At 37.0% G+C, this 60567-nt stretch overlaps 1 long non-coding RNA gene and 2 pseudogenes across 2 annotated transcripts; 2 read left to right on the top strand and 1 right to left on the bottom strand.

Moving 5' to 3' along the window:
* Positions 1–16481: 16481 nt before the first annotated feature.
* Positions 16482–22647, bottom strand: LOC149221114 (leucine-rich repeat receptor-like serine/threonine-protein kinase BAM1 pseudogene; annotated as a pseudogene).
* A 1123-nt stretch (positions 22648–23770) lies between these two features.
* Positions 23771–24483, top strand: LOC149221113 (uncharacterized). Its single transcript, XR_016248804.1, has 2 exons — positions 23771–24094; positions 24211–24483. It is a non-coding gene; the product is annotated as an uncharacterized LOC149221113 (long non-coding RNA).
* Positions 24484–34030: 9547 nt separating this feature from the next.
* On the top strand, positions 34031–45646 carry LOC149221112 (CO(2)-response secreted protease-like; annotated as a pseudogene). Its single transcript, XR_016249350.1, has 11 exons — positions 34031–34177; positions 34268–34359; positions 34453–34550; positions 34624–34782; positions 36143–36254; positions 36338–36896; positions 43772–43887; positions 43969–44214; positions 44322–44436; positions 44516–44725; positions 44971–45646. The product of XR_016249350.1 is annotated as a CO(2)-response secreted protease-like (transcript).
* Positions 45647–60567: the final 14921 nt, after the last annotated feature.

Genomic DNA, 60567 nt, shown 5'->3' with positions numbered 1-60567 from the left:
CTAAGATATGAAGTTGAGAATAATGAAGAGAAAGTTTACAGGTTGAAGAAAGCGTTCTATGGACTGAAGCAAGCACCTAGAGCTTGGTATAGCTAAATCGATAGCTACATGATTAATAATGGATTTTGCAGAAGCAACATTGAGCCTACCTTGTACAGAAAGGTAAATGAGCATGGACAGATTTTGATTGTTTTCTTATATGTTGATGACATGATTTTTACAGGTGATTTTGAGATAGATGAATTTAAAGAAGCCATGATGAAAGAATTTGAGATGACAGATCTTCGTCTCATGAAATATTTTCTTTGCATGGAAGTTGAGAAAACTGAAAAGAAGATTTTTATTTGTTAAAATAAATATGCCAAAGATTTGTTGAAAAGATTCAGGATGGAAAATTGCAAACCTGTCCCTACACTAGTTGCAACAGGTACAAAGTTAAGTAAGGATGATGTAGGATCATATGTCAATCCAACTCTATTCAAAAGATTGGTTGGCAACCTCATGTATCTCACAGCGATAGGATCGAATATCATGCAAGGAGTGAGTTTGATTTCTAGATTTATGGAGACTCCAAAAGGCACACATTGGAGTGCAGGATAAAGAATTCCGAGATACATAGCAGGAACTAGAGATTGTGTCATAATGTATGCAAGCACAAAAAAGAAAGATTTAATTGGATACACAGATAGTGATTTTGCAGGTAGTTTGGATGATAGGAAGAGCACTTATGGTTATGTGTTCCCCCTTGGTTCAGGTGCGATTTCATGGGCATCTAAGAAGCAGCCCATTGTGACACTTTCGTCAGTAGAAGCAAAATATGTAGCAGCAACATCAACAACATGTTAAGAAGTGTGGTTAAGAAGAGTATTTGATGAACTAACGAAGAAACAAGGATCAACAACAATTTACTGTGACAACACCTCAGCAATTGCACTATCCAAGAATAGTGTGTTTCATCAAAAGAGAGAACATATTGATATAGATATCACTTTATTAGAGAACTTGTGAGCAATGGAGAAGTTCACTTGAAGCCTTGTAAATCTAGTGATCATTTGGCTGATATATTTACTAAGTCATTAACACAAGATGTGTTTGAGTTTCATAGAGGAAACTTGGGTGTTGTAAGCCTAGCTGAGACATAGGCCAACAAACATGCTTGAGTTGTTATGAGTCATGTTTTAGTTTAGTAGTCATAATTAAGGGGGGAGTGTTAAAATAAGATAATTACTCCTGCATGAGGAGTTGGATAAACATAGAGAGTCAGTTAACTGAGTGATTGAGTGATTCAGTATTTGAGTGTTGATTCAAGTTGAGTTAAATGATAGACGACTTTGAGTGTGTGGTTGCATGTCAAGGCGAGTAGCTAGTTGGAAAAGGATAAATACCCTTCACCGGGTTCATTGTAAGTATCATGTTTTGTGTGATCAATAGAAGAGCAACAACTCGTGTTTTATGTGTGCATTCATGCTTTGTCTCCTCCGCCTTTCCAATAGTAGATACGGGCAAACCAGTTGAAATACAAGTTGCATATAATGCCACCTTAAACTATTGGACAAATTTCGGTTTTTATTGTGTGCTTGTAAATACTTTGCAAAAGAAGTTGAAAGATGCGTGTATATAACATCATCTTTTGCAAAAAAAATATTTTCTAAAATTGTGCTCATTCCTTTACCATTGAGTGAGGAATGCAAGAATGGATCCCTTTATTGTCTTTGGCCAGAATCAGTTTACAAATTAGTTATCTATCTATCAATCAAGTTTTGTGGTCAATTATGCTTTACAAACATTCAAACTCTGAACCACAGTTGCTAAGTTTGAGTTTTAAATAACCATAATTGCCAAATTTGAAATATAATTTGCATTTAATTATGAAGGAAAAGAAGAAAAAATAAATAAAAATTTAATTATAAAATATACATTTTATCGAAATTAACAAAATTGATTCAAAAGCTCACTGACCCCGAAAAACAAAAAATTGAATACCATTCATTGTGCTCATTTCTTATCTTAAGAGTGATGTCTGAGAAAGGGGTCCTGGCAAGAATCCTTTAAAAAGTGTACCCTAACTCATAAAAGAATGCGCACAAAATCCTCTCTTTTGAAGGACTACTTTCTAAATTATTAAATAGCCAAAATATTTAGCTTATAAATTATCATATACCATAATATCCCATATTTTATATTTCATTCCTTTTACAAACTTTTTTAGTAAAATATTTTCACGTTAGTAATATAAAAAGTAAAAGCATCACACATAAATTTGTCCCTAATTGAAAACACACCTGGAGAACTTTCTTAACACTAAAGCGTTTAAGTAAATATTAAACAAGTTGTAATAAGTCAACAATTAGTTTAGTAAATATTAAACAAGTTGCAATAAGTCGTTTATTATTTTTATTTGGATAAAAATAAAGTAATATCTAATAAACAAAATGTAAAATCAATGAGCTAATTATTGAATTACTATCTAGTACTTAGTTTACTGTTTTTATTTGGATAAAAATAAATAATATTTAATAAACAAAATGTAAAATCAATGAGCTAATCATTGACTTACTACATAGTGCTTGATATTATCAATTAATCTTCATTTAACTTTTATACAAATTTTATAATAAAACTCCAAAATTGAGCCTTAGTTCACTTTTGATATAGAGTGCAAGCTTTTGTCACTGAAAGTTAGGTATGCATTGTAGCTATCACAAGTGGTATTCAATAATATGATAAATCACCTTGCCAATGGCTGAAAAAACAAAGGATGTTCCACACCAAGGCTTTCTAACATGACATTTTGATGGTATGTTTGCAAGCCCATGTTCGGTCATAAAGTGAATGGATCCATACAAAATGGTTTTTCCATCTGACATGGGGATACCAGATGGACGCATTTTATCACCGTAAGCAGCGTAAATATCCCATGGATACAAATGAATGAATCATTAAATCAAGATAATGGTGTACGGTGTACCCACAAACCAAAACAAAGTACTACTGGTGGTCATGGTCAATATGGCCATTGGGCATTTCTTGGCACAACCAACAACGATTAGATACAATAGGGTATTTTATAAACATCAATTTCTTACTCCAATTTGCCTTCCATTTATATATTTGTCATTGTAAGTATGTTGTGGAAACACCAGTTGTGATGGAAGCAGTTATATACCTCATGATAGTGGGTCATCGCCAAAGCTAGGGCATTTTTTCTCAACACAAAGAGGGAGGGCATACTTCTACAGATCTCCTGGAAGGGAGCATTATTCTGCATTTTCGAAAACATTGGGAATATCATATTTATTGGGAGGATATCTAATTCCATGTTTTTTGATAACCAAACAATACATCCATTATGAAGGTGGGGACTTTATCCACTGGGTTCATTGTCTCTGGTCAATTCTGCCATTAAAATGTACTCAATTATAATTTTGGCAAGAATATGGATGGGCATATTATCATAAATAATAACTTGACAGGATGGTGAAAGCGATATCAGGGTTTGGTTTGTTTATGCAGCAGTGGTAATCCCATTAGCATGGTCGGCCATTGTTAGAGTGGCGAGGCCTGTTGATTACTCCATTGACGAAGTAATCTAGGGACCACTATTGGATCAACTCATAAAAGTATATGTTGACGGAGAATACGAGGACCATTATTGGATGAACTCATAAAAGCGCGTTGAGGCCTGTTGATTACTCCATTGACGGAGTAATCCAGGGACCACTATTGGATCAACTCATAAAAGTATATGTTGATGGAGAATACGAGGACCATTATTGGATCAACTCATAAAAGCGTGTTGATAAAGTTAGTTTCATACTTCAACAACATATTTTCAGTTTTTATGGATTTCATTTTATGTTTAGCAAAGGTGGTTGATATAGGTTGATTAAGGTCATTTTCATAAAAGTGGAAAATGCAGCAAATTGGCCTATGTCAACTATATTTACTAATGTGTTTGTGTTAGTTTGGGGACATGCATGTGGCGTCAATTCATTGACCATGGTTGAAAAGGGTTGATGAGTTTGATTATCGTTGACTAAGGATTGACCATAGTGAAACATTAATGTAACAATGTATTATTGTTACATTGATTTAACACTGTTACATTAATGTTACATTGATATTGACCATATTTTACCATTATCAACAATGGTTGATGTTACATTAATGTTAATGTTACATTGGTTGATAAGGTTTTACCATTTTTTACCATTTTTACATGGTTACAATGGTGTTACATTAATATTCATTATGGTTGATATTACATTAACCTTAATGTTAATGATGCTATTACATTAATGGTTGAAATAGGTTGATGGGGTTGATCATGGTTGACCTCAGTTGACCATGATTACCAATAATTACCATGGTTGACCTTAGTTGAGCATGATTAACTATCATTGCCATGGTTGATATTAGTTGAGCATGATTAACCATCATTACCATGGTTAACCAAGGATTAAGGGGAAGATTATGTTTGACCTTGGTTTACCATGGTTGATCGAGGCTAGAAAGTTTTGACAACTAATGTGTGTGGGGTGGATTCATTGAACATCATTGAAGAGGGCTGATGAGTTAACCATGGCTAAAGATACTTGGCAAGATTGACCAATGTTAAAGAGGGTTGACTAAGGTTGACTAAATTTGACCATGGTCAATCATTGATGTAACACTGTATTATTGCTACATCAATATAACAATGTTATATTAATGCTGACCATTGTTACATTAATGTTACATTGATATTGACCATGGTTGACCATTGTTAACCATGGATGAGAATGGTTGATGTTACATTAATGTTAATGTTAATGTTACATTAATGATAAGGGTTGAGCATTGTTAGTCAAGGTAGAACATGGTTTAGCTAATTGAACATGATTGACAATAACTATCATGGTTGACCAAGTTTGACTATTGTCACATTGTTACACTAATACTACATTAATGTTGACTATTGTTGACCATGGTCAACATGTGTTGACAATAATTGATCTTACATCAATGTTAATCGTAATGTTACATTTATGTTACAAAAATGGTTATATTAATGGTTGAAGTGGGTTGACCATGGTTGACAAGGTTACCATTGTTGGTCAAGTAGACCATGATTGTCCTCAATTGAACATGATCGACAATGATTACCATGTTTTACCTTAGTTGAACATGGTTGAAAATGATTACTATGGTTGACCTCAGTTGACCCTGATTGACAATGATTACCATGGTTAAGCTCAATTGGACATGATTGACAATGATTACCATGGCTAAGCTCAGTGACCATGATTACCATGATTAACTTCATGGTAATCATGATTACCATGGTTAACCTTTGTTGACTTCACTTGAAAATGATTACCACTTAACTTTAGTAGGTAGAGCATGGGTTGTTATAGGTTGACTATGGTTGACCAGAGATGACCATGGTTAACCATGGTTGACAAAGGTTTACCATGGTTGAATAAGGTTGACCATGGTGGTATATGGCTAACTAACATTGTGTGTGGTTGAACATGCACAATAATGAGTGACAATGTTTGACCATGGTTGAGTTTGTTTAACCATGTTTGGCCATAATTGAGCTCATCAAACATGGTTAAATATGGTCAACATATGGTTGATCATGGGTGTACATGGTTGATCAAGGTTGTTAGTGTTTGTTATAAATGATTATGGTTAGGGTTGACTATGATACGCATGTTGAATATGGTTTAAGAGAGTCAACTATAAATCTTATTTATATATTACTACATTCATCCATGGCTAACTCTAATAGTAACATTTATTGGAATAAGTTAATTATTCTTGTTTTTTTGCATAGCTTTAATAATTTAATGTATAATATAAATTAGAAACAATTATTCATGCTAATTTAAAATTAGTATATTCATTATGTGCTAAGTTATGTGCATGGGGGTTCTAACACATGGAGGGGAAAAGGAAGTGTGTCCCTTAGAAGCCTGTAATAGTACGCAACCTGAAAGGAATACACAAGCTTAATGACATCACAAGATGGAAAGAAGAATAGTTGACAATCCAAATTGACCGGTTAAACCAACAACACAACTATAAAAGGATTCATATAATCGTATACAAAAAATGCCATAGACAAGAGTGTAAGTTAAAAAACATACATTTCTAAAGTAACTAGAATAGTCGAATTACAATAAAAACATATACATGAAGACATGTTGGCTCTGTTATGTTATATAAAGTGAAAGTTCCATCCATACATACACCACTGATAGTCACTAACCCCAATAGTGGAACATTGCAGTCAACATCACCTACTCCTCCAAATATTTGTACTCGCTCTACACTGTGGAGAAGCCAAAGCTCATCACAATACTCTCCAAGCCTTCTCTAAGTAATGCCTAGCTAAAATCTTGGCTCCCAAAACCCTGTTCTATGAGTTATGAGGTTCTATATATATAAAAGGGTGGGGTGACCCTTGCCATTCCCCTTTGACTATCCTCATTACATATGACTGTTTTCATTCCACTAATGACAATTGAAATTTCACCTTACATTAAATTTCGTTGCAATAGATACGACTTATAGTAGGGAGGTGGCCGAGACAACTCATAACACAACTCGACATGAAACTATTGAAATGTATTGTCTAACTGTGGTGTCCATGTCAAGTTGTTGTGTTGTTAAGTGGTGGATGTCTCTTTGGATGTGCTTCATCTTCACTTCCACATAGCTTGATGTTGCAGGGTCTTCAATGGTCTTGGTCTTTTCAAGATGGTTCCATGCATGTACTCCTTTCGCTTACTACTCGATGTGCTTTGTACTTTCATCCAGCTGTAAGCAAGTCTTCTAGCATGTGCTCCTTCTTCATCCCGCTCTTCATCTCACCATGTTCCATCAATGTACCTATTCCTACAATTCACTCATGATGGGATAAATTTGAAAATATCCTAGTCTAGCATGATGCATTTTTTTCCATGTTCGAGTCCAGGTGATCGGGAGGGAGCACGAGACACTGGAAATGTGTAGAGCACATCTCAGGCCATGATGAGGAATTTTGGAGCTCAGTTTACACTATCGGGAAAAATTGTGTAGTGACCACTAGGAAGAAAAATTGTGTAGTGACAGCCACCAGTGTCATCTCCAAGATGGGACCTTGAGGGGGACAGTTTCTGGCCAGTTTCTCGAGGGATGACAAAGCGGGGATGCAGAGGGACTACTGGGTAGCTCTATGCAGTTTGCAGAGGAAGGAAAAAGCAGGGTTGCATGAGGACTTCTGGTTAGTTCTACATAGTTTCTAGAGGAAGGATAAAGCAGGGCTGCAAAGGGAGCTGTTGCGCTGTTTTCAAGGGGAAGACTAGACAAGCCGCTCAAGGGAACATCTGGGAATTCTATGCAGTTTCCTAGAGTAGTGCAGAGCAAGCCAGTAGAGGACCTACTAGACATGACTGGGTAGTTTCTGGAGACAGTGCAGAGCAAGGCAACAGAGGTCTTGTTGATCATGACTATGCAGTTTCTAAAGGTAGTGCGGGGCAGGTAGCAGGGAAATTAGTTGGGCATATCTGCACAATTTTGGAGAGTAGTGAAGCCCCGAGTCCGAGTGCAGTGTAGGTTTCTGGCAAACCAGAGGGAGGCTGAATAATTGTGCTTGAGAAATGTGTAGCTTAGTTTGGCCATGAGGCAATTTTTGTGTAATTCTGAGAGGTAGACAGGCCTGCTCATTTTCAGGATTGTGCAGTGTAGCTGACCTAGAGGACAACCTCAAGCACTGCGTGGTTATGGGTAGCAGAGCAGGGTCAATGAGGGTTGAGACTACGCAATGCAACTCAGTCAGGGTCCAGTTGAAGGAGGTTGTCCAATCGGAGATATTTTCAGGAAAATGACTAAGTGTGGGAGGTAAGTGAACCAGTGCAAACTTGACATTGTGATCATAGACTTAGGATACCTTGAAAACAAGACAACACAAACCAACAAGACAAAACATGTGCTCAGTGAGATTGTCTTAAATCTAAGAGCAAGAAGTGCGACACTTGAGGTAGACCGTCGGATGACTGTGAGGACACTTGCATGATCGTGCTTAAAACTTTATGTGTGAGTGGGACCGATGTTCACAGAGTGAAGAAAACTCATGCACACAAAGGCAAACCTTCAAAATCATCAGAACAATATTGCAAGCATGACAAAGCAATCCATATGCCAAAAGGATGACCGCTGGTCCAACAAGCGATAGGGAGAAAGACGCATAGAGGAAACACATGGAATGACTTTTGGTGCTTGCAACCATGCATGTCATTGAAGACAGAATGATATGATGTTTATCAATAGTACTTCAAGCTACACTAAGAGATGTATTTAAAAAGGATGAGCTTTTCTTACCATACTAACCCTCCAAATTGTTATGCATTAGATAGAGTTTTCATGCGGTCCCGATCATTTATCATAACTCGGTTCCTTGGTCTTTCTCCTCAACTCCTTGAGAGTCATCTAGCATGTCATCTTTCCTTGTGGGCACTATGTAGAAAATCCTGTAGATTCACAAGCTCATGCAATGTACTAAACAAGAATATACTTCTACTTTCAACCAACATAATCCAATAGATCGATGAAAACAATATGAACAAGAAGAAGATAAATTAGTGGAACATAATACAAGAAGTATCTGGGGAAAGCCACTGCTAAAAACCCCACTATCTGTATTGCATATATTACAAATATGAGTGAATATACAAAGCCTGTTATCATTAGAACAATTCCGCACAAGTATACTCAACTCTCTCAACTCACAAGCTAGCTCAAGCTAAATCCTTAGCCTATTCAGCATCTCTCCAAGCCCCTAATCTCTTGAGTAATTCCTAGGATGAATAACTCGTATTTAAAGGGAATTCATGCTTCCAAAACTGCTCAATCCAAACATAGTATCAATCTCTGATGCATGTATGATATTTACACTCCAGTAACTAATACCACTGATAGTACATTGTCCCTACACTCTAGTCTCAACTGGGTCTTTCTCTGAACTGACATGCATGAGTTTCTCATGAGGGAATCTTCAGTTAACTCTAGTAGAACTAGTGGATGCATTAGTGCACCGACTGTTAGTCCTCTATTAGTTCCAAAAACAATTTAGAACTAATTTAACTAAACTTAACTCGGTAAACTGAGTGATTTAATTTCCAACTCAATTTAAACTCATACTGGACCCCTAGAACTTAGGGAGAACATACTCATGACTATAGAAAGACTTCCAACTGAAATTCCTAAGCTAATTAAGTTAATTAAACTTAATTAACTATTTACAAGTTGCTATGAGAATAGAATTCGATTTTAATTCTCAGTTTAATTCAAGGGAAAATTAAACTGGAATTTCTTGTTGCCATTTCTCAACACACTAAGAGATACATCTGCGCAACTTCAACGAGCAGTGACTACTGTTGGGATGATGTCTTGGGAGGACATCTACGCACTTAAAGTGGGCAGTGACTGTTGCCGGGATGATGTCGTGGGAGAACATTTGCGTAGTTTCTGAATGCAAGGAAGACTAGACAGTTGGGACAACACTGCGCAGTTTTGGGATGTAAGACACTACTACGAGATGGGGCCTTGGAAGGACACCCTTGCGTAGTTTTTATATGCAAGGAAAACTAGGCAGCTAAGGGACAATACTGCACAATTTCTGGAGACAAGTGGGTTCTGGTTGAGGGAAGGACACTGGAGGAAATCACTGTGCAGTTTTTGATGCTAAGCGAGGTTGGGGTCTTTATGCATTGTGCAGTTCCAGCAGGCAAGGGAAAAAGATTGAGGGTTACAGAAGCGAAGTGTGCAGTTCCTGAAAGCTGCATGAGGCTAACTTTTTATGGAACTCCATAATTTGGCTAAGTGTGGGATCAGTGGAACTGATGTGAACAGTGACAGAACTTTACTATGATCACACACTTGAAAACTTAGTGATACAACATAGACCATCTAGAACATATAAAACATACACTGCTTGATGCAACAACCTTAGTGACAAGAGTGCATGAAGTGAGTGTGAAACATGTCTATGTAATTAGAACAACTCATACGCACAAAGATTCCCCCTTGAAGCAGAGAAAACTTCCCTTTGCATGAAAAATGATAATCCCCATGCCCAAAGATGACACATGTTGCATAAATATGAACAACTATTAATATCAAGGAGGGGGGCTTGAGATCATCAACTTACCAATAAGTGACCAAGGAACGATCGATCACAGGATCCATGGTAGGCTTCGAAATCTGCATGCGAGCCACAATTTTGGAGGGTGGTTGTAGCTGCTACAACAACATCATACTTTTCATCGCTAAGACTTTATGATTTTGCATTGGAAAATGGTATTACATTGGAACATTCAGCTAATTATTATCTGTAGGGGAATAGTCTTGTTGAATCCACAAATAAGAACCTAATCCACATAATAAAAAAGACCATATTCTCTTAGAAGCAAAACTGAAACTCAGCTTTGGTAAATGGTTTATGGGCTGACTGAGTCATGCCAAAGCCCTTTCTGAACACCTCCCCTTACTTACTAGTATATGGAAAAGAAGTCATCCTCTCACCCAACATCTACTTGCATGTGATCCAACTTTCGTAACAATCCCAAGGCAATCCATGTTTATTAGTGCAGTGTATGATGGAAACTCTTCACAAATTACAAGAAGAAAGGTTGAAAGAAAAAGAAAAAAATTCACTTCATCAGAATTGTATCAAGAGGTGGTTCGACAAGATGTTTGTAGGGAATAATAACTTCACTATGGGTGACTTAGTCTTGAAGTGGGAAAAATCCCACGAGGACAAAGGAAACAACATTAAGTTTCAGTCCCAATGCATTGGGCCATTCACTATCCACAAAAATCTTGGCCAGCACACTTATCGTCTTCAATCACTTTACGGGAAGATCGACTCTCTCCCAGTCAATGGCCAAGACTTACAACACTACTTACAGCATTTGGCTAACCTTCTATCCATATTCCTTATGTTGGTTATATCTTTTGGTCGATGAAGTTCCAAGGGAAAATACGATCTATCCTAAGGAGAGTTTTGGTCCAATTGTGAACCTGTGTCTACTCAAGAAACCTTATGCCCATAATTGGTTTTGTGTTTTGGTGTTTTCATGCTTATCCAATCAGTAGAAGAGGAGAAGGGGAAAAATCAGAATGAGAAAACCTAAATCAGAGGTCTCTATATGCTTCTCTGTAGGAACAAACTCTCCTGCTCTTAATAAGTCGAGATCCCTCTTCTGCAACAAAATAAATGTGTCGATGCACAATCCTCTTTCAAATAAATAAATAAAGGAGAAAGGAAGAGAAAGGCTCCCTGCGCAGAGAGGTGAAGAAAGCAACTATGTCAGGGTACTGTCTATGCTCGCTGGAAGCGGAGCAATGTTTGTGTTCCTGTGTGACTCCAATGGGGTATTGTCCAAGCCTGCAAGCAACGGAGCAACACCAGAGATGAAAAATTATACTCTAGAAATCTCAAGCTCGCGAGCTACACTACCCTTCACAACTCGAAACATTGTGATATCGATGAATCTTATGTTGTGTTCAATCGAGAAGGCATAAATGGGACCATGTGTATTCATGGGGTAAGTGGCAAGACCAAAGTAATATGCATGATAAACCAATACTACCTGAAGAACCAATGCCCTACACAGAAGAAGTTAACCAAGATAGAGAACCTAGAATTCTACAAGTGTGTCGCCAAGTGTTGCAATTGCTACAACGCCCTCCAAAATTTTGGCTTACACTCAATTTCGAAGCCTTCCTTGGTCTTTCATACTGTCATCACAAACACCGAAAATCATTTCATGAGATTTCTTAAATTAGTTTGTTGCCTTTTGCAATTTGGGTTAAACGTCGACTTTCGGCATGATTGGCGGTCACACAATGTGTAGAAGCCTATTATGATGGTTTTAAGGGCATATTTGTGTGTATATGAGTTGTTCTAACTATGTAAACATCTATTACACTCATTCACAAAGTTTTGAGCACTGTTGCACAAGTGTCGTTGCGCTCATCCCAAAGTCTGTTTTAAGTGTCGCATATGTCATAAATGGTCATAAAGTGGTCACACAGAGGGAAATACATTTTTCTTGTGTCTTGGGTGATCTATGTTGTTCTTTCGTCAAGTATTCTAAGTGTGAGATCACATTCGAAGTCTTATCACCGTTCAGATTAGTCTAATTGGTCTTACACTTAGCCATTTTTAAGAAGGATTCTCGACTAAGAAACTTGGCATCATCCGGCCTCCCTGAACTGCGCACTACATAGTTCCAAACCTCTAGCTAATACCTTTCCCCTCGATACTGCGAAAAACATAGTTCTTGTCTCTGAGGACTTCTGCACTGCACATTTCCTATGCTCAGTCTCTGGCCTTGGCCTCTAGAATTGTGCAATCATTACTCCCAGCCCGACTTTCATTGCACATTATGCAATCACAAGAGTCAAGCTCATCCATTGAGCCTTTGAACTGAGCAATTGCACAGTATCCATGCCTCTTATGCCTTCGAGAACTGTGCAATGTGTCCTCTCAAGCTCATCCCCTCATCTTGTCCCACTGGCTCTCAAAACTAGGCATGTCTTGTCCTTTAGTCTTTCCTAAACTATGCACTGTGTAATCTCAGAGCTTATGCCTAACCCCTGTCTGTTGGAACTATTCACTGCGTAGTCATTGATCCCTCTCTCCTAACCTATCACCTGGTTTTGAGTCAGTTAATGGATCAAAATACATTATCTTAGACAAGGGGGCTTTCAAACTGATGTTGTCTCATCATGAGTGAATTGCAGATACGGTTACTCTACGACACCATGGAAAGATGATGAAGAAGGATGAAGGAGGGAAGCTTGCTGAAAGACACAATTATAGCTGAACATACAAGTTAATCAATTAAGAAAAGAAAAAGGGACATCATTTTTTGATCGCAACTCAAGACTTAAGATCATTGAAGATTCCTTGTCACCAAGTCATACAGAGGTGAAAAGAAGAAGCAAACACTCAACACTCAGCAACAGCAGTAGCTTGACATTGCCACATCATCATGTAGTCCATGTTAGTAGTGTCATTTCATGTCATGTCATTAGTAGTCACATGTCACATCTTGTGGCTAATAATGTAACATATGTTTCATAAATGTATTGTAAATTGAAAGTCCAAAGGACATGTGTGGAATACGAAGATTCACGTAAAGTTGAATAGTCATCGAAATTCAAACAATCACGAGGGTAGTCAAAGAGTCACAACGAAGGGGAAGTATCACCCCTTGTTTATATATACTCCATCATTCTATGAGCAAAGGAATTTTCACCTTGGCTCCTCCCGCAAAGCATTAGAGAGATAAGCTAGTTCTTTAGGGAGTAAGGAGCGGCTCCAATGCTCCACTACTAGAGCTAGTGATGTACATTGTAAACATGTGTCTTGGAAATTTTACTTAATAACATAAGCCTTCAAGGCCATCTTCATGCATGGATTATGAATGTTTGTAATACTGTTCTGTGGATGTTTGTACTTCATGTTTTCTTTCACATGTGCTAAGATAGTTGAACTATTTCAGTTGTTTTAGTACTTATCTTATTGAGAATATGTTGTAATGGTTGTTATTGTTGTCCCAAATTTATGGACTACTTGATAGGATATTAGACAAACATTTCTTCATTTGTTTCTTGTAACCACTGTCACATCCTCTGTGGACTATTTCGTTGGATGTTAGATGAATTCTTTTGGTTCATGTGTGTCTCTTCTTGGGTGGTAATACTACCTCTCCCTTAGAGTCTCACTTTTCTCCCCTCTCCACAGTAGAAGAACTTTGACACATTTACAAATGAACACTCACCAAGCACACCTTCTTGCTTTTTGAAGGCACCATTGCATCCTTCTCTCTTACTAACAATTAGAGCCAAGGGAAATATTTAACGATTCAAAAACCGAGCCTTTATATCAAATGAGACACCTAAGCCAACCAGTGTGAGGTCTAATTGGGACTTCATATCAGGGAGATCCCTTAAACGTTGGTGGTTCAACACCATCAACAGGTGGACAATTGATGGTTGAATAGTGGATGGTGTTGAATGATGTGAAGGGGTAAGAGCAGATAATTGAGAAAATGGAGGAAATTTCATAGACATTTATAATATTTCAAATAGAAGACCAAAACAAGATAATGAAATAAACATTTAAAGAAAATATAATTTTACACATGATGCCTGGGAGGGGGAACCTATGTTCACCCTAGGTGGGTCTGGATCCTCCCCTAGTGTCACCGTAATTTATAAAAACATTAAATGAACACTAAAATTATACTTAAACTAAAAGAATCTATATTATAGACTAAAAATATATGATTTTTTTTGTATTGAGGGATAGTTTTAATTCACCATACCTAACTATGTAGTACATTATTGTAGCAGCTACAACCACCCTCCAAAATTATGGCTTGCATGCAAATTTCAGAGCCTACCTTGGATCATATGATCGACCATCCTTGGTAACTTATTTGTAAGCTGATGATTTCAAGCTCCCCTCCTTGATCCTAAGAGTCTTCTGTGTTCTCATCTTCATGTAGCATTTGTCATATTTGGGCATAGGTGTTGTTGTTTGTCATGTAAAGGGAATGTTGTCTTGCTTCAAGGGAATTGTGTGTATGAGTGGTTGTCTTCACATAAACATGTTTCACACTCACCTCACACACTCATGTCACGAAGGTTGTTACATCAAGTAAAGTATCTCTTATGTATTCTGGATGGTCTACGTTGTGTCACTAAGTGTTTGTGTGTGATAACAATAGAGTCCTATCAATGTTTACATATGTTTCATTGATCTCACACTTAGCCATTTTCCCAAGAAACCTAGCCTCATTCAACTTCCCGGAACTGTCCACTTTTCTTCTACAACCATCAAGATTCCTCCCTTGTTTGTTGAAACCCCGTAATGTGTAGAGACACCAACCTCCCTTGTTTGTTGAAACCCTGCAGCCCACAGAGACCCCAGCTAGCACTACTCTCCAGAAATGCGTAGAGCAGTCCTGCTGCACTGCATTCAGAAATTGTACAGAGGTTTCCTCCCAAGACCCTTATCCCGCAGTAGTGCCCTAAGCCTCAAAACCGTGTAGTGTTTCCGAAGTTTTCTTGTTTGTCTTGCATGCAGAAATTGTGCAGACGGGCCTCCTAGGGCCTCATTCTGACAACAATCATTGTCTGCTAAAATTGTGCTGATCTACCTCTCAGTGACTACGGGAAAAGGTGACATGCTAAAAGCGCTTCCAAGGAGTTGAGGAGAAGGACCAAGGAACCAAGTAATGGAAAATATTAGGACCACATGCAAACTCCGTCAGATGCATGATCATCTTGAGGGTAAGCATGGTAAGTAAAGAACACCTTTCGAAGTACACCTCTTAGTTGAGTTTGCAAGACTGCGTGTCATTGTCTTATCATCCTGTCCTCAGTAACATGCATGCGTGCAAACAAGAAAATTCATCTCATCTGTATATTCTACACGTCTTGCTTCATTTTCACTTGTTTGAATAATTGTCGTCTTTGGCATGTTGATTGATATGTCATGCTTGCGACCTCATTCTCGTGATGATGAAGGTTGTATTTGAGTTGTGTTCGCTATGTACAAATCTATCGCACTCACACACGATGTTGTATGCACTGTCATGCAAGCGTCTTCATGGTCATTCAACGATCTATCACAAGTTTCGCACTTGTCGCTCGCATCGTGAGTCAGTCACACTGACTATATGTTGTCTTGATTGTTTGAGGTGTCTTGCCATCGAGTCATGTTGAGTGTGTGTTTGCAAGGTCATGTATGCACAATTTCAGTCACTCACACACTTAGTAATTTTGCTGAAATGATGACGACCGGATCACCCTCCAATAGTCAGACCTTCGCTAAGTTGAATTGCACAGTTTCAACCCTCAATGATCATGTACTGTTGCCTAGAATTGCGCAGAGCTTAAGGCTGTCTCCTAGGCAACCTGCATTGCACAATTCTGGAATTGATTGGGCCGACTGTCACCTAGAACAACGCAAAAGTTACTTCACAAGCCAAATCAATCTACGCTGCCCACAAGCACATCAACCAAGCCTCTAGCTAGTCAACTAGAGATTTTGATTGGCTAGTGACCCCGGGAGTCACTCCCCCAGAAAATTGCACAAAAGCTGCAAAGCATACCCATTCCGCTGACTAAAGAAACTACGCAGACATGCCAGATATACACCCTGTTTCTGTCACTCTCTCCTTCAAAAAATTGCGCAGTTTTTCCATCCAGTCACCCAATCAGCCGGCCTGCTACTAACCTGGAAAACTCCGCAGTTTTCATGAGAAGTCTCCTAGCTGTTTAGCGTCCCACTCAGCTCAAAAACTACGAGGGGATGTTCACCATGCCAACCTCCCAGCAATTGTGCAGTTTGTTTCCAGCAGACTCTCGCAGCCTGCTACGAGCTCCCTAAAAAAATTGCGCATTTTTCCCAGCAAGCCTCTCGCAGTCTGCTCCTACATCCTCGGAGGAATTCCGTAATTTTTGCTACCAACCCCCTCTACTGCTTGTAGTTCTTCCCTAAAAAATTGCACAGATATTCCCTCCACTCGAGCCAGATCTCGCAGACAGTCACTGTTGATCCGGATTGTCCATCTCAGTCTCCTAGTGACTTCTGTGAAATTTTCACCAGTAGTGCCCAGATCTCGCATCCCGGCTTGAAATATGCCTTGCGTAGTTTCAAGAGCCTTGTCCTCTCTCCCGGTCACCTACATCCGGAGGCGAAAGATAATTCATCATGGTAGACTAGGAGGTTTATGGATTTTATGTCGTCTCGTCATGAGTGATTGTAGATACAGGTACATGGATAAGAAATGACGCGATGACGAACAGGATGAACATGGAGAGCACATGCAAGGAGATTTGTCTGTGAACGAAAAAATGAAGAATGCACGCGAGGATATTTTTTTGCCAATGGACAAACACGTGAAGCATGCCAAACTACAAGCGAAGGAACAACATGCACATGCAACATTAAGCGAACACCAAGACCATCGAAGACTTCGCACTCCTTGCCATGCAGAGGTGAAGCTATGATACACCAAGTGCCCATCCATCACTCAACAACACTATAGTTCGACATGAACACCACTAGTAGCATGAACATACCAACACTGTCATGTCGAGTCGTGTCATGATTTATGCTGGCCACATCACTACTGTGGGTCATACTGTTGTAAATCAATGAAATTTAATGTGGAAGTCCAAGAGATCCACATGTAATCCAAAGAGTCATGTAAAGTTGAAAAGTCATGAAAGTTAAACAGTCATGAGGGAAGTTGAATAGTCACAAGGGCCAATTTCACCCTTGGCTATAAATACCCCTCATTTGTACATGCAAATGACTTTTCACCTTGGCTCCTGCCGCATAGCCTTGAGAGTTTGTAATATTTTCTTTGAGAAGCGAGAAGGGGCTCCAACACCTTGACTACAGGGTTAGTGATTTATGGTGTACCGATGTGTCTTGGAACTTTCGCTTAATTCAGAAGCATATTAACAGGCCAGCACGTTTTCGTACATGCATTGTAATTGTCCGTAAGACTATTCTTTGGACACTTGTAATGCATGTTTCTTTACCTTGTGTTAAGAAAATTGAACTATTTCGGTAGTTCTAATACATATGTTTATGAAAATGTGTTGTATAAGTTGTTAACGTTGTCTTTCTCATGTGCACTTCCTCGCCGGACACTAGACATAACCATTCCCATAAACTTGGTATAACGACCATCGCACTCGTGCGGACTACTCCGTTGAGTGTTGCATGTGTTATTCATTCTTGTGTGTGTGATTGCCGCATCCTTGTGGACTGCTCCGCCGAAAGCTGCACATGTCTTGTTGTGTTGTGTGTCTCTGACAGATCTGGGACTCTTCCCTTTCGACTGGAGACTCACTTCCACCCTCTCCCTTTGCGATGAAAGAACCTTGACACAAGTAACACTAGAACTCACCACAAACAAGAAAGTCGTTATTTGAAGACAAAGCAGACCACTCTCACGTGCTTTCAAGGAAGAGCTAAGGCATATCTTTAAGATAATGGAAATCGGGCCATCATACCGGATGCGACTCCTACACCAAACGGTGTGAGGTCTAGTCGAGACTTGATACCAGGGAGATCCCGTGAATGTTGGTGGGTCCAACACCGTCAACATACACTAAATGAGCAGGTGGCATCGATTACAACATTGGTGGCTGAAACTGGCATCAATACATTAGCAGGGATGGGTGGAGTCCTATGAGGGTGTAGCAATTACAAGATATATATATATATATATATATATATATATATATATATATATATATATATATATATATATATATATATATATATATATATATATATATATATATATATATATCTATATATATATATATATATATATATATATATATATGTATATATATATGGTCAAAATAATAAACTCCTCCACAAAGTTATGTTTCCTATTGCCCTCCATCTAACCATAACAATTCTACCCCACAAGTAGTGCATCTTTGAGGCTCAAGTGAGCTTCCATGTGGCATTTGTTGGTCAAGCTTTTCTACAGATTCTGATGGTCCAACCCCACTCGCAACATTAGTTGTTGGTGGCTCCTCACGTGACGATGCACCAAGCTACCATGTTGCACTGGCATGCAAGTCAATGTGGATCTTATCCAATAGGTGCCAACAATGCTATCCATACCTGGAAGATGTCGGGAAGTAGGTTAAGCCTTCATCTAGGTGGACGAGGACCTAGCGTTGGGTTGCATCTAACATTTTTTCTCTTTTGTGCAGACCCATGAACAACTCCCTGGAATCACCCCATGTCAAATTAGTTGACATGGAGTCCTAGTTGAAACTCCACCAATAACTTCCTTAAGAGATATAGAGGTACCTCCTTATTATTATAGGAAGGTTTGTCAAATACCATAAACCACTTATCCATCTAATAACCTAGAAATGCTTGGTAGGTGCACCAATCCATACAAATGCATTTTTTGTTGACTGGTAAAGGTCAGTTGTCTCTTGGATCAATAAACAAAGACAACAAATCTTGTTTAGTAATGTCGAGGTCTCTGATTTGGTATTTATTTAGAGAGTTTCTATAATGTTCATTCATTTTGGCCCTGTAATTAAAAGCAATGGTTAATTGGATTTGGGCATTGGAGATGGATAATACAATTAAGATTGATAACCTTGGAAGAGATAATCATGAGGGCTCTCTTGTGTTTTCGAGATCTTGAATCAGTGACTTCAATGTAGCCAAGGATGCATCAATTTCATCATTTGGATTTCTTAGTCCTTTTGGGTTTGGATGTTCTAAATTTTAGTTTGGTGATGGCGGGTTTGGGTTCTAAGCATAGTTTTTAAAACCGGAACCGAAGACCGGACTGGACCCCGGTCCACCTAATGAACTGGTTTACCGACTGGAACCGGTCTAACCAGGACTGGTTTGGTCTAAACGAACCGGTTTTAGAAAAATACGTTAAATAATTAATTTTTAATGAAACAAAACTATTTTTAAGATTTAGAACCATGATTCCAAGCCAATAGAGACAAAATATGCAAAGTTTTCTCATTTATATACCATGTAAAGGTGAATATATCAAAATTGCACCGAGTGCAATACATATCATCAACAAAATAGAAAAATACATAAGCAACGAGGCTCTAAATGGCCTATAAAGTCCAAAAACAATGTTGCAAGCTATGAGGCCATTGGCATACTATAAGTCTACAGTGTACACATGATCAATCACCAAGTTCATCACCACTACTAGCCATAAGATCATCATCAGGAGCTACATAGACATCATCTGGTTCAGAGTCTGAGGATGCCTCAGCCTGATCTGCAACCTCAGTATCAATGCCACCAATAACAATAGAAGTGGACCTAATGGAAGCACGAGTTTGTCAACCTACATGACTAGTGCCTTCCATTGGTTCTTTGCCTTTCCTTGATGCCGCTACAGATCCTGGTTATGATGCCGCCTCATAATCTTCTTCATCACCCACTAAAGCCATTTTGATATCAAAATCAACCTCAAACATAGGTTCTTCAATCTCCTCCACCCATTTTGATGTTGGATCAATATCGTCCAACACAATGGGATCTAGATCAGGAGTTTTGCTCATCATTTGGAGCTCTGATTGCATTTATTGTTTACCCCCAAACCATGAAATCCTGAAAACCATTAAGTCTGCTCAATTTTGAGTGAAATCTAAAATTCTAGTTTCTCCATATGAAATCCAATGAGGCCAAAACCACTCTCAAACTTCCTGAGTCATTTCATGGTAATGTTAAAAATTTAAGTAAAAGGATGAAAATGAAAATTAAAGGAAATGTCACTTTTACTTTAAGAATTTAACATTACCATTAATTGCCAACATTGTTAGGGTTGAAATGTATCAGGAAAATGAGAGGGTAGGCATGTTTTTCTTGGAGGGACTAGTTTTGGAGGAAAACAACCCCAAATTTCCCTCAAAACAGCTTCAAAACTCACAAAAATGAATTTTCTGGGGGTTATACTTGCCTTGGCAATAAACCGGTCGGTTTAGGACAAAACCGCCCGGTTTGACCACAAACCGGCCAGTTCCGTCCTAAACCAGTCGGTTAGGACCGGTTAGCTCCAATTTTTGGCCAAACAGGGTGTCTGACCGGGTTTTTTGACCGGTTCCAACTGGTGGGCCTGCTAACCAGCCGGTTAGACCAGTAACCGGTTAGCTGGGCTGGTTTTGAATACTATGGTTCTAAGTACGTTCAATATTAACCAATTTCCGTACAATTCAATATAATGATTGTGTTTAGGGTATTAATTTGGGTGTGCTTTTCCAGTTTTAAACTAAAAAATAAAACTATTAGAATGAGTAGGTGGACTCCAAATACTAGATATGATATTAATTTGGTCCTCAAAGTTGTTCCGTAATCAACAAATTTTCTCAATATCTCCCAAGAACATGTCATGAGGGCCCCATATGGTAAAAAATGGGGCTATTGGTACATAAATAAAAAAATCTGACAAGGAAATGTGCATATTTTTAAAAACATGTGCATGTTCCTATAATACATGTGCATTCTTATTAGTCCCTGCCTCCGGCATAGCAGGGACTATAGCGTTCGATCTAGCATTGACCCGGTATTACTTTTTCGGTTGACCGTAAATTTCGGGTCTTTAAACAATTTTAAGCAAAGTTTATTGCTGGCGATTTCTCTCCAAAAAATTTTAACCAACGTTTCGATTTCACCCTCTTATTGCAAGCGTCTCTTGCCCCGATGTGATTTTAGCGACGGCAAGTTATTTTATCCTAAGTTTTTTCTTGCCCGTGCTTAGACTCTTAAGATGGATGTTCTAGTTTATGCGTAGGTTGAATGTTCTGGTTTATGCGTAAGTTTATATGTATGCTTACGCATGTTATCCATCTGTCACTATGCAGCCTCGATGCATCAACACTGCATCAACACTTGGATTTCTCATTGGATGAAACCTACCCGGGATCCTTTGTTTTGTGTGAAAACCCAGAAGCGGGGTTGTCTGTCTGTCGTTCTTTCTCAAGTGCATTTCTTTCATTTTCTAGCTAGTTAGATCTGTAAGCGGTAGTTCGGGCCACAAGAGTGTACTAGTTGATTTCTGTGAGACAAAAGCAGGTACATGGGAGACAGGAGGGAAGAATGAAGCTCACAAAAAATCAGGTACATTTCAGAAAAAAAACCTAATTACTTACATGGCCCAGTATGGACTTTAGTTAAAAACTTTTTTTTGTTACAATCTTACTTCTGGTAATATGTGATCTTCAGATCTATAATCTCGATAACTCTTCCTCTCTCTAACTTCATCATCTTCTTCACCCAACAGGCGAGGTTCATGCCCTGTTCAAATTTGCACTCTCCCACTGGTCATTTGCCTGTAAAGAGCCCAACCAGAACCACTCCAAAGCTATATATGTCGCTCTTCTCCTCCACTTTCAGAGTGTACACATACTCTATCAATTCAATAATTATCACAAAGATGATTATCACATAAAATAGTAAAGTCATCACTTTATTTTCCATTTATTTTTAATTCGGGGGGAATCTCAAAAAACAACGATATAATGTGTAGCTTAAAACTCTCAGGTAACCCAAACACAAATACTTGAGCACAAACAGTAAAAAAATGATAAAGAATGAAACGACAATTTACCTGGAGCTATGTAACCAAAAGAGCTTGCTATTGAAGACATGCACTCACAGGTACCTGAATGATGCAGTAACTTAGCCAGGCCAAAATCAACGATATGTGCTTCAAAATTGGAATCCAAAAGTATATTGTTGGACTTCACATCACGATGAAGTATAAGTGGCGAACAATCATGGTGAATATAGCGCAACCCCTTGGGAGCCTCCACTGCAATTTTGTATCTACTATCCCAATTCAGATGCCCTCCATTGTTTCCATGGAGCAGCTCCCCCAGGCTTCCGTTAGGCATGTATTCATACACCAGAAGATTAGTGTCATGATTGGAGCAAAAGGCCAGCAATGTTACTATATGTCTATGCTGGATTTTGCCGAGAGTATTGACCTCTGCAGAGAATCCATGATCGTTTAAAGAACCGATGCGAATACCTGTAAGTTTCTTCACTGCAATTTGTTGGCCATTGGGCATGATGCCTCGATACACCACTCCCGCTCCTCCTTCGCCGATGATGTTTTATTCTTTTAGGCATTGTACAATGTCATCACACCCAAAGTCGAGCTTTTGGAAGGTCGTCATTTCCCACAAACCGCTGTCGATTATTTTCTTGACGGCCCTAGCTCTACCTTTATATATGGCTGCCCCAACTACCAAAAGCAGCAAAAGCAGCAAACAGAAGAGCAGAGGTGCTAGGCCATGCTTACGGTGGGCTTGACCTCGCGAAGTGAAATTGCCCAAGTGTGGTCTGCACAAGTTGGGATTTCCTGCAAAATATGTTGGATCTAAATAGAAAAACCAACTACCCTCTTGAATAATGCCTGAAAAGTTATTGTAAGAGAAATCAGGTTTGGTCAAGTTCTGCATGTTCTGTAATTCAACGGGAATACTCTCATTCAATTGATTTCTAGATACATTCAGATACTTGAGAACTGAATTAAATAAACACTTTCATTTTCATGTTTTTTGAACTAACTTTGCGAACTAAATTAAATAAACACTTTCATTTTTTTAGTGGTGACAACTCGACATGAATCTTACCATGTGGGCCCCCTCTTGCATGTAAAACATGTGTTCTCCACTACCTGGATACCCTTCCTGTTCATGGTCATCGCAGTTATACCAACAGTTGGCTGTTGTGCACGACTGAAAGCTGCCACCTGCCCTAAGTTGGAGGACTACAAAGAAAGTGCGAATAATCTTTCTTGTATCATAGTATTGAGAGCCAGTTCCAAACGAAAAGTGCCACAATCTGAGGAATTTTCATCCAAATGGTACAAATTCTGCACCATTATATTGTCATTTCAATTCCTATAACTTTATATGAAATTTATGGCTCGGGGATCTATTTGGGTCATATATGTCTCTGTTCAGGGAGACCAGGCCTCCATTATTGGAGGTGCAATTGAATTTGTGAAAGAACTGGAACAACTCTTGCAGTCTCTTCAAGCTCAAGCTCAAAAGCGTAGAAAACAATGTGAACTGGAATGTGAGCTCAAAATGATTTGCAAGGTTGAACTGATACGTGTGTTTTTGTATTTAGAGAAGCATTATGATAAGTGTTTTGTTTTTTGTGTGTGGTTCCGTAGGAAACATGGTCTCAAGCTTCCCATTTAGACGAGGCTTTGCAAACTGAAGGTAGGAGGTAGACACGTTGGACATTCAAACGAGACAGAGGTAAAGTTGTGGGCCCCACGGTATTTTACGTGTTTGAAATATGTTTTTGTATTATACATTTCTTTTTGCATGTGTGACAAGTGTCTATTTAAAAGCTTTGTCTTTACCTTGTTACGATAGAGTTTGTCTTTGGTTTTATACATTACGGTTTCAGACCAGTGAATTGGTATAGCGTTTGAGGTCCAGTGCAATTTGACAACCTTTCCACTTCAATTGGCGATCTGTTGCAAACCGCGGTGTTCTGGTATGCGTTATTCTTTCACAATATTCACGTATAAAGAAAATGCTTGAATCAATTTGATGGACAGAACTGATATCCTTTCTTTACATATGCAACATATTGTTCTTAATGCCTTCCAGTTGATTGCATGGTTTCAAAGTAAAACACTGCGCTTTCAACAATGAAAGTAGAATATCAGCTCTAGCAATCAGCATCAAAGTTATTAGGGTGGTGTCATCCGCCTCTGTTCCTAGTGCCCTAGCTCCCTTTGTATCTGCCTATTATCACGCTGAGGGTGGGTTTGGATCTCCTTGCATGCCAACCTGCAGTTTGTGTTGAAAAATAATTATATCGTCTTCCATTTCACTTCATAGACGACTCAGATATTATATAATGTTATCACAAGTTATGTAGCTTTGTAGTTATTATATATACATACCCCATAGCGAGTAGTGTGAAAGCCCAAGCGGTCATGGCAGATGCAGCACTAGGAGCCAAACTGTGGGCAGTCCAAACCCGGAGGTGATGGAGCCCCGAAAGGCGACAATCAATCAGCAAAACTCTCAACAGCACAAAAATAAATTATGCCTAGAACAATAATATGTATTTTGGGGTTAGACATTAATAGCTACTAGTAGAATAAGTGTGGTCGAGGGCTTTGTTGAGAGCCCATCCTGCAATAACACCTACACCCACATACATGCAGAAGTTCCACAGCAAGAGAAAACCCACCAGAGATTTCACTAGTCCACATGCCATTATAATAATACTAGCCCTGCTCTGCAAATTATTAGTACTGACCAAACCGACCTAGATTTAGAAATGCAAAAGTACCACTTATTAATGTATACTCCACACCAAGGCTTAATCTGTTGAGGGCTAGACAAGCTGAGAATAGTTCTCTAGATATCTCCCAAGGGAAGAGATGATGTATTTATGAATGGATGGAAAGTAAACAAGCGACCCTCAAAGGAAAGTGCCAAGGGGGATAGAGACAGAGTACCCCACAAATGGGAAATAGTAGGAGTGGTAGTTCAATCAAATAGGTCTATTTATCCAACTCTCAATTCCTTGCCTTACAAGGCAAGGTGATATCACCTTGAAAGCTTTTGCATCCTCATCTTGTCCATGAATCCAGGTTGGAACATAGTTAGTTAGATATTGTTAGAGCAACTCTCCAACTTTATCAATATATTATGGCATTTTGCAGGGGTCACGCGCTGGATTTGAATATTTTTATTGTATTGGTTGTATTTCTTTCCCCAAGCATTTCAGTGCCATTTGTATCATCTGATACGAACAACTTTATTTAATTATTCTTTCTGCAACAACTTTCGTTAATTATACCCAACATAAGGTAATGACTTGTTTGTGGGGTTGTGCACATGTATATATAAGAATTTATTTTCTCGATAGAGTGTTAGGGGTAATAATTTAAAGAATGCACATAAAATAGAAGTGAATTTCACAGTCACAACATGGAATTTTCGCAGTGTTGAATTTAATGGCAATTGTGAGTTCCGAGGCTCTTGTATCCAATCATATGAGATCCAACCTCACACATATTTATATTGAGAATTAGACACCATCACATTCTTTGTTTAAGAAGAAATGATTAGTGAATTGTTTTCAATCTCCAAAGGTTCATGCTATTAGTTTTAATATGCGAATAGGTATGTGTTTAAGTCTGGTTGGAGACACCCCCGCCTCTGTTCCTAGTGCCCTAGCTCCCTTTGTATCTGCCTATTACCACGCTGAGGGTGGGTATTGATCCCGAAGTGGCTCTGCTCCTAATAAAGCTGTAAATGAAATTTGAGAAAATAACTTATTACTTTATTGGTTCTGATTGTGCCCAAATGAAGACAGGTGCAAGTCACAATAACTGTTCATTTTACAAAATTTCTTAATGACCAATCTTTTCCATGTACTACAAAACCACTGTTTATAGTTCTTACCATAGTCAAACAAGATATAACAGAATAGTGTTAAGACTTGAGGACTTACTTTATCTTTGTACTGCTAAATACAACAATAATCAGAGAATATACATGTTTAATATTGTTTCATATCGACATCATTTTATGTTATGTGGCTACTTTCTGCTCTTTCAATAAACAACATCTATAACAGAACAGAGCTTGCCTGGTACCTCTAGGTGAAACCATACTTCGAGGTCTCCAGTTGCAACACTAAACAGCAGTAGAAGTTGAGGGCTGCTCGAAAGATCAGAGCACACCTGTCATGGAAACATCCAAGAAAATAATGTGAGTAATGTTATGTCTACTTTATAACATAAACAAAGGCTTTGTAAGAAGGCCATATTAATCTTGTGACCGTTAGGATACAAGGTACGATTGTGCACAAAGTTGATATAGGTGTACCCCCACTAAACAAACAGTGGTTACAGGGGGCTGGAGAGCATTAGGAAATACGTGATGGAGAGATGTATATGAGAAAGAAAATCGGTCTTCACCTAGAAGATCCCTCTTCAACCTGGACGAAGATAAGACTGATAGATTTTGAATTCAAGAGTTTCATATACCAAATTGTTTGTATATATACTATTTCTTGAAATTGCTGTGAGCTGACTGTTAAATGGCAGGCCTAATAGGAATGCTTGGGGTGGGGGTTTCGGCCTGAAACAAGGTCAGATTGTTCTCATCTCCTGGTGCTACAAATTTGACCCCTGCCTCATGTGCCCCTGTGGCTACCTTAAGTTCCAAGAAATGTCCATGGGAATGCGGCCTTGGTCAACAGTGTGGAACTCTGCACTCCACATCATTAGTCCCGAGCAAGTTAGCAATAAAACGTTTCTACATCAAAGGAACTCAATTCTGCCAAGGATTGTTTTCTGTCCTCAGCTTCAGTTCAGAAAATGTTCGTCACATACTGGTTTGAGATCACATTTACAGTGTTCTTAACATTGTAGGTCTATAATGTAAGATATATGATATGGGACCTTCTAAAGCACTAGCATTCTCTGTTTCAACTAATTATTGCAGTTGTATGGTTGCCTGAATTCTCTGTAAATAGTTGTAGTCAGCCAATATACATGAAACATGTTAATAGTTCAATATACTTACGAGTGCAAGCTCAGGATCCCTGATTGGATGGTGCTCCCCATGTCTTGCTGATATATCTGAACCCCAGATACGTCTACCCAAAAACTTAGAAGGCACAAATTTTATATTTTCTCCGAAATAATCAGGGTTTTCTCGAATATTAAGCTGTAGATTTTTTGTAGGAAGGCTAATGCCAGTATAACCAGGAGGAGCAAAATCAGGAGTTCTAAGAAACATCATTATAGTCTCTTGCATAAATGCCTCGAACAAAAAACAAGGAATGGCAAAACATACAAGTATGCTATATATCCATGTCCCTCTGCTCTTTCTGCCAGACCCATCAGTCTTCTCACCTCTTCTTGCTTTGTTTCTACGGTATGCAGTTAAATTTTAATGTAACCATTTTTGTCTCATTGCAGATTGTATTTCTGTTAGTTATGTACAGCTCATCTTTGCAATCTGTTTTATTATTATATAGTTCCATAACCGGATATCTAAGTGATAGTACATGAACACAGGTATGAGGAAGGTGAATTTTATAAATCTCATCATGATTATTTCTCGGATAAGGTATGACCTTATGAGTTAGCCAATGTCCCGGTAACCTTTGTTTTGAAGTTTTGGATTACTTATAGATGTTCAAACTAATATATCTTTCCAACTGTACTCTAGAAATTTATTTTATTGAGGCAGTTTCTCGGGCTTGTGATATAGCTTGATTCCTGTTTTTGTTTTTCCAAATTGGGCCATTTTCAAAGATTAAGGCAGTTTCTTGTGCTTTTGCTGTAGCATGGTCTGTGCTTGTGTTTTTTCCAGTTGGGTTGTGCATTATTGTAATTTATTATATGCTTCCCCCAATTATTCCTATGTTCTATCTAGATCAATATTGACAGGAATGAAATGAACAAAGGCTATAAATTGCCCCATAAGGCATGATAACCTGTTGTCTAATCTTTGCTATTATTGATTTGAACCTTACAAATGTCATCTTTTCTTGCACTTAGAACTGGGCTACAATATTTTTTCTAGAATCTAAACATGTCTTTCATAGACTGATTACTTGTCCTGTCTAAGCAATTGTTTGTGGTTGATAACTACTAAAATTCAGATAGTGCCCAACCAAGTTTTCCCTTTAAACTTTAATTTCCTATTAGTTACTGCCATACTTATTAGAATGGCTTGGACCCGCCAGAAAGTGAGTGTAATATAATCTATTGCCCACAGTCCTTTTGTAGCGCAAGCGGTCAACCATAAATGTCACATATGCGACAAGATCAAGCTAATCCTATGAACTAGATATTTTTAAAGTAAGAGATTAAATTGACCGATAAAAGGTTTTACTAATGTACAAAGTGCTCCACGAATATTAACAAAAATTATCTAGTGTAATTTTATTGTTGTGAAAAGAGTATGAATGATATTTATTTTTATTTGCTTAAGAATACATTTTTTCCAAAGATTGAGGCAGTTTCTTGTGTCATTAACCAAATTGGGTCATTTTCAAAGACTGAGGCAGTTTCTTATGCTTTTGCTGTAGCATGGTCTATGCTTGTGTTTTTTCCAGTTGGGCTGTGCATTATTGTAATTTATTATATGCTTCCCCCAATTATTCCTATGTTCTATCTAGATCAATATTGAGAGGAATGAAATGAACAAAGGTTGTAAATTGCCCCATAAGGCATGATAACCTGTTGTTTGATCTTTGCTGTTATTGATTTGAACCTTACAAATGTCATCTTTTCTTGCACTTAGAACTGGGCTACCATATTTTTTCTAGAATCTAAACATGTCTTTCATAGACTGGTTACTTGTCCTGTCTGGCCAATTGTTTGTGGTTGATAACTACTAAAATTCAGATAGTGCCCAACCAAGTTTGCCCTTTAAACTTTAATTTCCTATTAGTTACTGCCATACTTATTAGAATGGCTTGGACCCGCCAGAAAGTGAGTGTAATATAATCTATTGCCCACAGTACTTTTGTAAAATGCGACATCATTTTGATTAGGTTCATGCTCCCAATCTGCAGAATTTCCAAACACAGGATCTATACCATACTTGGTTATCTAGTATATGTTTAGGTAAGCTTGGGCATTGCCCAGAGAGTTCACAAAGATTTGTGGAAACACTATAAAATAAATCAAAGGATATGGAGTAATCCTTGTAGTATATTAAACACATATAACCACAGCTTAGCCATTTTATGTAAATTCTGCTTTCCATCTATAGAACCCTAACCTGTTGTCTGATCTTTGCTGTTATTGATTTGAACCTTATAAATGTCATCTTTTCTTGCACTTAGAACTGGGCTACCATATTTTTTCTAGAATCTAAACATGTCTTTCATAGACTGATTACTTGTCCTGTCTAGCCAATTGTTTGTGGTTGATAACTACTAAAATTCAGATAGTGCCCAACCAAGTTTTCCCTTTAAACTTTAATTTCCTATTAGTTACAGCCATACTTACCAGAATGGCTTGGACCTGCCAGAAAGTGAGTGTAATATAATCTATTGCCCATAGTCCTTTTGTAAAATGCGACATCATTTTGATTAGGTTCATGCTCCCAGGTCTGCAGAATTTCCAAACACAGGATCTATACCATACTTGGTTATCTAGTATATGTTTAGGTAAGCTTGGGCATTGCCCAAAGAGTTCACAAAGATTTGTGGAAACACTATAAAATAAATCAAAGGATATGGAGTAATCCTTGTAGTATATTAAACACATATAACCATAGCTTAGCCATTTTATGTAAATTCTGCTTTCCATCTATAGAACCCTATGCTTATGCACAGTGGAGTTATGGGTATGTATCTTCCCCTCATTACTTCCACTCTTTCCCTTTATAGATTGCCATATCGCTGACTGTCATATCCTTTCTTCTGTGCAACGAGAAGTTCGAGCCTGTCACACTCAACTGCCAAAACCTCACTTGCAATCTAACACCAAGATTTTATTTGAGATTTGCCTCTGATGTCAGATACATCACTTAATTTCCGATTTACTTTTGCCGTCACATACATCATTTCATATGCCATCTGCCTCCGATGTCAGATAGATCACTTAATTGCACCGATTGCTCACTTAACTGCACCGATTGCATATCAAATTCCGCACCTTCCATCTTGCAACATTGAAATGGTAAGTTTTTTGTTTTATGGCGATCATTAAACACCGGTTTGCTCCAATAAATGCTCTTCATATTGGATTATATCCTCTCCAATCTGATCTTGAAGTATTTCAACTCCATTTCAAATCAGTCCGTATATGTATTTATTTCTGCACCTGTCAGAAATTTATCCCGCATTGAAGTGTTGCGATCTTGCACGGGTTTCCCTATTTGGTTGTACAACACTTTTCGGTTGCATCTCTTTTAGCACATAGGTTCCAAAAACACTCGTTCCACGAGGTTGAACAAGCCTATACAAACATCCATTACCCACTGTCTTTCAATCTTTTCAAATGATTACCTCTTGCTTCCAGTAAAATATTCTCAAAAACTCAGTTCCATTCACACTTAAAACCAGCTTGCAAACACGTTGAACTCTTTTATAAATTGGCAAAAGCAATGCCTAATTTCTCGCCTACAAAACAAAACTACCTTCTGCACCTACATATTGACATACATCTCTCTGCTTCACATAACATGGAATCCATTAGCATAAGCCAACTTACTCAACTGGCAGCATTGTTTCTCTTAGCACTTGTTCTCATGACTCTTCTGATTATGGACATCGTAAAAGTAGAAGCACAAAGAAAAAAGAAACCAAGAAACAACCACTAACAATAACATCTCGAACAAGGAGCATAGGAATCTATGGCAAGTACTCGGCTATTAGACTATCCAGAGGAGCATACGAATCTACAACAAGTACTTGGCTATTAGACTATCCATCTACTGCTTCTGCCTCTACAACATCCTTGCCAGGGAATAGAAATAAGTGGCTTTTGGGTTCAATTCTTTTCCTTCTTCTGGGTATGGTTTTGCACAATGATTATGGAGTATATTTGAGTTACAACTCACATTTTTGAGGAGAGATTGTCATCATCTGAAAGGGCTGAATTCGATCACTTTGTATCTCCAAACCCTGTTCCTAAATGATTTTGTGCATTTCTGTTTAGCATCTTCATTCAAATAAAGCTTCTTTAAGTTCATAATGGTTCTTGTCATACCTGGAATAGGTGGATGAAAAGCTTTCCTATCTCGAGAAACAAGAGAAGAGACTGAGTATCAAACTTGGGTCAATGTCCTTTGAACACTTCATTACCTACCACTAGTCCACTGTCCAGCTGACAATTTTTTTCCCGGTAATTACTGATCACATATCTGTTTTTTTCTCTGTTTAGTATTTTCTGAAATTTTTTTGGTGGTTTATGAATCTTAATTTTTTCTTTTTTTTCGAAAACATGATCTTTAGGTAATTGCAGGATAGAACTCTACAACTTAGCATATGATTTGTCAGATCTCAACATAGGTGGAATCAGAATCCGACCTGACCGTGCTCTTCACTTCAGCATTATATGAAGAAACTTTATTCTGCAATTGAAAATCATCATATGAGGGTCTTATCTTTGGAGCGTTGGACGAGCGTATTTTATCCTTGGCAGACTGTGCAAAGCCATCTGATGTCTGCATAATATTTCCAGATGCTCTCCATGCAATAGAACCAGCAGAAGGCCTACAACCATTGGCCATAGAAGTCTTTTCTTGAATGCTCGGACTTCAAATAAGAAATATTACCTCGCCTTTGGCTGTGTGTGTAAAGGAGTGTTTCACGATGGCTATCAAGTAGCTTGACCAAGAAAGAAAACATGATTTTACATGTACCACTTTTTGTCATGTCCTTCCAAATCTGAGAACTCTTCCCAGTTTCCTGTTATAAATTTATTTGCTCTTCCTTCTCACTTATGGTTTGAAGACGCCTAATAAAAGGTCCATTTGGTTTTATTTTTTAATCTCACATTGTTCAATAGCTCTTGTCGGTTGATGAAATCGATAGCACCTACAAGTATGCTAATAATTGTTGATGATTGTTATTTAGGAACTGGTTACCTGCTTATCGTATTTGCATTTCGCCATCGATTTCTTGACCTTTGACATATTACTTCCAACTATGCAATCACTGGAAATGAGTGGGAAATATTTATGAAATTTCCCCCGTAAAGGTGAAGACTATGTTCAATATGCACTACTATACTGGACATTTAAGAACTTTAATGAATAATGTGTTTTTAGGCACATATTATGTTGACCAGGAAAACATGTGTTTGATATTGGTAACCAAAGGCACCTAACAGTGCAAGTGAAAAGTCTTAGCCTTCTTATATGTTACATGCGTTGCATCTAGATGACCCGCCTAAGCAGGAGTGGAGGCAAAGTAGCTTCCCTGCCCTCACTCTCTAGAATTATTGCCAAGCAGCTATTAGGGTATAGGTGTATCTTAAACACACAAGGTTGTCATTTTTTTTAGTTTTGTCAAGGATATATTGCCCAAAAAAGCCTATAACAATCATTCAGAGGGTATTATTTTATCTTCCATTGCATAGTTCAACTGGAAGTACAGGTAGGGAATGACAGACATCTATAGTCTGAATTTTGTTCATTGATGTTCCTCAGAACTTGTAATCTCTATGTGGTTATTACACCAAATTTCCACAAATGTTTAGTACATACAGCTTTACAGCAACAACCACGCTCTTATGCCCTTTCTACGGCCATCTAAGATGGTTGAGCTTGTACAGCAAAAAAAACAAAAGCTCCAAATGCTGAATGACAAATGATTGATCTATTCTGCAGAAGACTAACAACAGCAACTTTTCCAAGTTCTGCAATTCAGTCCAGCTCCTGCTTGATGCAATCCATTTGCTGTTAGCTAACTTGCAATTTCTACTCATAATTGTATTGTGTTGTCCCTGCAGACCTCGGCAGGGACTACCACCACGGGAGTGACTCCTTGTTAAGAAATACCTATCACTATGTAATTTTATTTAATTTTCAATACCTATCACTAAAATGTAATTTTAATAAATAAGAAATACATATATACCTAAATTTCATAGAAATAAGGTTTTATTATATAAAAATGGTATCAATGGCGGGAAGAGAGAATTTGTCCCATCGGGAGAGCTGGACTCCACTGTGAAAAACGCCTTCCCGAGTATGAACGTGCAATTTTTGTGTATAATTTATTCTCATCATCATTTCTCATTTCGTGCATTCCCAAATTTATGATGCAATTGCGACTTTTTTTTTAAGCACGTTCAACATTCGCGCTGCAAGGATTTCCACGAATCTAAATCAGATCCACTACAGACAGCACTCACTCTGCTCGATCTCATTCTCCCTCCCTTAAATAAAATGATAACATTTCTTTAATTTTTTAAAAATAATTTTGATGTAGGAAAAGTTGTAAGTGATATTATGATGATAGCAAAAATGGGCACAGCGCACAGCGATGAAACTTTAGAAAAAAAGGGTAGGGTACGGAAATTGTCACATCGAAAAAGAGGCACAGCACACAGTAAAAAGGGTAAGCGCGTTAAAATAAACCAGCAGCTGACGAACAAATGATTGAGAACCCACAAAAGAAATCAATGGCGGGAAGAGAGAATTTGTCCCATCGGGAGAGCTGGACTCCACTTTGAAAAACGCCTTCCTGAGTATGAACGTGCAATTTTTGTGTATAATTTATTCTCATCATCATTTCGTGCATTCTCAAATTTATGATGCAATTGCGACTTTTTTTTAAGCACGTTGAACATTGGCGCTGCAAGGATTTCACTCATTCTGCTCGATCTCATTCTCCCTACAGACACCACTCACTCTCACGAATCTAAATCAGATCCACTACAGACACTACTCACTCTGCTCGATCTCATTCTCCCTCCATTAAATAAAGCTCCGCCATCCACCAAAGTCTTACAACGAATCGTTCAGATAGAGTAGATAGTAGTGAGAAATATTAGTGATGGGGTTCAAGCTTTGTTTTGCATTGCTTTCTCTCTGCACTCTTCTGTTCGGCCTCGCCATTGCTGACGATGGAAAGGTACGGACTCTTAATTTCTTCAAATTAATTCTCTTTTCGCTACAAGATTACTTAGTTTTAATGTCGCTAGTTTTACTGATCTGCATGCAGGTGCACATTGTATACATGGGGAGTTTACTCAACAATAATAAAGAAGAGCTTGTAACCAGTCATCTGCAGGTTCTTTCGTCTGTTCTCGAAAGGTATCAAATTATGAAATAAATATTCAAATTTCAGAATTGATTTTATTGTTCTTATATTTATGAGTGTGTTGGGGGGTATTTGAACCTTTGCAGTCCGAGACACGCAGAGCAATCTCTGGTGCGTAGCTTTACTTATGCCTTTAATGGATTCGCAGCAGTATTATCCAAAGAACAAGCGACTGCATTAGTTGGTACGTCTCGTTAACCAGTGTTGTTGTTAATGAGTATTCCTATTCTGATATATAAATTCCCACCATTTAGCAGGGAAAGCTGGAGTATTATCAGTGTTCCCTGATCCAGTGTTAAACCTTCATAGAACGCACTCATGGGACTACTTAGAAAAAGACTTGGCCATGGCAGGCTCTTCTTACAGACAACCGAAATCTTCTGGCACTGATGTCATAATAAGGTTTCTAGATACAGGTATATTAGTCTTTTAAAACTCCATTTGGTTAAGTTCAGTTTGGATTGTAGAGTTAGGGAAAAATATTTGAAATTTTACTATTTGAGAATTAGTATAATAATGAAAATGTTTATTTATTTTAAATTTATATATAAAAAAATTAATTTATAAGGACATTGATGGTCTTATTTTATATTTATCAATTCTGAAAAGTGTATTTTAAAAATACTATAAATTAGTTTGGAAAATAATGGAAATTTAGGTAAGACTATGACAAAATCTGTCATAATTTTTTGAAAATCTGAGTTATAGCTGTCAAACTTTAGGATTTTGGCTGCCCAGGGTTCTTGATGTTGCGGAATCCATTTCCACCATAAAAAATGAATCAAACACTCTACAATTCTGAATTTTTGAGTTTTTTTTACCCGGGTTGGAATAATCAAACACTCTTTTCAGAGAGAAATCCTCATATGACCGAAGCATACAGATATTTTTTACATTCAATATGGTCGAAGCCAGCAGAAAAATTGTGGTTGGGGTTGGAATAATCAAACACTCTTTTCAGAGAGAAATCCTCATATGGCCGAAGCCTATAGATATTTTTTACATTCAATATGGTCGAAGCCAGCAGAATTAATGGCCGAAACCAGCAGAATACGGCATAGCCGTTACAAATCGCCAAGCGAGGGGCCGCCGCAGGACTCGAACACGGCTGAGTGGTGCGAAAGCCAACCGCCCCAGCCGTCATATCATGCACGCTGGGTGCAAAATAATCAAACACTCTACAATTCTGAATTTTTGAGTTTTATTTACCCTATTCAACAAAGAAAATTGTGGTTGGGGTTGGAATATGTGTAGGGTCAATGTTTTTTTGGTTCACTTTCTTGTTTTTCTCCCTGTTCAATTGAGAAAACCAAATTTGGAAATATATTTTTAACAATTTCTAAAATCTTCAATCTAATTAAATTTAAGGAAATGAAATTTTGAAATATGTTAAGAGTAATATGCCTGTCCTAAAAAACACTCTATAGTTTAGTTTGTCCTAAAATACACTCTCTACTTTAGTTTAGTTTGTCCTAAAATACACTCTCTACTTTAGTATGATAGGGATTTAATATAATATTCTGTTCAAGCTCTTGATTTTATTCAATTAAATTAAAAAATAATAACATAAAATAAATGGTTAAATTATAATTAATAATTAAAAATAGATTCTTCATTTATTAATCATTTACATTAAAGAAATTTAAGACATTAAATCCGGTGCAATTTTTTTATACCTGAGTAGATTTGAAATTAAATAAATCTATTATAATGATTTGTAATTATTTTTTAAACAAATTCATAATACTTGTGAGAAAATAAAATTTTATCTTGAAGGCATTTGGCCAGAAGCAGACAGCTTCAATGATAAGGGTATGGGCCCTGTTCCTTCGCGGTGGAAGGGAAAGTGCGTTAAGGGAGAAGATTTCAATGCCTCCAACTGCAACAGGTGACCTATGCAACTGAAATAAGTTCGTTGTTTCTACTCTGGTGTGATTCAGTACAGCTAAAATAATGTAATTGTTTTAACAGGAAAATAGTTGGGGCGAGATATTACTCACGTGGAGTGGACTTGGATTTGGTGACAAGTATTAAACCGAAATTTGTATTTCCACCAATAATGACTGCAAGAGATTATAGTGGCCATGGCACGTTTACAGCTTCCACTGCAGCTGGCAGCTTTGTGGATAATGCAAACTATAATGGTCTCGCTAAGGGAACAGCCAGAGGTGGACCGGCCAGTTCCTCTACCAGAATTGCCATGTATAGGGTTTGTGGGGTGGGCTATGGGTGCCCTGGTGTGCAGATTTTAGCTGCCTTTGACAATGCAGTTAAAGATGGAGTGGATATTGTGTCCATCTCAATTGGAAGTGAGTCCAGTAATCAGGCCGATTTTGTGAACGATCCAATTGCCATAGGAGCATTTCATGCTACTCACAAAGGAATTCTGGTTGTATCCTCTGTGGGAAACGAGGGACCAGATTCCCAAACAGTGGTTAATTCTGCGCCATGGATTTTTACAGTCGGAGCGACCTCAATCAACTGGGATTTCCAGTCCAACGTTGTGTTAGGCAACGGTAAGATTATTCAGGTGTGAACAAGGGAAAACAAACACAATAGTATAATGTTTTTTCACTTTATACAACAATTAATAATTTCATTTCTTCACAACTTTACTAATAGATTCTGCCATTTGTTGGGTATTTTTCTTCTTTAAATGGGGAAAATACCAAAAACCAAATAAACAAACACACAGAGGCAATGCTCTGTTTTTTTTTTGCTCCAAGATCTTTTATGCAGGAAGACTTAAAAAAATTTCACTCAGAGAAACAGAGTAATTCACCATAAGAAATTTCTATTCATTAAAAATGATACAAACTTCATCCTGAGAGGGATTTAACACTGTAAAACCATTTTAATATTCACTGCTGTGAAAAACAACTTACTGCTGTAACAAAAGTTTACATAAGTTTACTGCTGTAAAACAAAATTCACACAGGCTTACAAAATTTCACGCTCCACCATTTCCTTTATGCAAAACCACACATGGTTTTTGCTATTCCTCTGTTTTACAATTCCTTACAAAACATTACCAAATACATTTGTGCACTGCTGTGCATTCACCCTCTGGTTCTTCACATTTTTCACACTGCTGTGTATGAAATACAACACATGGTTTTCGCTTCACCACTCTAATTTTACTCTACTGTGAACTCACACTAAAACCTCCCGTGTGCCATACAAGAAAACACAAGTCAACACAGTAATAAATTACATCACCTATCCCATACAGAATTTATGTAATAAGTACATTCGCCCATACCTTCTCATAAAAAAAACTTACCAACTCTATGTAAAACTTTAATATTCTACCTACCACTATGACATTTCATCAAGACGTATGGTCAATCAAAACTTAGATTTACTCCACGCAACATTTAATATTTGCCGTCGGGTGAATTTCAAACATTATGCAATTTGGTTTTGGGAAGCCATCGGGTCCACTCCATCGCATCACAACTTTACTCATGTCAAAGACTTCAACTCTATGACATTGCCGATAGCGATGTGCCGATGCGATATCGGCGATCGCTCATCGCAAACACAAGAGCTTCCTCATAACTCCTTCACTTTGACTTTGCCGATGCGATATCGGCGTTCGCTTATCGCAAAACACAAAGGCTCCTTTATAATGCCTTCACTTCATTTTGCCGATATGCCGACTTGCCGATATGCGATATCGGCGATCGCTGTTGAAATTATATTTTCAACACTCCCCTTTAATTTCAACTGTCGGGCATTCAATCATACCCAAACACTTCCTCAAAAATTCAAAGCTCTTCTGATCCAATGGCTTTGTCAAGATGTCTGCTACCTGTTCCTGAGTCCTGCAATGTTCTAGGACAATTTCTCCATTGTTCACCAATTCTCTGATGTAGTGAAACCTGGTATCAATGTGTTTCGTTCTCTTATGAAACACTGAATTCTTTGACAATGCAATAGCTGAGCTATTGTCACAAAAAATCACTGTCGCTTTTGCCTGCTCTTGGCCTAAGCTTCTCAACATTCTTCTCATCCACACTGCTTGACATGCTGCTGCTGTAGCTGCCATGTATTCCGCCTCTGCTGTAGACAATGCTACAATGGACTGCTTCTTAGAAGCCCATGAAATGGCTCCTGAACCCATATGAAAAACATAACCGGAAGTGCTCTTCCGATCATCTACACTTCCAGCCCAATCGCTATCAGTGTAACCAACCAAATCTGAATGTTCTGAGGCATGATATAAAATTCCAAACATTTTGGTGCCTTTGACATACCTCAAAATTCTCTTTGCTGCCTGCCAATGTGCCTCCTTTGGCCTCTCCATAAATCTGGAAATCAAACTAACAGCATACATTAAATCAGGCCTAGTTGCTGTTAAATACATAAGGTTGCCAACAATACTTTTATGCAGGCTAGGATCAAAATCCTTGCTGCTGTCCTCTCTGCTGAGCTTTAATCCCATCACTGTGGGAGTGATTGCTGCCTTGCATTCTTCCATCTTAAATCTGCTCAAAATTTGATTTACATATCTTGCTTGAGATATAAAAATTCCTTTTTCATTTTGCTCTACTTCTATGCCTAAGAAGTATCTCAAGAAACCCATATCAGTCATTTCAAATTCATCCTTCATGACTGATTTAAAATTCTCGAAAAGATAAATATCATTTCCAGTGAAAATAACATCATCTACATACAAGACAACAATTAAAATTTTACCATCCTTTTCCTTGATGTAGACTGTGGGTTCTCCTTCACATTTGTCGAATTCATTATCTAATAGATATGAATCTATCCTGATGTACCATGCTCTTGGCGCTTGCTTCAGCCCATAAAGAGCTTTCTTCAATTTGCACACTTTGTGCTCTTCACCTTTCTTCTCATATCCGAGAGGCTGTTCCACATAGACTTCTTCCATTAACACTCCATTTAGGAATGCTGACTTCACGTCCATTTGGTAGACTTTCCATTTGTTTTGAGCTGCTATAGACAGCACTGCTCTCACGGTTTCCATCCTTGCAACCGGTGCAAAAGTCTCCTCATAATCTCTTCCATACTGCTGCTTGTAGCCTTTGACAACCAGCCTTGCTTTATGCCTTTCAATCTTGCCTTCAGCATTGCTCTTGGTCTTATAAACCCATTTCACACCAATGACTTCTTTGCCTTTTGGTAACTCAACCAAATCCCATGTTTTGTTTCTCTCTATGGCATTCATCTCCTCATCCATAGCTTCTATCCATTTCCTATCTTTGATTGCATCCTCGAAATGAATAGGATCATCAACATGACAATACAAGGCAAATAAGGAATTCATTCCTTCTTCATAAATATCACTTAGATTTCTAAACTTCTTACCTCGTTCACTTGGTGTGCAAGTGCTTGAAGATGCACTTGAATTTCCTCCTTGTGGTGTGCTTGGAGAAGCACTCTCATTTATCCTCAATGGTGTACCTTGCTGTCCTTGTGTTGGCGCTGCTGTTTGGGGATGTATTTCAACCACCTCCTCTTCATCTTCATCATGAGACAAACAGTTTTTGACATTCACTGTTTTCTCTATGCTTCCATCCCAAGCTTCCTCTTCAATGAATTGAACATCCCTGCTGACAAAGAACTTCTTGGTAAATGGAATGTACAGCCTGTAGGCTTTGGATTCATCGCTGTATCCAATGAAGATGCATTTCTCCCCTTTGCTGTCCAACTTCCTCCTTAGCTGATCTGGTATGTGTGCATAGGCCACACACCCAAAAACTCTCATGTGGGTGACTCCTTGCTTTCTCCCACTCCATGCCTCTTCTGGCACTTTGTTCATGACTGCTTTTGTAGGACACCTGTTCAATATATAAACTGCACAATGTACAGCTTCAGCCCAATACTCATTTGGCAAATGCTTTGCCTTCAACATGCTTCTTGCCATATCCATGATGGTCCTGTTCTTCCTTTCAGCAACTCCATTTTGCTGTGGGGTGTACCGAGTTGTAAACTGTTTATGAATTCCATTTTCTCTACAGAATCTTAGGAATTCCTTGGAGATATACTCACCTCCTCTATCAGTTCTCAAAACTTTTATATGCAGCCCGCTTTGGTTCTCCACAAGTGCTTTGAAATTTTGGAATTTCTCAAACACTTCACTTTTGTTTTTAAGGAAATATATCCAAGTTTTTCTTGTACAATCATCAATGAATGTCAAGAAATATTGGCTGCCAGCTAATGATGGAGCTTGCATTGGTCCACACAAGTCTGAGTGGATAATCTCTAAGGGTGTCTTTGCCCTTATGCTTTTCCCTGATGGAAAACTTTCTCTGTGTTGTTTTCCCAATATGCAGCCTTCACATAGGCTGTCCGGTTTCTCTATCAATGGTAATCCCTTTACCATTCCTTTTTTGCTCAACAAATTCAGACCTCCAAAATTTAGATGCCCGAATCTCAAGTGCCATAACCAGTTCTCATCCTTTGGCACGCTCTGGAAGGCCTCTTGGGTGACTGCTGCCATTTCCCTTTTATTCTTCATGTCAGTCCTGATCCGGAGAGGGAACATCCTGTTCCTTGTCATCTTCACTTCAGCAATGCATCTTTTGCTGGGTGGTATGTCCATGATGGTGCACACATCATTTTTAAAGAAAACATTGTACCCCTTATGGACAAGCTGTCCAATACTCAAGAGGTTACATCTCATTCCGGGGACATAGTATACATCTGCTATGGTTTTCCTTTCTCCTTGCTTTGAAAGTATTTTTATTTCTCCTTTTCCCATAACAGACACTTTACTATCAGTTCCTAGTGTGACTTTTGATTTCACATTTTTATCTAGGGCAGAAAAGAAGGCTATATTTCCGGTCATATGGTTGCTGCAACCTGAGTCTAAAAACCATATGTCCTCACTATGTGTTTCAGCCATGTTACAAGCTAACAGAACATTGTCTTGACTGTTGTTTTCTCTTGTAACATTTGCATTTTGTCTGCTGTTCATATCATGTTGTTTCTTTCTGCAATCACTAGCATAATGTCCATACTTTTTGCAATAATAGCATTGAACATTAGATTTATCATACCTTTGTCCTTGAGCTTGATGTTGATCTCTTTGTTGGCTGCTGCCTTGACTTTGGTTCTGATTTGGATTGCTGCCTCTTCCTTGTGCATTTGATGGGCTGTTCCTTCCACCTCTGTTCTGGCTTCTGCCTCTTCCTCTCTTGTTTCCTCTGCCTTGACCTCTGCCTCTTCCAAAGGACATCTGGGTCTTGAAGGCTTGCTCAAGAGATGAGTTTTCATTCCTACTCAACCTCTGTTCATGTGTTATCAGTGATGCGTGTAGCTCATCAACTGAATAGTTTGAGAGATCCTTTGTCTCTTCAATGGTGGTGACTATGGCATCAAACCTTGAGGGTAAGACCCTCAATATTTTCTCCACAATTCTTCTGTCTTCAATGGTTTCTCCATGAGTTCTCATTTGTGTGATTACACCAATCACATGAGTGAAGAATGAGTCAATGTTATCTGACTCCTTCATGTTCAAGTTCTCAAAATCCTTTCTCAGCAATTGTAGTTTTGCTGTCTTCACTCTCTCCTTGCCTTGATAGGCTGTCTTAAGGGTTTGCCATGCCTCATTGGCTGTCTTAGCTGCTGCTAACCTTGGAAACATACTCTGGTCTACTGCTAGATACAACAACACACGGGCTTTTGAGTCCTTCTTCCTATTGTTCTTCAGCAGATCCTTCTCTCCCTGAGTTAATGCATTGAACTCAGTTTCATCTGCTGGTTCTTCAAAACCTTCTTCAACTATTTCCCATAAGTCTTGGGAGGCAAGCAGGGTTGTCATAGTTATTGACCAGTAGTCATAGTTCTTCCCATTAAACTGTGGGAGCTGGGTGTTAAACAAACCCATACCAGTGCTTGTGCTGGCCATTCCTTGACTGTGTATTTAAAACAGATCACTGCTTCTTCAGCAACACAAAAAAAACTTTGAAATACCTGAATCCTTTGATGTCTGAGTCTTCTGTCTCCCTGAGAGGTTTTGCTGCAACAACAACCTTCTCCCTTCAGCTTCTTTGTCTCCTTCAAAGAGCCTAAGCCTGCTCCGATACCACTGTTGGGTATTTTTCTTCTTTAAATGGGGAAAATACCAAAAACCAAATAAACAAACACACAGAGGCAATGCTCTGTTTTTTTTTTGCTCCAAGATCTTTTATGCAGGAAGACTTAAAAAAATTTCACTCAGAGAAACAGAGTAATTCACCATAAGAAATTTCTATTCATTAAAAATGATACAAACTTCATCCTGAGAGGGATTTAACACTGTAAAACCATTTTAATATTCACTGCTGTGAAAAACAACTTACTGCTGTAACAAAAGTTTACATAAGTTTACTGCTGTAAAACAAAATTCACACAGGCTTACAAAATTTCACGCTCCACCATTTCCTTTATGCAAAACCACACATGGTTTTTGCTATTCCTCTGTTTTACAATTCCTTACAAAACATTACCAAATACATTTGTGCACTGCTGTGCATTCACCCTCTGGTTCTTCACATTTTTCACACTGCTGTGTATGAAATACAACACATGGTTTTCGCTTCACCACTCTAATTTTACTCTACTGTGAACTCACACTAAAACCTCCCGTGTGCCATACAAGAAAACACAAGTCAACACAGTAATAAATTACATCACCTATCCCATACAGAATTTATGTAATAAGTACATTCGCCCATACCTTCTCATAAAAAAAACTTACCAACTCTATGTAAAACTTTAATATTCTACCTACCACTATGACATTTCATCAAGACGTATGGTCAATCAAAACTTAGATTTACTCCACGCAACATTTAATATTTGCCGTCGGGTGAATTTCAAACATTATGCAATTTGGTTTTGGGAAGCCATCGGGTCCACTCCATCGCATCACAACTTTACTCATGTCAAAGACTTCAACTCTATGACATTGCCGATAGCGATGTGCCGATGCGATATCGGCGATCGCTCATCGCAAACACAAGAGCTTCCTCATAACTCCTTCACTTTGACTTTGCCGATGCGATATCGGCGTTCGCTTATCGCAAAACACAAAGGCTCCTTTATAATGCCTTCACTTCATTTTGCCGATATGCCGACTTGCCGATATGCGATATCGGCGATCGCTGTTGAAATTATATTTTCAACACCATTCAAGAGCATGCCCTGTTTTTATAGTGATAATTTCATGCCTGCTCCTAATAGTCGAACAAAGAAGGTGACTAAAGGGGCAATAAAATTCAGTTCTGTCACTCTCTCGAATTAGCAAAACAATTCTGATGATGAAACAGATGTGGATTAGTTCTATAAACAAACCTGTTGTAAAATGCATATAAATTAAATAAAAATTTTCATGCGTTGTAGATCCAGTATTTTGGGATTTGGCTTTAAAGATTTGTACTGTGCATTTAGGGTAAGGGCATCACCTATTCGAATCTCAGCCAATCGGCCGTGCACCCGCTTGTGTACGGAGGAAGCATACCTGCCGAGTCCTGTGACGGACGACCCTTTGACCCAGTAGCGGCAAGGTAAATTAAAGTACACAATGTTGGAATTTTATAATTATATTTTTCATGAAGAGCGCAAATTCAAAGGAAGGTATTGTGCAGCAATTGTATTCTAGGTTGCTTAGATGAAAACAAAATGAAAGGAAAGATTGTAGTCTGTATTGCAAATGACACAGCTACATCGACGGGATCCATGGAATCAGAAATCGAGTTCTTCACTGGAGCCGTAGGGATGATTGTCGTGGACGACTTACAGCTATATGAAGCATATGCTTACGGTACCTTTGCAGGGACTACAATAAGTAAATCGTCTGCAACAGAGATATTTTCTTACATAAACTCAACCAGGTGCGTTCGCCTACAATTCCTGCTCTTTTCCCATGTTTATATCGATTCATTTGGTTCATCCAATTACAATGTTGCTGTTTATAATCTTCCAAGCCTTTTCATTATAGAAATCCTGTTGCAACAATTACTCCATCAAGGGTGGTTGCAAATGAGAAGCCGGCTCCTGTTGTTGCATCCTTTTCATCAAGAGGTCCTGGAGCGCTGACACAGAACATTCTCAAGGTAAGTAGTAGCCAATTAACTTTCAGAAGCTAATTATGAGAGATCATCACAACCTCAATCCTTCAATTGATATTTGCAGCCAGACATCAGCGCACCAGGTCTGAACATCATTGCTGCATGGGATGATGCCAATCCGGATTATCTAGACCCAGGCCCATTTCTTCCACATTTTACATGATGTCTGGAACATCCGTAGCAGTTCCTCATGTTAGCGGAGCTGCTGCATTTTTAAAATCTATGAATCCTACTTGGAGCCCCTCTGTTATCAGATCAGCCCTGATGACAACAGGTACTTATGATCAGGTTTTATTCTTGAAATGCATAATCCCTTAAACCAACATTTTTCCTAGGGTTAGTTCAGGGCCATCCTTGAAGTCAAATATTGAATTAGTTCAACTAGTGATTGTAGTCAATGTTAATGGTAATGGATATTTAATTATTTCAATGTCAGCATATATATGTATATATGTCACAAAAAATCCCGTTTCACAACTGCCTCTCTTTCTAACATCCGCACTCTAATATAAATGGCAGCCATTGTAAGGAACAATATGGGAGAATTATTGACTAATGCATCAGATATCGCTGGGACGCCATTTGATTTTGGAGCGGGAGTAGTAAATCCAATCGGAGCTCTGCAACCAGGACTTGTATATGAAACATCAACCGATGATTACTTCCACTTTCTGTGTAATTACGGTCTGGACACTGAGAATATCAAGCTCATCGCTGCAAATAAAACCTATAGGTGTCCGTCTGGTGCAAAGGTGGATCTGATCAGTAACATGAACTATCCAAGTATAGCCATTTCCAAGTTAAATGTTGTGAATGGGAGCACAATTGTAAGCAGAAGCGTCACAAACATCAGTCCTGATCTCGCACCCACTTACAAGGTTACCATCGGTGCACCTCCGGGTCTGAGTGTGAAGGTCTCTCCACAAATTCTTCAATTCTCTCAAACTTCCAAGAAGCTATCTTTCGATGTAGTTTTTAAAGCAACCAAGGTTGCCGCCAAAGGATATGTTTTCGGTACACTGATGTGGAGCGATGGAAAGCATAATGTTCGTACTCCTTTTTCAGTGAATCTGGTGTGACCAAACCATAAGGAACAACCTTATAGATGGGCAAGTAATAAATAAAACGAAACCAGCAAGGCTGCTTATTCCTTGCATAGACCATAAAGTAATAAAACAAGCCTGCTTTTTGTAAACCTGTTTTTTTTTTTTAGATATAATGGTTTATTGTTAAGATATATTTATCTCGAGTAATTTCAAGAAGGGAAAAAATAAGTTTCCATACTGTGAAGCATAGTTACTAAGTTTGAATTTTAAATAACGGCATAGTTATTAAGTTTCAATTTTAATTTAAAAAAAAGTAGTTTAAAAATTTAATATTAAATTAATTAGTTTATTTCTAAAGAAAGTATATAAATGTATTGAATGTAAAATTAATAATTTATTTAAAACTAAGTTTTGACAGTTTAGGAAGGCAATTTAGTGAGTGCTATTCAAATTAGAAATGATGCTTTAGAAAAAATCTTATAAAACATTATAATGTGGTCAATGTTATATTAATAGTGGTTAATTAGCCCTATGGGTTAGCTCAATTGGTCAATTCCTTGTTGTTAAAACACCTTTTCTATTTGAAGGTTATGGGTTCAATTCTCTTCGTGTCACTCAAAGTGATCCCTTCAAGTGGATCACACTAACTACACTTAATCACAATATATCAACCATATTAAATTAGTAATATGATTGTGCTAATTGTATATAAGAGACATATGTATTCAATATGTGGATCACACTAACTACACTTAATCCAAGTATATCAACCATATTAAATTAGTAATATGATTGTGCTAATTGTATATAATAGACATATGTATTCAATATATGGATTCAATATATGGTCATACTTCTGGATCACACTAACTACACTTAATCTAAGTATATCAACCATATTAAATTAGTAAAGTGATCCCTTCAAGTGGATCACACTAACTACACTTAATCCAAATATATCAACCATATTAAATTAGTAATATGATTGTGCTAATTGTATATAAGAGACATATGTATTCAATATGTGGATCACACTAACTACACTTAATCCAAGTATATCAACCATATTAAATTAGTAATATGATTGTGCTAATTGTATATAATAGACATATGTATTCAATATATGGTCATACTTCTAGATCACACTAACTACACTTAATCTAAGTATATCAACCATATTAAATTAGTAATATGATTGTGCTAATTGTATATAATAGACATATGTATTCATTATATGGTCATATTTCTAATTTTTAAAAAATATTTTTTATGAGCTTTGTTGAAGAATAGTTAACATTGTTTAATCATATCTTTGTCATGTATAAGAATTTTAAATTTAATTATCAATAAGTAAGAAATGGATGGATGGTAGGTAACCTTGAGAGTTAGCCCAATTGTTCAAGTTATTGGGAGGTTATGGGTTCAATTAACTCTGTGGTTGGTAGCAATTATGGATACACTAAAATAATATGGTTAGTAGGCATATAATCATCTAACTACTTACATTATGTTATATAATTTAATTTAAATTAATTAATTAACTTGAATCTTTTCATATCATATACTATCAGTTTCATATTTATTATCTTTCCACTTGCAGGGATAACATAATACGTTGAATATGTATTAATCGATATTTGAATGAAAAATCAAATGAATATGTATAAAGTTAACTTTACCAAACCAAATTAATTTATTTTTTAAAATTTTTAAATTTTATGTATGTGAAAGTTGATTGGTTTAAGGGCCTTCACTCTTATTTGGTAATGATCTTTGTATAGTCATATAGTACAGAGATGCCATGTGTGAGAGTTGACAAATTATATTAATGATTCCTATAAATTTTAGCTAACTAAAAAATATGCTCCAAAAAATTTCCAAAACATATAACCATTAGATTAAGACAACTCAAAATGTCTTATAAATCAAATTACTCAAATTCAGTTAAATATTTTTTTCATGGTTTCAAATTACATAGTGCATAAAAATAATGTACAAAATACAATATCTTGTGGTGTACGATTCAAAAAAAGTTCATGAAAATGACATTATAGAAACTAACCTCACTATAAGTGAAGTAATGTATAAAAGCATAATGCACTGACTTTAGAGAACACGGGGTGAATACTACTATTGGGATGCACTAACAACCATTAAAGAAAGTATTGAATGCTTGCATAAACCTTTGATGTAGCAGAGTTGTCCACAGTGTTTTGGGTGACACAACTATATTGATACATAAAATTTATAATGAGGAATTTAGAGAACACGGGGTGAATATTGTTATTGGGATGCACTAACAACCATTGCAGAAAGTATTAAAGAAAGTATTGAATGCTTGCATAAACCTTTGACGCAGCAGAATTGTCCACAGTCAACTGTGCAAAAAGGATTTGATAGTATTTTGGGTCTAACAACTAGATTGATACATAAAATTTATAATGAGAAAATTACATTATGGACTTGGATTCTAATTTTGGAAATATTTTAAGCAACAATGTTACCCCTTCCATTCTCATTACCTAGAGATCTCAATGGCATCCGTCACTTATATATTATAGGCATTTATGTAGCAGATTTGGTACATCATGTAACGTGAATAAATTGTGTCAAATGTTATTTAATCTTTTTTTAATTTTAAAAAATGATTTTAACATTTTAAAATTTAAGTATTATTTTTTTCTCCTTTTCTTTAAATAAAAAAAAAAAAATTATATTTTTAATTTATATTATTAAGAATAGTTAAAATAACTTTAACAAATGATGATGAGAAATAACAATGAAGTGATCTTCCATTTATATGAGGTTTAGTCACATTAATTCACCTAAAACCCTTCTAACAAATTTCATTTTGAGTAAACATAAAGTAAATAGATTACAAACCAACTCAATAGTTCAATAAAATAAAATAAAATACTAATTTCCCAAATGTAAGAGGAAATATTGTTCGCCACCTTGGTCACATTTCAATTCAAGAGAGTAAACATAAAGTAAATAGATTACAAACCAACTCAATAGCTCAATAAAATAAAATAAAATACTAATTTCCCAAATGTAAGAGGAAATATTGTTCGCCACCTTGGTCACATTTCAATTCAAGAGCGTACCTTCATATGTGTAGAACAATCTCTTGAAACAAAACGTCAACTTTTCTTTTTCAGGTCGAAAAAAGCGTAATTGTATTTATATCAGAAATATAAATATAACATTATATACCAGTACAATTGTTCCTCATATATATGAAACTATGCATAGGGATGGAGAAATTAACACCAAAATAAGTCCCAGCCAAAACTGGAAAGCATCAAAGAGTGCATGCCAAGAGAACAAAAAACTAACAGCCATGATAGGGCAGAGTCTAAAATAGTCTCACTGATCGAAGAGAAGACAAAAATTAACCACTAAGAAACAAAAAGGATCATAACAAACTGCTCCCCACAACAAGAAAGCCAGATTGCAGACATCAAGCTTGGAGAACCTGCGTTCACTGGAAACAGCAACATTAGAGGATGACAACCTTCATCATCCGGAGAGAATCATCTGAACTTAATAGAAATCAAAACCAAAAAATGATGAAATAACCATAACCGAAGCAAAAGCAAGGTTAAAAATCAGGAGGAAAGAAATCCTGAATGGAGAAAATATTGCCCTCATAGGAAACCTGCATGAACCATAAGCCTGGAGCTGCCTGAAGACCCCTTTTTGATAAATCATCTGCACGCTAGTTAAGGGCCCTTTTGATGTGATGAATGGAAACTCCCTTGGATCTGTTCCATAAATATTTGATCCTGTCAATCCATCCAATGAGCTGCAGCTTCCTAATGGTATTCTTACCAAGAACACCATCAACCATGACCTTTGAGTCACCAAAAATGGAAACATCTTGGAGATTGATAAAGAGGCAGAAATGAAGAAGGCCAGCAAGGGCCATCGCTTCCGGCTTGTTTTTAGATCCTCTCCCCCCGTTCCAATAAATGAGAAAATGACAATTTTCATTTGCCGAGATGATGACCCCACAGCCACATTGACCACCTTGTTCAGCCCTGTCGAAAAAAGCCCTTGGCATAGGAGATAGTTCCTGCGGAACCTCATTTCCATTCTATTCCGGCTGCTTGGATAGACACTGCGGAATCGACTCATAGATGGAAGTGATGATGGAGATGATTTCTAGAAAAGGGGAGGCCTTACTGTTGAAAATAAACTTATTGCACCACTTCCAGATACACCATACAGTAATGATGAAGATTGATCTCCATGATTTTTTTTGAAGACTGCTCCATAAAAATGCATCTGAAATAGAGGAATGAGACATATGTTGGATACCATGGCATTCCTCCAGAGTCCTCCAAAGAAGACGAGTTTTCTTGCAATCTAGAAAAAGGTGGAAGTTGCTTTCTTCTTCAGACCAGCAGACGGGACAAACACCAGGACCCTGCCATCCGCGTTTTCTTAAATTTTCCCAAGAGAGATTTCTATTGTGGAAGGACAACCAGGAGAAAAGGATCATTTTTGAGGGACATCCTGATTTCCAGAGGATGGGCGGGAAAGTAGGCTTAAGGAGAGAAGGCTTAAGGCCAATCAGGTCTCTATAAACATCTTTTACCTGTACAACAGACAAAACTTTCGAGCTTCTCCATATGAGACCGTCCTAATTCTTTGTGCGAAAGATTCCACAGTTCCTAAGACGGATTCTGATTTGATCCCATTGAAAAGCTATGTCTGTCGACATCCCCATACAATCAGCTTCCTTCCAAAGAGGAATCGGGCCTTGCCAGCCTGCAATTAGACTCTCCCAGTAAAATAAACCTTTCCTATGGAGAAAATTTAGTAATGAATCGTGAAACTCAATCGCCTCAGCACCACTCATAAAATGGTCTTTCCCAATGAGTATATTTTTACCTATTTGAAAGTGCCAAGATAAATTTCCCAAAAAAAATTTGCCAATCTTTTAGAGCCTTAACCAAACAGGAGACCCCTTAGAAGAGCCTAACTTTTTCTTTCTGAGCCAAAATGCCAAATCCTTCCTTCTTAGATATTTGTTCCGAACTATATTACCCCACAGACCATCTTCAAAGATGCCTCTCCACAGAGTTTTACAAAGTAAAGCCCTTCTGAAAGATTTTAAGTCTGAAAGCCCCCATCCGCCGTAGCTCTTCGGTTTGGAAATATTGGATAAAGTTGAGAGATGAAATTTCTTTTTACCCACTTGACCTCTCCATATGAAATTCGCCGTAAGCATGTTCATTGCCATAATTATGCTTGCTGGGATGAAGAATAAATGATCCCAGTATACAACTATCCGATTTAAAACCGATTGGGCGAGGATCACTCTTCCTGCCAGAGAAAGGTACTTGTATTGCCAGGCGGAAATCTTCTTGTAATACCTATCTAATATCCATACTCAGCCCGCCTTTTTGTAACCAGCGGCTTTTAACTGAAAGCCCAAACATTTTAATCCTAGACTGATAGATTGAGCTTTGATTCAAAACAGAGCTGAGAACCATTCAACCTCATCCTGGCACGAATCATTATGGAAAAGGACAGACTTTTCGTAATTTATTTGAAGGCCTGTTTCCCTTTGAAAGTTTTTTAAAATCTCATAGTAACATAGCCATGTAAGTCTGCACAACATTCCGAACATTATAATGTCATCAACAAAAAGATTATGGGAAATCGAAATGCTCCTGCATATTTTAAGCGGAAAACATCTGGATTCCTCTACAGCCTTATTGATATGAAGGCTGAGAGTATTCATCGCCAGAATGAATAAAAGTGGTGATAAGGGGCACCCTTGGCGGAGACCTCTGGAGGCAGAGAAGAAAGGAGAGGGAATCCCATTTATGATCACCGAAAAATTCACCATCTCAACACATGCCATTATCCAGTTTGTCATACCAGCCTTTAAGCCAATCTTTTCCAATAAACACCTTAGGAATCCCCAATCGAGGCAGTCGTATGCCTTTTGGAGGTCAATCTTAAGAATGACTACATCTCTTTTTCTTGCCTGAATAGCAAATAGTCCTTCCTGAGTACTTGCCACCGCATCCTGTATGTTCCTCCCTTTAAGAAAAGCATGCTGCTCTGATGTTAAGTGTTTGGATAATGTTCCTTTTATTCTCTTTGCAATTATTTTTGCAATAATTTTGTAAGAGATATTGCACAGGGAGATCAGCCGGAAGTCCATAAAAGACTCTGCTTCATCTTTCTTCGGGATGAGTGCTACGTTGGTGGAAGCAACCTTTGGATTGATACTACCCGCCATTCTTGAACCCTCTATCATCCTTAACAAATCCATTTTGAAGAGGTCGAAGAAATGAGTAAAAAACTCAATTTTCTAGCCATCCGGCCCTGGACATTTATCTCTTTTAAATGATTTCATAATTCCAAGCAGCTCTTCCTCAGAGATTTGTTGAAAAACTTTATCATTAGTTACCTCATCAAACATCTGTGGAAAAACTTCAATGCCCCATAGAATATCCTGAAACCTACATTCTTCAGATCTTTGGTACTGTTTACCAAAAAAACTTACTGCCTCATTTGATATATCCTGCTGGGAATAAATGAACTGTCCACTTCCATCTCTTATCTTCCATATGGAATTTTTTTCACACCTGGCATTTGCAAAGTTGTGAAAGAACTTTGTATTCTTATCCCCTTCTTTTATCCATATCGCTCTACTTTCCAAACGCCAAAAAGATTCCTCTTGCTCTAATTTTTTTTTTTTTTGCATCTCCTTTATAAGACATCTCGCCTCAAGAGATAATTGATGAGTAGCCATCGCCTCCGATGCCATGTCCAAAGCCCTTTGAATGCTCCTGAGCTCTTTTCTGTTGGCTTGCCTTTTCTCATATTGCCATTTTTTTCACCACCTTACGCACATAAACCATTTTGTCCCTAAATGTCATCAAGAGCATGGAAGATTATTATTTTCCAGCTCGTTCCATGTTTTTTTGATGAGGTCATTAAAGCTTGGATCCTCCAGAAAAGAGCTATTAAACTTGAATGAGTATCCTTTCCTGAAACTTTTTCCTTCCAGCCTAAAATGATTGGCCTATGATATGAAATGAAGATGTTTTCAATTGATGAGAATGTCATACCCATACAATCAATCACACTAGCATGAATAAGGAACCTGTCCAGCCTTTTAGCAACATATGCTTTCTCAATTCTGCCATTTTCCCATGTCAGGATCATACGAGGAGGGAGGATGTCAACAAAATTTCTCTTCAGTAATTCATTTTTAATCCTTTCGGCAAGAGGATCCTTCTTCCTTTTACTGCCCCATATCTCGTCCATGCTTAAAGTGAGGTTTAAATCCCCTGCAATCAATAAATTTTCCACATCAAAAATTTCAGAGTCCAAAATATTCTCCCAGAATAGCATTCTGTTCTTGTAGGGGGCATATATATTGAGGATATTAATAGGAAAATGGTGTCCTCTCATTTTTGCCGTGATCAGAATTCCTGCCAAGCATCTATATGTTTTTGCCTTGATCCAGGATGGATCCCATAAGACTACTAACCCTCCCGAGAGACCGGTCGCTTCGATGGCAGAGATGTGCTATGAAGGAAACATCTTCCTGAAGTAAGTAATAGCAACAGAGGAATCATGCATTGTTTCCTGTATTAAAATAATTTTGGGACTTACTGAATAAAAGAAATTTTTGAAGGCCAAAAACTTGGGTCCTGCCCCCAAGCCTCTTATATTCATGGAGATGATGAAATTCATATTGGAGAATTTCCGGCCTTGCTTGCTCTAAGAGGCCTGTCTTCAGTCATATCTATGATTGGAACTTCTACAAGAGATAAATTTCAGACCCCTTTGCCCTCACCTCTCCCCCTGAAGTGCCTGCTTCCCCCTTTTGTTTTCCTCCTCACCGTGATATTTCTAGCCAACTTCAGACTAATTTGAGGGGACAATTGAGAAAGGGGTTTATGAATTGTAAGCACCCTGAGCTGAAGCGATTTTTTATTTAGCAGGAAGTCCAAATCGCTGCCTACCGAATTCGTGGGCAAAGATATAGGCGAGTTTGCAGGGGTAGGAGTAATCTCTTTTCCTCTTTCTATTGAAGAATTTTTATTATTTGGAGAGGGAGTCGAGGACTGGATGAACTGACTTTCATTACTGATCATTTTAAGAGGATGCGGAGTCGGGCGCTAGCATGGGATCTCATGATCCGAGGCGGGCTCCAAAGGAGGCATAGAAGGGGATATAGGCTCGGGGATATTCGTATTAATAGGAGTCTCGTGGTCCGAGGCTGGCTAGAAAAGGGGCATGGATGGGGATATAGGCTCGCGAGGAGCATTTAAATCATTCAGATGAGATGGAAGCCAAAACGTCAACTTTTCTTTATATATATAGTCTTGTAAAATTAAGTGACACCTATAATAATATTTTGTACGATTTTATTAACAATCAGATAATATGATTTTGTTCACACACTATAGCTACGTAGTCTTGTAAAATTAGGTGAGACATATAATATTTTGTAAGATTTTATTAACAATCAGATAATATGATTTTGTTCACATACTATAGCTACGTAAATAACGGGCCACTCAAAACCCAAGTTAATCTGATGCGATTTCAAAGAAGCGTCTTTCAATATGTCACGTAAGAGGTTTTTTTGTGTGTGACGTATAATTCTTTATGTGAAAAGTTCTTCAAAAATTGTTTATATAAAGATAATAATAGCAAGCATTTTGTTTAAAAAAATAATTTAAAAAATTGAAGATAAGTGTGAAAAAGTTATTTAAAAAATGTTCTTTTATAATGATTTGATTTATAATTTTTTAAAAATAATTTAAAAATTTAATTATAATGTTTTTATTTTTTAAAATATTGTGCTTATTAATAATTTAAATAAGTTTTTTTTTTAATATTTAAATTTATTATCGTTATTAAATTATGTATATAATAAAACAATGTTTCAAATTATTTTTCTCAAAAGACATTGTAAAAGTGTCATTATCAACATGGATTTTGGCTAAATATTTTATTAAGATTTGAAATAGACAGGTACTTAATTTTCTGTTATACTTATAATTTAATTTTATGGTTTAGGAAAAAAAAGGTTTCAACCATCATGATTTTTAAGAACATAAAATGGATAGGAGTGTGGTTGTGGGAAATAAATAACAACTAATTATAAGTAGAAGTTGTTGATTCTTAAATCATTTCAAGATTAATTTTTTTTTAGTTATTTAAGATTTCTCAATTTTTTAGTTATTGATGTTTTTTAAATTATTATTAGTTAAGTGAAAAACTTGAATATTTTATAAAAGTTTCACTACAACAAAACCCTATGATTAGCATCCCTTTTTGCTTCCTTTTTTGCGTCTAGAGACCATTTTTGGTGCTATTTGTGTCCATTTATCAAATATGGTTCAAAACTTGATGCAAAGTTTTCACCGAGTTTTGCACCAAGTCTTACATCAAGTTTAGCACCATGTATTGTAATAGGTTTTGCACCAAATTTTACACCAAGTTTTACGCCACGTTTTATGCCAAGTTTTGTGCCATCGTTTGCACCATGTTTTGCATCAAGTTTGGCACCTAATTTTGTTTCACCATCTTTTGCATCCTCTATTGCATCCACTTTTTGCGCCTACACTTGCATCAACTTTTGCATCATCTCTTGCATCCTCTTTTGCATCATTTTTTAAATCATTTTTTGCATCCATTTTTGCATTTTTTTTCATCCCCTTTGTTCCAAGTTTTTCATCGAGGTTTGTGTCTAGTTTTTGCATCTACTTTTGTTGCATTAACTTTTTCATCTTGTTTTTTATCCATATTTACATCCTCTTTTTCATCTGTTATTGTGTCCACTATTGCATCCATTTTTCTTGTGCCATAATTTGCACCTAGTTTGACACCTCCCTTTGCACCCTTTTTTTGTTTCTAAATTTGCATCCATGATTGCATCCTCATATACATCTAGGTTTTCATCGACTTTCACATCTATTTTTAATCCCTTTTTATATCCACTTTTGTGTCAAGATTTGCATCAGGTTTTGTGTCTTGTATTGCATTTACTTTTGCAAAGAATTTTATTGCATCAACTTTTGCATCATATTTTACATCCATTGTTGCACCCATGTTTACGCCCACTTTTACATCCATTTTTGCATCATATTTTTCATCTTCATTTGCTTCTTTTATTGTATCTATCATTACATCCACTTTTGTTGTGACACAATTTGTGCCATGTTTTTTACTTACTATTGTACCCACGTTTTCTTCCAATTTTTCATCCATCTTCGCATCCTCTTTTGCATAAAACATTGCATCCACTTTTGTGTTGGCTTTTGCATCTCATTTTGTATCTTCTTTTGCATGTACTTCCATTGCATCCATTTTTTGCATCCAATTTTTTTTCTCATGTTGCACCCATGTTTGCATCCACTTTTACATCCCTTATAGCATCTTGTCTTGCATCTAAGTTTGCATCTTTTTTTTGTCTATTATTACATCCACTTTCTCATCCACTTTTTTTGTGCTATGATTTGTGCCATATCTTATGCCTATAGTTGCAACCCACATTTTCTTCTACTATTGCATCCACATTTGTATCATTTTTTGTGTCCAAGTTTGCATCAAATATTGTTTATGTTTTTTGCATCCCATTTCGAATCTACTTTTACATCCACTTTTGATTCGTCCAATTTTGCAACTAATTTTGTGTTCACTATTGCACCCATGTTTACATCCCTTTTTTCATCCAATTTTTCCTCCTTTTTTCATTCAAGTTTGTGTCTTTTTGTTTTTACATTCATTGTAGTATCCACATTTGTTTCACCACAATTCATGCTAAGTTTTATGCCTACTATCGTGCCCATGTTTTCTTCCACTTTTTCATCCATGTTTGAATCCTATTTTGTGTTCAAGTTTGCATCAACTATTGCATCTATTTTTTCATCCACTTTTGTGTCAATTTTTCTATCTTGTTCTGCATCTTCTGCATCTACTCATGTTGTGTCCACTCTTCATCCAAATTTACGTCTATTTTTACCCCCATTTTTTTGTTCACTTTTGCATCCCTTTTCCAACACACATCATATTTTTTGCATTGATGATATTTCCTATGACATTGAAAATTATGAACAACTGATGACAATGTCAATAATTATAACGATGATGATAATGAAGATGATGACAATGACATGAATTGTGATTGTTATGATAATGACAATGATGATAAAGACGATGAGAGTTACAATGACAATGATGATGATGATGATCCTAATGACCTTGGCCATTCTTCCCAATTTTTAAATGTTTTCATGGTCAAAATCATAATAATTATCTTTGGCGTCATCTTCCAAGTCATCATCATCTGATCATCATTATCATTATTTTCATCTTGGTCATCATCAAGAACAATCATGGCATGAATGATGATTATGATGTTCATGATGAAGATGACAATAGTTATGATAAAAATTATATTAGTTATTATTATGGGGATGATTAAAATTATAATGATGATGATAATGGTAGTAATGATGATGATCATTGATCATCTCTAAAAAATAAAGTTGTTATTTTTCTTGCATGTATCATGTCTCCTAACAAACCTTTTCGAGCACTCATAACATTTTTTAGGTTGATGATATTTCTTATGATGCCTATAGTTATGAAAAATTGATGACAATATCCATAATCATGATGATGATGATGATGATGATGATGGTGAAGACATGAATGGTGATTATGAAGATAATGAAATGATGACATTGATGGTGGTGATGATGGTGATAATGAAGATGATGACCCTCCCTCTAAACTAAGGAGGTACTCATAATGAGACAAAAAATTACTCTCAAGTTGAAATATTGATATAAGAAGGGATCTGGATTGATAAGCATCAATGATGATTTACATCATCATAGCCAACATTGTCAAAATAGTAAGGCCTTAACTAACATGTTTATCTCTCCATTAGATCAAACCACAATGTTGGGACGCATAAATTTGGACACCACTACCTCTCTAGGAAATTACCCCACCAAGATGTTCACCAAGTATGTCCTCACATGATCATTTCCTAATCCACTATCATAATATTTGACACCAGGAAATGTCAATCCTCGTGACTATTCTTATTTTGGATTAATTTACTTGACTTATGGCGATTAGTCCTAGTCAAAGTTCAAATTCTCAAAGAATATTGGTCCCAGATGTTTATCCAATCGACCATTCTCCCTACTAGTGTCTTTACTAGGCTTACGATTGTTAGTCCTGGCCATAGTACATGACACATGGATAATATGGTGTCTACCCTCACTCCCTCTCAACCAGAGAGGAGACATCCACAAGCATAAGATTTTCTCGAGAATACCCATCATTTTCATAGAGAATAACATCATTAATTTGTTTTCATCACATGATGCCTTTATGATTAAGAATTCATATATTTGTGGCAAAATATTTCCCCTTTTGTCATTTGTGATGAAATAAAATCAAAAAGTGAAAGCCAAAATCATTAAAGATACACTATATTGATTTATCTAAGTCTAAACTCTAAGGTTGAAGTGAAAATTCATGTAAATCTTATATCTATGAGTTGTGCCAAACTTATGAAAACCTTATTCCCTAAGTCCTATATTTAAGAAAATGAAAAAGAAAGAAAAATAAGGGCCAATGAATGGTAACTCATGTATTAACTCCCTCTTTGGAAAATATATGAATATATACACTCCTAGTCACACTTGATCACATGTTTGTGATGGTTAAATCATGAATTCCTCTTTTCTCCTTGCATTTTCACTTCATCATTTAAGCACCTAATTGAGGATGTAGGGAATGTTTGTTGCCTAAGGCTTTCATGTCTACTCTTGGTTACTTATGTCACACTACTGTCAATTTATGTGACGGAGTGAAATACATAAGTTTGTGGAGTTATTAGAGTGGTGTATTAAGTTAGTCACCACACACACATGTATTACATCTCATTGATCCACATGTGTGGGTTGGAGACTCATTGCTTGACAACTTTAATGGAGACTACTTTATGGCTTTAATGGTATAGCTTACAAAATATCTTGTTAAACATTGTGATTCATCATTTCTTTTCCTTGAGACACTTGATAATATTGAAGTCACTCCCAATAATCCATGGAGATGGGGAGTATAAATTACTTGTGCTAGAAATAGAATTGAGAAATAGAGGTTTTCCATTTGCGATATTGACGTCATAGACATTGGATACATGGTAGTAGTCCTCGATGTCAATTAACTAAAATTATATTGTCATAATGTGAAAAGAGATAAACATATTGGTAACCTTGATGTCTTGATCATTTCAAATAATAACCATTCCACCCAAGTATCTCTAAGCATCAATCACTACTACTTGGAATTCCTCCCCCATTTTCTAATTATATGGGGTAGAACCTCACTTAATATTTTTGCTTCCTATATCAACATTATTGATGGGTGCTTTGAGTACCATTTTTCTTTTAGGAGTCTTTGTTTTCCTTTACTATTGAGGCCCCTCATGTTCCATGAGACCATTTTCATCGAGAATTTACATAGAAAGGAAGTATAATGTGACTAAAAAAAAACATGTCTCAAGATTTAAGTGCTTGGACAATTCCACTTCATGACTCCTATATTTCCTTAACCTGGGACCAAATGATGAACTTGATGGCCTTAAGGGAAATTGACCAATGAAAATCTAAAAAAGAGGTGACTTTTGACTTTATCACATACAATTTAATATACTAAAAAAAAATATCCATAACAATTTCATCAATCAATGAATCATTAAAAAAAATATCCAAAACAATTTCATCAAGCAATGAATCATTGCATTATAAAATACAATCTATAAACATTTTGGGAACGTTTTGCTAAAACATGCTCAAAAACCAACATATTTAACAATAATATGGACAATAACACATTTTGATAAATTAAATAACATATTATTAAGCCTAAAAAATGTCACTAACAGAAAACTATAACGCATGCAGCTAATGGAAGTGACCACTCAAGGCCACCATAAGACAATTAATCTATTAAGATCAAGATTAATGGGGACAAATATCTACAAAGGACAAAGGCAAACCTATTTTAACTTTATTTTTTTTTAGCCTGGTTCAAGATGAACATTTCAAGATATCATGAAGAACATAATTAGTCTTATTACATTAAGAAAACCCAAGCACATTCTATAACTTAGCAAGGAAAATATGTATAACACCCATGTCAATGACACAACACATGGCATTGAGTTACTTTTTTATATATAATTTAAACTCCTATTATAAAATCACAAATTTAGCATGAATGGAATGTTTAAAATCCATTTTTATAAAAACAAAATATAATTTTTCTTATAGAAAAAAAATACCAAAAACTAAATATATATTTTCTTAGAAAATAAAAAAATACTAAAACTAAATATATATTAAAAAAACCTAAAACATAAGCAAACTAGAATTTGAATTTGACACTCTTGTTCACTTTCGGAAACTCATATGGTGGAATGTGATCTCTTTATCCTCATCTTTAGCTTTTTCCTAAAAATTAAAAGCATACAAAAGCGAGAAAGAGCCATAAAGCATTAACAAACTTTTTTTTAAGCACAAAAGCATCTAAAAAGTGGAAAAGGCCATTTTTATATGAGGAAACATTATTCACCCAATAGATTTTTCCCAAATTGAATTAATGAGGAATTTGGGAAATATTCATAGCCTTCACTTTCCTATATATTGGAGGCTTGGCCATCGAAAAAATGATGGGAATTCTTGTATTGTCACGCTGCTGAGATCTATCTTGAGAGGGAGATTTTTGGAGCTATGAGTTGGGGGAGGTGTTGTTGCAACTACATCTGATTGTTGTAACTTTCCTCCAACTCCTTGATTCATATAAATCAGTTGTTCTTCCTTCCATATGTTTCTATTCATTCTTTACTTCTTCTATTTAACTAATGGATGTATGGAATTTTGTTTTGTATTTGTTTATTCAATAATATTTATATGTTTCTAATAGTTTCGATTATCAAGATATTATGCTGTGAAGGTTGCTTTATTCTCTCTCTTATGTGTAGGACCAAGCTTTGGAG

This window comes from Pinus tabuliformis, chromosome Q (genome assembly GCF_031772625.1).
Source record: "Pinus tabuliformis cultivar Carrire ecotype Pingquan chromosome Q, CPIR1, whole genome shotgun sequence".
Classification (NCBI taxonomy): Eukaryota; Viridiplantae; Streptophyta; class Pinopsida; order Pinales; family Pinaceae; genus Pinus; species Pinus tabuliformis.
This window is presented reverse-complemented; position numbering and strand designations above follow the sequence as displayed.